The 72,089-nt window shown below is 47.0% G+C and overlaps 1 long non-coding RNA gene across 1 annotated transcript; it reads left to right on the top strand.

Annotated features, from left to right (window-relative positions):
* The first annotated feature begins 20,801 nt into the window (after positions 1–20,801).
* LOC145539009 (uncharacterized) lies at positions 20,802–38,255 on the top strand. The gene is made up of 4 exons (XR_014077500.1): positions 20,802–21,650; positions 22,552–22,674; positions 26,346–26,469; positions 37,987–38,255. It is a non-coding gene; the product is annotated as an uncharacterized LOC145539009 (long non-coding RNA).
* Positions 38,256–72,089: the final 33,834 nt, after the last annotated feature.

Here is a 72,089-nt window from a genome sequence, read left to right on the forward strand (position 1 = left end):
GAGTTGAAGGATGCTGAGGAAAGAGGAGCAGTTATCTGGAACAAGGGTCCAGAAAACTCCAGAATGTGGGGCCTCTTAGGATGTGGCTCATTAGAAATGTGAAGAAAATGGGGGATCAATTCTCCTTAAAACAGCAGGAGTGGGGCACGCAGAATAGGTGATTGATAGACAGCTTTTGAAAGCAAAAGTTCTTGCAGTTAAGTTACTTTATCTTCCAAACAATCTCATGAAAGAACTGGTGTTGTCATGCCCATTTTACAGATATGAACACTTCATCCATGAGAAATGTATGGATTTGTACTGTCCCCCTGCATTTATTTCATTGATGGAGTTAGATAAGGTCAATGTCCAGAGATCTCTCTTCCTCACCTATCACCCATCCTGCAAAAAAAACCCAAAAAACAAAACAACAACAACAACAACAAAAATACCCTGAGCTAATTATAACTTGCAGTAAGAAAATAAGATGGTATTACGCTGAACACAAATGCCAGCACCGGGTCTACAATTTACATACTAAGCCCTGGGCTGTCATCAGGGTGGAGGAACTAAACATACTATCATATTTGTGTAGAGACCTTCAACTGAGTCTAAAGTGACCCCACATGTGTAGCCCTTTTTTAGTAGCAAGAAAGAAAACTAACACAGAGCCTTTCCAGAGGAAAGTATCTCCTACCAGTTAAGAGCATGCAAATGTGGTTCCACAATAGAAGACCACCAAACACATAAGGAAGTAAGTCCCATGATTTAAAATGAGGGTTGGTGTTTGGGGGTTGGTAAGTGGAAGGGGCATTTTGCTTTATATTTCAACATCCATGTTTGTTTATAAATCACACACACTTCTCTTCCCCACTCCATTCTACCCCACATTTTCCTTCATAGCAGAAATAATTAAAACAAGTTAGGATATGTCAGTGGGGACCAGAAGAAAGACACACCAAAAATAAACTTAGATAGCAAATAACTCAAAAATTGGAATTATTAGATAGATATAATATGAAATAAATGTATTAATTGTTTAAGAAAATTAAAATTAGAACCACAAAAATAAACACACAATAAAAGATCATCAAAACACCAAGGTTATCTGAGAAATAGCCCACTGGAACCTTTAGGAATATAATTGTTGAAATCAGAAACACAATAGATGTTAAATAATAGATGAGACACAACAGAAGAGAGATCAGTGAACTGGAAGATAGCACTGATGTATCACAAGAGGCAAGGAGATTTAAAGTATGAAAGAAAGGCTAAGCTCTGTAAAGGCTAGAGTTAAAAATTCTATATCTCACTTATCAAAATCTCAGAAAAAAAAAAAGAATGCATGAAATGGAAAGAGGAATTTTTTTTTTAAAGAAAATGGCTGAGAGATTTTCCAAACTGATGAAAGATTTGAATCCATAGATACAGAAAGCATCAACCCAAAAAGAATAGAAAAGAATATAGATAGATCTAAATATATTATATTGAAACTGCAGAACATCAAAGACAAAGGGACAACATTAAAAATAGCTAGAGAGAAAAGACAGACCACCTGCAAAGAAACAAACTAATAGCAGACTTTGCAACTGTGGCAAAGGAAACCAGGAAACCAAATGAAATAACAGCATTTCAGCACAGAGAGAAAACAGCTGTTAACCTAAAATTTGTTCCCAACAAAACTATTTTTCAATAACACAGTTTGAACTAAGAATCAAGTTTATATAATTTTGTAAGCAGAAATAAAATTTTAAAAAGAGGCTTGCTACCAACAAATCTGAAGGAGCATCTTCACTCAGAAATATCTTAAAGATATTTATTAGGGAATAAATGAAAGATAACAGAAGGCATGACTATGCTGCAAGAAGGAATGGTGAAGAAGTAAAATGGAAAAGCACACAGGTAAATCTAAACAAATTTCTATTATAACTAAATATGGAAGAAAAATACCAAAAAACCACAAAGTGTGTCAGAAGAGGGTGAGGGAGGAAGCATATATGGGTTAAAATTTTTTCTAAACCTTGTGTTTTTCATTAAAGATTTTGCTAAAAATGGGTGGACATTTTAAAATAAGAATTGTCCTGGGAAAACATCTGTTAGCCCAATAACTATTATTAGCAGTCCCTTTCACTCTTAAAAGTGTCCTGCTTTGAACAATACATTGTCATCCTGTCTGTGACCCACGTCTCACTCCTGGGTACACACCCTAGAGAAATTCTTGTACATCTACCCTGGGAGATGCGCACAGAAATGTTCACTGAGACACACGCTGACTAATGGGACCTTGTAAAGTATGCAGCCTTCTTTCCACAAAAGAGAAGCTTGCTTTCTGCCCAGCAACAACACTCTCCAGCCCTGAGCCCCTGGTCAAGTTACCAAGCCTCTCTGCACCTCACACAGAACACACAGAGAAGAACTACATCCACAACACAGGGCTGTGGGAGACCCATCAACATTAACCGAAGCTTAACATTTGCTAAACACTCACTATAGCCTTGCAGTCTGCTAGGGGCTTTATAATCAGAGTTCATTTTAAAAAATTCTATTTTATATTTGACTATAATTGATTAACAATGTTGTATTAGTTTCAGGTGTACAGCAAAGTGATTCAGTTATGTATACACATGTACCTATTATTTTTCAAATTGTTTTCCCATTTAGGTTGTTACAGAATATTGAGCCAAGTTCCATGTGCTACACAGTAGGTTCCTGCTGGCTATCTATTTTAGACATAGCTATGTCTATTTTAGATACTGTATGTGTCAATCCCAAATTCCCATTCTGCCCCTCCCCTTCTGATAACCGTAAATTCATTCTCTAAGTCTGTGAGTCTTGTTTCTCTTTCGTAAATAAGTTCATTTGTATCATTTTTTTAGATTCCACATATTCTTTTTTAGTCGTTCAGTCATGTCCAACTCTTCTGTGACCCCATGGACTGTAGCCCACCAGGCTCCACTGTCCATGGCATTTGCTAGGCAAGAATACTGGAATGGGTTGCCATTTCCTTCTCCAGGGATTCTTTCTGACCCAGGGAACCAATGTCTCCATGTCTCCTGCGTTGAAGGCAGATTCTTTACTGCTGAGCCACCAGAGAAGCTGATATTTGTTTCTCTTGGTCTTATATCACTTAGTATGAACATCTCCCAGGTAGCGCTAGTGGTAAAGAACCCTCCTGCTGATTCAGGAGATGTAAGAGAAGCGGATTGGATCCCTGGGTCGGGAAGATGCCCTGGAGGAGGAAATGGCAACCCACTCCAGAATTCTTGCCTGGACAATCCCATGGACAGAGGAGCCTGATGGACTGCCATCTGTAGGGCCAGAAAGAGTTAGACATGACTGAAGGGATGGAGCACATGATCATCTCCAGGTCTGTCTATCAGAGAGCTCATTTAATCCTCACGGTGACCTAAGGTGGGTATTATTGTTATTCCCATTTTACAGGTAAGATACCTGAGGCTTAGAAACACTGAACAACTCATACAGGGTTGAACAAATAGTAACAGTCAAAACATCAGCAACACAACACTAGCCCCAGAGCTCCTCACCACTGCTGACTCCCACCTGGTCCAGCGTGAATGCTCCTGCAGAGTGATGGTGACCATGGTCTTGTCATCATTCTTATCACATCAGCAGGGACACCAGAGGATGGAGAGCCTGCAGGCCCTCTGTGAAAGGCGGCCAAAGACTGCACAGGGTGGTCCGTGGCCCACTGTGGCACCTGACAGATTCTCCTCTGATGCTTCAGGTTAAAACACTAGTATCCCCTCTGACCAGCTGCCAGTGACCCTCCACACTCCAGCTGTGCTTGGAGAAACCGCCAAGGTTCACAGACCCTGGCACACACTGTTTCACAGAAACACATTCCAGCTGGAAGGAAGAGACAAGAGACTTTCTCCTGGTTTGTGTTTCTCTGGATATGATTCACTGTTCAAGTTCAGGCAGAGAAACAAGAGAGGCAGTGAGAGTCTGGGACAAAATCCTCACTTCTTTCTTGGCTGAAGCAGTAGAGAAAACTCATCTCCTGGGATATCAAGGTTTAGACTCACCTTGACCCTGACCTGCCCTATTCCCTTTTGGTTCCTTTTATTTCAAACTTTCTACAGTCCAAGTGATAAGAGAAGAAATGAGCCATCATTCTTACAGATGAGGAAACAGAGGTTTCCCCAGAGAAAAGGGGGCCATTAAGGAAGAGGGGTGAGGAGGAGGCCGGGAAGGTGGGCAGGAGACGGCTCACCCCACAGGGCAAGGGTTCGTGGGAAGGAGAGAGGTGAGAACGCTGTGTCCAAGTGGAATGTGGGGTCAGGGGAGAAGAGACGTCTGCCCTCCCTGTGTTCCATCTGTCCTTCACGTTTCCCTGCCTCCATCCACCCCTCCCTCCCTCATGCAAATATGTATTGATGGCCTAGGGAGGCTGATCAAGGCCCTGGAATACTGTACTGAACCAGTAGCTTATTCTGCACTCTTAGGGAACCTAAGAATCTCTCCTGGAAGATTCACAGGAGAGCACCCCCCCATCAAACATAGGTGGCCTTGATCTTAGATGCCAAGCCTCCTTAGGTACTGATTAGGCATCCAAGCCTTGCCATAGGTCGCTCCCCAAAACTTGAAAGCCATCAAGACTCAAGACATGGAGTCATGCCCAGGTGGACCACAACCGGCCCCAGAACTGGCCTCACTGCTCTCAGGCCCTGATGCTTTCTGCATCTTCCAGGTTTGGGTGGATCTGGAGTCCCCACCTGTGTTCTGCGTGTTCTCAGGCTTGGCTACATTTTTCTCTGTACAAAGCTATTTCCTAGAAGCTTAAAGGAAAATGGTCTCTCCAGTTTGCTGCCACGCTGCTTTGGCTTTCTGATGTTAAAAGGCCTAATTTGCTACAGCTGCGAACAAACCCACTTTGTTGGGCTTGGTTTTTTTAAGTGGCTTTGGTTCCTGAATTCGCCCTCATTCTCCCAGGCGGGGTCAATGGGAAGAGTACGGGGGCCCACCCCACCACCAACACCCAGGACCCCCCCTACCGCCATGTGCTGCCTAATCCTTGGGTCTTTGGCAACAGGGGCTCTGTGGGCTTGGTCTCCAGCCATTTGGTGTGGCCCCACCTGCTTTGCCTAACTGGTGCCGCATAACACCCCAAAGCAAGCATGTGACTCCCCAGCTGGACCTAACTCAGTCCTCCGGGTGTGCTGAGTGCCCATGCGTGACAGGTGTGGATCTGGAGTCCACTGCCGAGCAAGCCGAACATGGGCCCTGCCCCCCTACCCCTGTGCTTTCCACCCGGGGAGGAAGGGCAATGGTCCTCAAATCTTGACACAAACGTTCACCTCCATTTTTAACATATGATAAATCATAGAGGAAAGGCACCGTGTCATGGGAGCAGGTGACAGAGGGAACTTACGGGGTGAAGGAGGGCCTCTTCTCTGATCTTTGAGCTGGGAGAGAAGGACAATTGAAGAGGTGAGTGCTCCTGGGGGGTTTGGTTGCAAGAGGATGTTCCATGAGAGGGAGTGGCATGTACAAAGTCCCTGAGGCCGGAGGGGATGCATGTTGGAGAGGTAGCCTGCCCCAGGAGCTCTTGTAGAGACACGGCTGGGGAGGGGGCATGTCCAGTCCACAGAGAGCACTCGCCTGCCTCAGCCATCTGCTCAGGGGACACCCTCTGCCCAGTAGCTCTGGGCATCACTTTCCTTTTTCCCCCACCCAACTCGTATGCCACCTCCTCTGGAAGCTTCCTTATTCCTTCATTTGCAAATGTTCTCTCCCACGCTGAGTCCCCCCTGGTGAGAGATGCTCTGACATGCCCACAAACCTGCACTGGGCTGCCACTCCCCACCTGACCCCGTGACCAGGAGACGCCAGGACCAGGGACCCACTGCCCGACCCCAGTGGGCAAGACTGACACGTAACAGCTGTGAGCAAGGCAATTTGTGCAGGTTTAAGGACATAGGCAAGGGGCTCTGGTTCCACTTGGGAGGCACCAAATACTCCTCGAGCTCCTGTGATACTCCAGGCACTGTTCTAGGGACCAGGGATGCAGCAACCAATTGAACAAATGTGGTCACTGCCTTCATGGGGCTGGCACTCAAATGGGGACAGAAATACATGTGTATCATGTCAGGTGGTGGTGAGACAGAAAGAGGAAAATGAAGCCGGTTGGAGAAATAGGGAGTGTGGAGGAATGTGTGTGCTATTTGAGCCTTAAGGCAGGGCAGCAGAATTCTGATGGATATGAAAAGATGAGTCCTGAGAACATCTGGAGGAGGAGGAGTCCAGGCAGAGGAAGCAGCAGGTGCAAAGGCCTTGAGGCAGGACCACGTTGGGCGTAACTGAGGAGCTGCAAGGGGGCCAGTGAATCTGCAGTGAAGTGAAGAGGGGGCGGGGGCGGAGACGAGGCTGGAGGGGCCGTGAGGGGTGTTTCATGATGGCACCTAGCTAGTGTTTAATTTGTCTCCACAACTGAGTGACGCTCAGTTGGGGTCAGTGCCACTGAAAGAAGTGTTTATTACTTACAGTCCCAAGAGGAGGGGATCAACAAGCAAAGAAACTAAAGCTCAGAGAGTTCAGAAATGTACCTGAGGACACCCAGCTAATGCGATGAAGAATCAGGAATCAGACGCACCATCGTGCACAGGTGAGTGCTTAGCCAGGTCTCAGGGAAAAGAAGCCCTGATTATTGGCAATTGCCAATTGCTGTGGTGTAAATACTGCCACCACAGCCGATTTCAAGCCACCATGGAAGGTGGAGTTGGGACGAGATGAGCAGTAACACAATTACAGAATATTTCCACCAGGCAGGTGTAGCAGACATAAATAACCTCAAGGTCATGGATCAGAGGTTGGCAGACTATAGCCCAGGCTGTGGGCTAAATCTATGCTACCAGTTTTGTAAATAAAGTTTTACTGAAACACAGCCATGCCCATCCAGTTTGTGTCTGAGGCTGCTTTCACCCTAATGCAGCAGAGCTAAGTAGCTGGGACACCAATCATACACCTCGTAGAGCTCAAAATATTTACCATCTGGGCTTTTAGAGAAAAAAATGTCATTGACCTTTGACACAGATGATAAAATGTTGTAAAATAATGGGGCAATCTTGAATTTTGAGTGTTTATTACCTCCGTTTTTTTTTATACAGTTTATTTCATTATAATATATTTCATTCATCATTTAATTTTTAATAATGAAAGGTGGCTCAGATGGTAAAGGATGTGCCTGCAATGCTGGAGACCTAGGTTCGATCCCTGGGTCTGGAAGATCCCCTGGAGAAGGAAATGGTAACCCACTCGTGTTCTTGTCTGGAGATGCTTGTGGACAGAGGAGCCTGACAGGCTACATGTCCTTGGGGTCGCAAAGAGTCGGACACGACTGAGCAACTAACACCTTCACTTTTTAATGAAAGAGGGAGGGAGAAACGGAGGGAGGGAGAGATGGATGGAAAAAGGAAGGACGAAAGGACCCGAGGACTGGAGAGATTGGGGGAGAAGGCTTTTTGGCTCCCATGTTGGGAAAACGCTGCAGGTTTGCGCGAGGCCCCGAATTCAGTCAGAGCAGAGGCTCCTTCAGAAAAGCCCAGCAGATAGGAAGAAAGAAGGGCGGCCGGCCTCCTTAAGTGGTTGGAGGAAGAATGGGAGTGATCAGGTCTGAGAGGGAGGCTCAAGAGGGACCCTTCACGCTGCAATCAGGCTTAATTCACACGGGCAGCACCGACACGGCCGCGCCACAAAAGGGCCACGTCCACTTCAGCTGCGGGCCCGTGGGTCCCATTATCAATAGAGGTGGAAGTCTAATTAATAGATGCTGTTTTGCCCCAGGCTGAATGCAGAAAAGTATAACTCGGTGCCTTCAAAAGCGGAGGATGTGGAGGCGGCCAGCGTCTTGTGTGAGGCACTTTGTAAGTTGTCTTGTAGAATCCTTCGCACCTAATGGGAAATCATTTGGAGTGACAACCACGTGGGTCTCAGAGGATGCGACCTGAACATGTCTCCAGGAAGAGATGTTGCAGGGATAGAGATGCCCACATTCAAGGGGCTCCACACACACACACACACACACACACACTGCACGTTTATACTGGACCCATCCTTTCCCCCAGCCACAGCAGTTCCTGGAGACTCTGGCCCTTCTGTCCTTTGACAACTGCACCCAACACAGTTCAAGACACAAAAGGCCTGAAGTTCAGCTACACAGCACCAGGAGATGGGGGCAGGGGTGGTTGCTGGAAGGCGTCAGTCACCTCTTTTCTCCCAGATTGTTCTATGTGGCTTTTCCGGCCTGGCCCAGCCGAGCAGCCCCAACAGACAGACAGACACACAGAGAGGACCCTGGCTTTCTTTTCTTGCCAGGACACCCCACACACCCTTGCCCTCTCCTGTTCGGGACAAGGCCACTCTCTGGCCTCAAGATCGACCCTGCACCGCTCCTTGGATGAGATCCCCGAGGCTGATTGTGCCCAGAAGAAAAATGCGAGCTGCTCTGCCTTCGAGAGGTGCCCTCAGCCCACCAGAACCACTCTGGTCCGTCCTGCCAGCCCCTCCTGCTTACCCCCAGCCACTCCGGAGACACATGCAAAGGGCCCCAGCTCCCAGCCCTGGGCCTGCCGGGCTCATCCTCACAGCCGCACACAAATGCTTCTCCACGACACGGACAGAGAAGGGGACCAGCCCAAGCTTACCCAGCTGGACAGGGTTAAACCAGGCCCAGAATCTGGTCTCCTGTCTTCCGGGCCTCTCAGATAAAACACAACTGCCAGGAGGAAACTTCCCCTTCCCTCCACCTTCCTAACAACCACTAATGACACAAGTTATCAGCACAAACTTTCAAAAACAATACAGAGGGCACAGTAAGTGTTCTTGTGGGGAGGAGAGGGGGAGAGAAACTTTTACATAGCAATTTTTGATACCGAATGAGGGATGTAGGTGATGAGCAGAGGCCAGAGCTTGGCACGTTTAATTTACGCCATGGCAACGCAGGGCAGCTTCCATTGCAGCCATAATAAATTACATACAAGTGCCACCGAACAATAACAAAAAACTGTGGGCCATCTATTTCAGTCCCATTTACAAGAAATCAATATCAATACTTAATGCAATACTGGTGAAAAATGAGCAGAGATACAGAAAGCATAATAAACCAGAAATGGGAAGCTCACAGGGTTTCACTTTGGAAGAAAAAACTAACTGTCTATATTTTCATGTTGAGGGATATTTCACCGAAACCATGTACTGGAGGTATGAGGGTTTTCCAGATCTAAGTTTAAAATAGCCTCTTTATTAAATTAAGAAAGTTCTTTAAACTGGGGATTACTGGCTGGGTAAAAGCCATACATGTGGAAGGAGGTATTTCCTCATTCTCAAATGCACTGGGCATCGTTCATCAAATTTTCTTTTCAAAAATAGCTTTACTTTTATTATAGGGCTTCCCAGGTGGCTCAGTGGTAAAGAATCCGCTTGCCAACACAGGAGATTCTGGTTCGATCCCTGGGTAGGGAAGATTCCCTAGAGAAGGAAATGGCAACCCACTCCAGTATTCTGGCCTGGAGAATCCCATGGACGGAGGAGCCTGCCAGGCTACAGTCCATAGGGTTGCAAAAGAGTCGGACACAAGTGAGCAACTAAACGACAACTTTTATTATTATGGGGATAATAAAAGTGTTTATGCTTTAACAGTCTACCTTTGTGTTGCAAGCAAATAAGAACTAATTTCTACTTATTCTTGGCATCAAAAAACAGACAAACTCAGGCAGCCAGGTCAAGGATGGGCAAGGAAGCCACCCCAGAGGCCCAGAGTCCATTTGTGTCCACGCACAACCCATCCAAAAGGTCCACCCAAAACAGAGACAACCTTGCTCTCATTCCTTTACCTGGCGATGTGACAAGCAGACACTGCCATCTCACCTTGAACTGTCTGTGGCCGTTCAGATGGAGCAGAATTAAGGCCATCTGACCCCTGGAGTACCCTGGCGGTAGGCCCAGAGGGAAGCCTTTGGTGTCCCAGAGCCAGACCCTCCAAGCCAACCCGAGGCAGAGCAAACGCCGCCAGGCACACACAGTGGTTTACCGACCCATCCCCACCAGGCAGCACGCAAATGCAAAAGCATTTTATTTCTCCGAATGCCCCCTGACACCCTGGTGCCAAATGTCCCTCCTTCCATGTGGGGAGTATATCCTATAAGGGGCTATTGGGCAGTTTCTAAAACTTTTCAGGTTATTTCAGTTGTTAAAACTTCAGTTGAGTCCAGTTTAAAACTCCAATCTCATACCCAACTTGCCCCTCCGTGGTCAGGCTTATGGCTCCAGGCACTAGAAGAAGAGCAAGCCTGTCCTGTTACTTTGTCCTTCCTCTCTGTGGAGAAGGTGAATTAATTTTCTACTGGAAAAATTGAGCTGTAAACATCTAGGGATGAGGAATCAGAGATTCTGCTGGACCAGGAAGAAGTCTCAAGTTCTAAAGCCAGGTGAGTGAGATGGGTAATGTCTGTTTAACATACGTGAACCTAATTTTTGAGTGCTCATTTCCCTGAAACTTGCAAGCGCATGCTTAATCGCTCAGTCATGTCCTACTCTTCGTGACCCCATGGACTGTAGCTCACCAGGCTCCTCGCTCCACGAGATTTTCCCAGCAAGAATACTGCAGTGGGTTGCCATTTCCTCCTCCAGGGGATTTTCCCGACCCAGGGGTCGAATGCCTGTCTCCTGAGCCTCCTGCATTGCAGGCAGAGTCTTTACTGCTGAGCCACTGGGGAAACCACCCCTGAAACTAATTTTCAACTAGTTCAGGGACTTCCCCAGTGGTCCAGTAAGGCTCAGCACTGCCAATGTCGGGGGTCCAGGTTCGATCCCTGGTCGAGGAACTAAGATCCCACATGTGGCACACCACAGCCAAAAAAAATAAAAAACATTTTTTTAATTCAACTAAGTCAGTGCTGGTTTAGTCAGCCCTGGTGCCCTACTTGGGTTTGGGCTGGGGCTTACATGCGGCCACGTCTGATCTTGGCCACTGTCATCTCCCCGCAAGGCCACTGATATGTCCTCCCTCCTGCTGCTTTTAGCAATGACCCACACCCCTTGGTCTAGGGAGGACCCTGCTGTGCCCCCTGCCTCACATCTCATCCCAACTTCTCTCCCCCCGACCCCTACCACCCAGCCCTCCTCCCACCAGCACGCCCTCAGCACCCAGAGCCATCTAGCCGCTCCCACATCGCTCTGGGCTCACTCAAACTCCCTTTGCCTAGACACCCAGTGCTGGGCTATTTCTGCTATTTCTGCTCACAGTTCCGGCCCAGTGACGGGTGAAGGGCAGTTCAGGGGATCCCAGCGGCTCCCCGAACCTCATCCCAGGGATGGGACATGCAAGTATCCTCTGTTCTCAGTCCCCAAATCTGGAGAAGGGTCCACTTATCCTCCCCCTTCCATGCAGGTCAAAGCCTTCTCCTCTCTCTCACTTCCTCCTTCAACTTATCTAGCCACAGGATAAGAAAAACTGGCTTTGGTTGATGTGTCCTTGTTGCTCAGTCGCTCAGTCATGTCCGACTCTTTATGACCCCATGGACTGCAGCGCACCAGGCTTCCCTGTCCCTCACCATTTCCTGGAGTTTGCCCAGGTTCATGTCCATTGAATTAGTGAAGCCATCCAACCATATCCTCAGTCGCCCCCTTCTCTCACCCCCTTCTCTTCCCACCTTCAATCTTTCCCATCATTAGGGTCTTTTCCACTGAGTCAGCTCTTCGCATCAGGTGGCCAAAGTACTGGAGCTTCAGCTTCAGCATCAGTCCTTCCAAAGAATATTCAGGGCTGATTTCCTTTAGGATGGACTGGTGTGATCTCCTTGCTGTCCAAGTGACTCTCAAGAGTCTTCTCCAGCACATCCATGTACGTTGTTTAAAGCAATTCTGTGCTCAGACCTAGTCTGTTGGAAGTCAAAAGCTTTTGACTTTTTTTGCTCTTCTGCTGCCTGGGTTAGGGGGTGGAAGGAAGGTAGCAGGAAATACCAAAGAACTAATTTTGTGGTTAATCTCACAAAATAGCATCCTTCCACGGCTGCATGACGAGCCCTGGCTTCCTGGGCTTACGCAGATAACCCCATCCAGCAGTGCTGCCCAGCAGCCACCTTAGACACCCCTGCATCGCCGTGTGCTGGCGCTGGCTTGGGCAGGAGAGTGGGGAGCCCTGGGGCCACAACACCTGGGTTCGAACCCATGCGGCTCCTTCCTACCTAAGTGACCAGAACAAGCCTCTCCTGCCCTCAGCACCCTTGGCTCCCTAGCAGCACCGTCCTTTGCCAGGACTGTGGCTGAAAGAAAAATGACCTAAGCGGGCATCAACGCGAGAAGCTTGGAAAGAATCTCCGAGATGCCATGTTTGTTGCACACCCATTCTTCTCCGTAGCATCACTCGCACGGGCGGTGGCAAGAGGACTGGACCACATGGAAGCCCTCTGCTGCCTCTGAAAAGGTACCTGCACCTCCTCTCCCAGCAACTCCCACTCCATTTCACAGCAGCCAGGGACAAACAGCCCCAGATTCCTTTCGTCAAGGCTGTGGATGAGACTAAATGGCACCCAGGAGATCACGCTCACACCTCCAGTTTTCCAGAAATTTTCTGCACAGGTGCTAATGCTGCTGTTTCTCTAAGCATAACACGCTCACCTGAACAGCTGACCTGTGTTCCCTGAACTTCCTGGAAGAGGAACAAAGAAGCCCCGGTCCTCACTGTCCTCGGGTATGCTTTCCTCACTGTCCTCGGGTATGCTTTCCAACAGGTTCCCCGAGACCTCCTGCTCCTGCAGGCTCCTCCCAGCCTCTGGGGCTCTCTCCAGGGGACAGCAGCCGACCTCAGTCTTATCTTTGCACAGCCTGGAAGAGGACTGCCTGGGTAGTCATTGAGGTTCCTTCGTGTGCTGAGTTCCCTTCCCCAGGGCCACACAGCCCCCCATGGGGTCTCAGCAACTGAGCCAGCTCTTGATGGACTCTGCTTCCAGCCCCATCGGCCTCCTTTTCCAGGCAGTCCCCGGTAGGGGAACCGACCTCGCGGTTGTCACTGTTAGGGACCTGCCTCTGACTTCTGTTACTCTGTGTCATGAGTGGACAGTAGCCCATGGAAGTTCAGCAGGGATGGGGAGGGGAATCCACTCTCTCAGATGGACTCCGGGCACTGCTGAGCGGTGAACTGTATCTGGTCCTTTTTTTCCTTTGTTATAAACTCTAGGGAATAAAAGGAATTTTCTTTATACCCACTCCACTCCCAAAGGTGAACCAGGTTTATTTAGAGCCCTTTTCTTCCTTATTAGGGCTTCCCCGATGGCTCAGTGGTAAAGGATCCGCCGGCCAATGCAGGAGACCCTGGTTCAACCCCTGGGTTGGGAAGATCCCCTGGAGAAGGAAATGGCAACCCATTCCAGTATTCTTGCCTGGGAAATCCTATGGACAGAGGAGCCTGGTGGGCTACAGTCCAGGGGGTTGCTAACAGCCGAACACGACTGAGCACACGCGCACTTTCCTTGTTCCCCGAGGGGTTAGCAAAGGTTTCAGGGATTTTAATATCTGCAAGGAAGGGAATTTATCAGGACCTCAGAGGCCACCCTAAACAGACCTCATTTATGAATGGGGCAGGGGAGAGAGGGACTGTGGCTTCCGGGGAAGAGCTGGGGAGAGGAGGTGGACCTACCTGGACTGGGACAGGATTGCTTGTGAGGGTTCAGGGAGAGGGGGCATTTGGAGCCCGCCTTCCTGCAACACGCTGAAGGCTGAGCCTGGTAGAGGGTTGCTGGCAGATCACCTGGAGGCGGGGCAACCACCAGCCTGGCCTCCTGCCAGAATTCTCTGGCCTCAGGGCAGGGAGGAGCATCTCCACTCAGAAACCTTTCAATGGAACCGGACCAGGGGCTTACGTGGTGGTGATCAGAATGGGCTACTTGTGCCCTGGAATCTTAACACAATCCCCAGGAAGTAAGCGTGGCCCTGAGGTGACTGGTGGGGAATTCTTGCCAAGAGGACAAGCAGGGGCCAGGTGGGATTTGATGCAGAAACATAAAGAAATGAAATATTCCTTACATGTCAAATATCAGGGAGTGATTCTTGTCTCACAAATGTTTTATGTTGTTAATCTTAAATGTTATAGCTTCTATTGTACCCATTTTACAGATGAGAAAATTAAGGTCCAAGGAAAGTGAGTAAAATCCCCAAGTTCACAGATCTGGAGTAGATCAGCATGCACAGTCAGACACAGATTTGTCTGACTTCAAAAAAGTGCGTTCCTTGGGCTTCCTCTCTCAGGTAAGAGACAAATGAGCATGAACCCGTCTAGTATCCATGATCCAGTGTTCCAGCTGCCGGCACCTGGAATCACGTTGGTTTCAGAGACAGGGTAACTCGCCCTGTAGTCATCCTCTAAGGAACAGACTGGTCTCCGGGAATCTTCTAGACCTGAAGCAGACGCCCTCATAGCTCACAGTCACAGCCCCGCACCCGTGCAGTGGGCACAGCAAGGCAGTATCTGTCCCCTCACCAACGTTTGGAGGATGACCCAGAAACGGCACATAAAAACACATTATAAACTGAAAACTCTGGGTGATATCCTCCTCTGGGTTTGACCCCTGGGTCAGAAAGATCCCCTGGGAAGGGAATGGCAACCCACTCCAGTATTCTTCCCTGGAGAATCCCATGGACAGAAGAGCCTGGTGGGCTACAGTCCACGGACTTGCAAAGAGTTGGAAATGACTGAGTGACTAACACTTTCACACCCGAAAGAAATCCACAACCTAATCTCTGAAAACTGTTATCTTATATGGCATTTTAATAAAGAATCTTGATGTGGTGTGTGTATATATATATATATATATATACACAATGGAATATTACTCAGCCATAAAGTGAATGAAATAATGCCATTTGCAACAACATGGAGGGACCTAGAGATAATCAAAGTGAAGTAAGCCAGAGAAAGTCAAATATCGTATGATATTGCTTATAAATGCAATCTAAAAATATGATACAAATGAGCTCATTTACAAAACAGAAACAGACTCACAGACAGAAAAAAACTTACGGCTGCCAAAGAAATGGGGAAGCGGGGGAATAAATTACGAATATGGGACCAACATATACACACTACTGTATATAAAACAGATAACCAACAAGGACCTACAGTATAGCACAGCTTTATATATATATGTGTGTGTGTGTGTGTGTGTGTGTATACATATATATATAACTGACTCACTTTGCTGTACACCTGAAACTAACACAACATTGTAAATCAAGTATGCTGCTGCTGCTGCTAAGTCACTTCAATCGTGTCCGACTCTGTGCGACCCCATAGACGGCAGCCCACCAGGCTCCACTGTCCCTGGGATTCTCCAGGCAAGAATACTGGAGTGGGTTGCCATTTCCTTCTCCAGTGCCTGAAAGGGAAAAGTGAAAGTGAAGTTGCTCAGTCGTGTCTGACTCTTAGCGACCCCATGGACTGTAGCCTACCAGGCTCCTCCATCTATGGGATTTTCCAGGCAAGAGTACTGGAGAGGGGTGCCATTGCCTTCTCCAAATCAACTATACTTTGATTTTAAAAAAAAACTCTTTCAATATATGATTAGATTAAGGATCTTGAGATGGGAATCATTCTAGATTCCTCCATGTTCCCTAAATGTGATCACACATCTTAAATGAGGGAGGTAGGGGAAGACTCTACCCACAGGGTACAGAGGAGAAGGTGATGATGGGACCACAGAGGCAGAGACTGGAGGGGTGTGGCCAAAGCCAAGGAATGCCGGCAGTACCAGAAACTGGAAGAGGCACTGATGGCTCTTTTTCTGCAGCCTCAAGAGGGAGCCGGCCCAGCCTACATCTCAAACTGAGATCCAGTGCAACTGACTTCCCGAATAGGGAGAGAATAAACTTCTGCTGTTTTAAGTCACCAAGTTTGTCATAATTTATTACAGCACCAGCAAATTGCAATTACAGCAAAGCTCGCTCCCCAAGAAAGAGATACAGAAAATTCAAGCCAGTCCCTGCACTGAGCAGGGCTTGGTGTGGGAAACCGAGAGTCCTCCGTCCACAGGATCTCAGGCCACAGGATCTCACTGCCCACACTTTCAGTTCATCGGCCTAAGAGTCAGTCTCAAAATTGGGCCTTTGCTCACTGTTCTATCCTACTTGTGCAAGTTCAAAACAGCACAACCCTTCCTCTGTCCCAGGGGCTTCCCTGGTGGCTCAGACAGTAAAGAATCTTCCTGCCAATACAGAAGAACAAGGTTCGATTCCTGAGTCCGAGAGGACCCCCTGGAGGAAGGCATGGCAACCCACTCCAGTATTCTTGCCTGGAGAATTCCCCGGACAGAGGAGCCTGGTGGGCTACAGTCCATGAGGTCAAAAAGAGTTGGACACAACTGAAGGACTAACACACACATCCTCTGTCCCCAGGCACCTGGCCCATCTCTGCTCCGTGTACACAGAGGATTTCAGCTGCACGCTGACATCCTCTCTTCCTCTGTAGGTGGTTTGGCCCCAATTTATTCGAACATTTGACCATTTACCTTGTATCTCGAGAATCCCTCTGATTCCCTCTCTGCATCCACCCCTCCACACCCCTCCAGGGCACCATCAGCAGGCTCCCATAGCCCTGCCTACCCCTCCGGGAACCTCCTACTATCATACTGGGGAGGACTCGCTGAGATGCACCTCTCTTGGGACACAGGACACACCCCCAACAAGACTAAGACAAGACTCCGCAGCCCGGAGCCATCCTTTCTCCAGCCTCCCTCTCCTTCTCCCATCTTGGCCGCAGACCAGCCCTTCACGGCGGCAGTCTGTTTCCTCAAAACCATTGCACGACTTTCCAAGTGCTGCCATGACAAAGCATCACAACTTGGGTGGCTGAAGACAACAGAGATGAATTCTTACACGGTTCTGGAGCCGGAAGACCAAAAAACAGTGTCGACAGGACTACGCTCTCTCTAAAGGCTCCAGGAGACAGTGATGTCCTTCCTTCTGGGGACACACTCCTCTGCCCACCTTCCCACCCACCTTCATCATCCCATCACCCTGCCCCACCCTGAAGTTCAGATCAAGCACCCCCTCCTCCAGGCAGCCTCACCTGATCTTTGAGGTTGGTCACACTCGCCCACGCCTCTGGAGTCCCCATCCTCGCCGTGGGACTAGTTGATTACCATCTGTTCCTCGCATTAGACTGCTGGCTCCACGAGGACAGGATCAGGCTGCTTTGCTCAGCCCTGCGGCCCTACCACCTAGAACAAAGCCAATGCTCAGCACACCGAATACAAGCAAAGTAATGACTGAGAGCCTGTACGTCAGGCCACAGGGGCACAAAGATCCAGGATAACGGAGGCAGTGTCTCCTGGTCTCTCGACTCAGTAGGGAAGGGGAGTGGACAGACGTCTAAAACTCAGGATGAACTGTGCCAACAAGACTAGGCGAGTGGAGCAGGCACCTAACTGCAGGGAGTCAGCGAGGGACACAACTCAGAGGTTTAAAGGGAAAGATCAGAGAGAAGGGCATTCCAGGCAGAGGGACCAGACTCCAACAGGCTCAGAGGTGAGGAAATTTTCCGTGGATCTATGAACAGGGAGAGCCATTCCTTGCCCAGCGGACCGGCCGGGGCCAAATTAGAACCAGTTGTCCAGGAGAAGGAGATACTCGGCGAGTGTAGACCTGCCTCTACAGCCCACCACCTCCACACCCATCCGGAGTGAAAGAAGCTCAGAGGTTAAGTTGCCTGTGCCGTGGCCAATGGACAGATATGGCTGGTTCTGCGTCTTGACCGGAGCCCTGTGCTGTGACCACAAAGCCGCGGCTTTGTCAGTGGATGTTCTATATGGGTCAGTGCCTCAAGGGAACCCAAAGCCTGGGACTTTTTTCACCAGGTCTCTGAGAAAGCACGGCCAGTGCTTTTTAAGAAATGGTGTAGGGAAGAGCCCCCTTCCCCAGCTGGCCAGTCCCCTCCAGTGGCCGTGAGAGACCTGAGGAGGCCCATGGCAAGGCCTGGCCTGGACATAGCACCTGTGAGCACTCAGAACCACCTCGTCTTCCCTCCCAAAGTCCCAAGAGCTCCTGGCCTAGCTTCCAGAAGCACGCTCCAGCGACGTTCTGGCGATCTCCGTTTTTGTTACTTCCTGAGCGTGACTAATGCAATTTGTCCCTTCTCTGCCACCTACACGGAGTCCTTCCCACTTGCCTCAGCACTGCCAGAGCGACCTATTGTGCAACAGGAAATCCATGCTGATCAATGCGGGGCAGGCCGCATAAGGCAGGCAAATTACACGAATATGAGTTAGGGATAACTATGATTAATCCTTTGGCCAGGCATGGCCCGGATTCCCGTCATGCCCTGGGGTAGCTCTGAGGTGACGGGGCTAAGGACGGCACTTCTGATGGCCACAGTGCCCAGCCATTCATTACCGTGACGTCCCCATCACCCAGCCTACTGATGAGATTATTGATCCCAGGAAATAATCATATGAGATGCATTGAGGTAATCGCAGGCCATTGTCTTGGTAAGCATCTATTGGCAAGGGAGGTAAGCTTTTCGTCATTTTAGAAGAGCCTCACTTTTTTGAATTAATTAATGGTACGGTTTCAAGCTAACCATCAGTACTTTTGGTGGAAGAAAAAGCAGAGAGAAAAGAAAACAGGAAGAAGGACAAAAACCCAACGTGCAGGGAAGGCCTAGAAAAATGAGAAGCCCGGCACCCAGTAGATGGTGCTGTAATCAAATTCTAAAACCTGTTACACCAGACGTTTAGAAAAGTGCTAGAGGAAATGAAATCCCACAGACGGGGAGCCTGGCGGGCAACAGTCCACAGGGTCGCAAAAGAGTTAGACTCGACTTAGCAGCTAAACAACAACAACAACAGAGGACGTGAGGCGAATGGAGAGCTTGTCAGAATCAAAGGTGCACAGTTAAATGGGTGAATTCTTTCACGGTTCTGGAGCCAGATGACCATTTCCCTGTGTGGGTAAGGATATGAAGACGCTGATGATGAAAGCAAGGCCTCCTTCCAAAAATCACAGGCTGGGAGGGTTTTCTGCCTCTTAAGGAGCCAGTCCAGTGAGACTGTGGGTGATCACAGTGCCACCCAACCAAAGGACTTGCTCCCACACACACTGGTCCCTTGGAAATACCAAGAAAATTTGTGAAAAGGCCCTTTCCACGCTGAACATTAAAGTGGCACCCAGAGCTATCTTTAGTTCCACCCCAGTGAGGACAAAAGTCTTTCATACGCACTTTCGCCACATAAGGAAGTTTATCTATGAGAAACTTTCCTGGGATTTGGGGATGGGTCCCTTGGACGGCAAGGAGATCCAACCAGTCCATCCTAGAGGAGATCAGTCCTGGGTGTTTATTGGAAGGACTGATGTTGAAGCTGAAATTCCAATACTTTGGCCACCTCATGCAAAGAGCTGACTCATCTGAAAAGACCCTGAAGCTGGGAAAGATTGAGGGCAGGAGGAGAAGGGGACAACAGAGGATGAGATGGTTGGATGGCATCACCGACTCAATGGACATGAGTTTCAATAAACTCCGGGGGTTGGGGATGGACAGGGAGGCCTGGCGTGCTGCAGTCCATGGGGTCGCAAGGAGTCGGACATGACTGAGCGGCTGAACTGAACTGGAGTGGAGTAGGTTGGGAACCAAGTGTTCAGAAGCATGGTCTCTGGAGGTAGTGGTGCCTCACTGGACCAATCCAGAGTTCTGGGTCTGTTTGAGTCTAGCTCTTCTCCAGAGTGGCCCAGGTCCCTCAGTAAGAGGTGATGGAAAACCTCACCAAGCCCATGAAAACATCTGACCACAGCCTGTTGTTCTGTGAACAGCAAGGAAAGCAGGATAGAGGGGTAGGCTGCCAGTGGCTGGGGGGCAGAAGTGTGCGGGGAGACACGCCTGTGGATTTGCACACTCAGTAGTCAGCAACTCTGGCACCTGTGACACGTTATGCATCTCCTGAATCTCGGCTACCCCAGCTGGTTTGCCAGGCTTCCAGCAACCCTAGGAGCACCGTGCCATCTTCATGAGGATGTAGAAGTCCCTCCAGGGCTTCAGACTCATGACTGACTAGCTGACAAGTTGTCCAAGCTCCTGAGACAGTGCCTGCATTTTATAAGCCATTCCAAAGGCATCAGGTTGGAATTGGGGTCAAGGTCAAGGCCAGACACCTGGACTGCTAGTGGTGGCCTGATTCCTGGGGACAATGATGAGATGGATTCAGATAGGAGCACAAGGCCTCATTGGGAGTGGAGCTTGGGACAAGGAAGATGCTGGAACCATGTATATTTCCACGAAGAGACAATTGCTCATTTGACCCTGGTCTCATCTCAGAGACATAGTTAGGGCTGAGAGGACTTTGCAGGTGATGTGAATCTTGATCTTGACCCTAAAGGCCCAACAGAATGTGATCAGTTAAAGAGAGGGCAGAGAGGGGTCAAGAAGGGGGTTCAGGTAGGGGTAGGATAGAGCAGTCAGCAGGTGGGAGGCATGGAGAGACTAGATATAGATATATAGATGGGTTTCCCTGGTGGCTCTTTCCCTTCCCTCAAAGACAAGAAACGAGCTCTGAGCACAGACTCTATAGGATATGGGCCTGGGCAGGAAGGCCCACCTCCCCACCCCCTAAACTCCTCACCAGAAACACACTGGCATGTCCCCATGGGGCTGCCACCATATGCTTCCCATGGGTCACCAAGCTGCTGGTGTCACAGGCTTGTCATAAAAGCCATAACTTGAGGCCATGCGCCCACAGCTACAAAGCTACAGAGCCCTGCTACTGTCAGCAAGACTCCTCTCTCTAGGGAGCAGGGCAAACCCATTCAGGAAGCACTTTCATCCTGACCTTCTCAGGGGGGCACTTTCTACACACATGACTCAGCCACCTCTCCCTGCTGCTCAGCTGTGGCACGGTTGAATCCCACAGTCAGCCAGGGGCCTCAAAGAAATGAACTTTGTTAGAACTGAAAAAATGAGGCAGAGGTTCAGGACCAAAGGAAGAACTCTGAGTCAGCCTTGATACGACAGCTGGATGGAAACATCCAAAGCTTGAAGTCAGCCAGAACGATTCTCTCCCAAATGCAAGTGGCCAGCAGCCTCTGGTGCAGCATCCTCAGCCCTGATCTTCATGTCTGTGCCAGGTCTCCCCGGACGCACGGTCTCGCAGAACGTTTGGCCAGGACTGGCCCCACTCCTGGTGGCCTCTCTTAGCAGCATTGAAGGAGGAGGAGCTAACTCACGGCTGGGCCCTTCATATGCCTCCAGGCTAGAGTGAGCAACAGCTCCCACGATGGATAAATTTCCTGTTGTCAACTCAACTGAGCCAGGGGCAACCCGGGTGAAACACTATTTTTGTGTGTCTGTGGTGGTACTTCCAGATGAGAATAGCATTTGAATGTGGACTCATGAAAGCAGATTGCCCTCCCCAATGTGGGTGGGCCTCATCCAATCCTCTGAGGGTCTGAAAAGAACAGTCCTCCCAGGACGGGAGGATTCGGCCCCTTCCCACCTGATGCAGGAGCTGGGACAGAGGTCTTCTCCTGCCGTTGGACTGGGACTTACACCACTGGCTCCCTCTCAAGGTTCCCAGGCCTTGAGACTCAGACTGGAATGACACCTGTGGCTTTCCTGGGTCTTCAGCTTGCAGGGGGCAGAGTGTGGGACTTCTCAGGATAGAGATAGATAGATAGAGGTAAAGATAGATGTAGATATAGATACAGATGACATAGATAGAGATTAGCTTTTCTGGTGGCTCAGTGGTAAAGAATCCACCAGGCAATGCAGGAGTCACAGGAGACATGGGTTCGATCCCTGGGTCAGGAAGATCCCTTGGAGAAGGAAATGGCAACCCACTCCAGTATTCTTGACAGGGAAATCCCATGGACAGAGGAGCCTGGTAGGCTACAGTCCATGGGGTCACAAAGAGTCAGACACAACTTAGTGACTAAAAAACAAGAACAACAACATGGGTTTAGATGTACATATCCTATTGGATCTATTTCCCTGGAAATCCTGACTAGTATACACAGAAGAAACTTCCATAATATAACTACCAGGTTACTCTGAAGAATAAGCCAAAGACAGACCATGCAGACTGTTTTATCTGAATCACATAACCATCCATTTAACTGCTCTTCAACAAAGCCATAAAAGTCTCTGATGGATACTCCTGCATCTGGTGGCATTCTGGAATTGAAGAGACCCCGGCTCACTGCAGGATTCAGGGATATGCCAGGTCTCTCTCAAGAAGTGTCATCAGGCAGCACCTCCTCCTTCACTTGACCCAGAGGAGCAGAGGGGGAATTGGCAAAGGCCTGGGCCCTCTGAGACCCTCCAGAAGCAAGACTGGGAGGGAGAGGGTTGGGAAAGGTGGCCCACCAGGGGAGGGGCCACCTCAGCCTAGCTGCTTTTAGCTTTCCACACCTAACACTTGGCGTGGCAGTTCATTTCCAGCCAATTGCGCATACTTAGACTATCGCCTAAGTGCCCAGCATTAGTGGATTCAAAGAAAACATCTGCGAAGTCAGAAAACGTATTCATACCTCACCTTTCCTGGGTAAGACTTCTCACGTTTCCGGACTGTTGGCCCACAGATGTGTCTCCTTGGGCTGCAGAATCTCATCTAATCCGCAGTGGGTCCCTGCTAACAAGGAACGGGCACAGGCTGATACTTTTGAAAGTGTGAAAGTCAGTTCTAAATACACTGCTTGTACCAGGTGGGTGTCGTGGGGGAAGGTTGCCAAAAATCGTGTCGTGCCTGGTAGTTCTTACTAATACCTGTATTTCTCATACTCATTGGTGATGAGAATACCGCTTAGATGGCGTGCCCAGAACAGCTTGTGAAAGATTACTATAATCTCGTGTTTTGTTTTCATTGACATCTTCCTGTAATTGCACCATCACCATGGGCTCAGGGAGCAGAGGATACAGACTGATTCTCAGCCTCTTAGAAATGGGCTGCTGCCTCCTGAGCCTCAGTAGTCGGGTTGTAAAATTTTAGGTAAACTGCAGACCTACTCTGTGTCATGTCCTCAGTAGGCATTCCAGACAGATGCGTGAGAGAATGAATGAATGAAGAGAAAGTGATTTGTACCCTGTAAAGTCCTTCGCAGCTCAGGAGGGCTGAGGGTTCACTCTAATTTAATTTCAAGATCGAGTGTTCTACAAAGCTTCCTAGGCAATGATGCAGCTTTGAAAAAAGAGTACAAAATATGGCATCACCCTTCCATATAAACAGCAAATATTTTTTGAGGGCCACACTGCAGGGAATTCTAGGAACAGAGCGGTGAACCAGGAAACTGTTCCTGACCTCATGGAATGTAGCCTGGCAGGGGACCAGAAGAGTAAACAAGTAATTACACAGACGGGTTTTTAATTATACATATACAAGCCATGAAGGAAGTTGGGTCTTGTGAGAGCAAACAGTGGTGCCTGCCCTGGTGTAGGAGTCAGGTGTCCCTAAAAGAAGGACAGAAGGACATTGAACCTGAGACCTGGGGAGGAGAGATGAGGGGAAAGTGAGAGCAGGAAAGTGGTTCAGGACAGCGAGAAAGGAAAGAAAAAATCACATCCAGAAAACTGGAGGAGGAGGGATGCATGAGCAGGAGCTTGACCGTGGGCATGGCCAGCAGCCGTCCCCTACGATGCCCCAGAGTCCAGCTCCTGTGGGCTGCAGGCAGACAGACAGACAGCACGTCTATGGCCTGAAGTTTGCACACCCACTTCGGAGCTGCAGGCAGGGAGGTTGGCAGAGGAGGGGCCCCACCGAGGCTAAGGATGCCCAGGATGGATCATTTCTAGGGCAGGGCTGGGCATCTCCTGAGCAGCTGTCCCCAGCCCTTCCAAAGGTTGCATAAAACTCTATCCCCCTGTATTGAATCCCTTTTCTATTAGGATATCTAAAGGTCTGTCCTGTCCTGGGGGGAAAGTGAAAAGTGAAACTCACTCATGTCCGACTGTGACTCCATGGACAGTCCATGGAATTCTCCAGGCCAGAATACTGGAGTGGGTAGCCCTTCCCTTCTCCAGAGGATTTTCCCAACCCAGGGATTGAACCCAGGTCGCCCGCATTTCAGGCAGATTCTTTACCAGCTGAGCCACAAGGGAAGCCCCCTGGGAGGAAAGGGTCCCCAGTAAAGCACTGCCACCCAGACTGCAGCCCCTAAGGACTGATGCTTCTCTCTCTCAAGATGTTTGCATTTGAAAAGTTAGATGTGGGGGTGGGGCAGGGGTGATATCTTTAGGCAAGTGTCAGAGAAGTCACTTCCTGGAGCAAATGCATGAAGAGCAGGCAGCATAAATGCATTTGCTGATACTATGGGAACAGGGCAGGTCCAGGACAAAACCACATTTGAATCTGACCTGCAGGCTACTGCTGCCGAGACCCATCTCAGCCCCAAGGGAATGAGCTGGGGAATCCAAGCTAATTACTTCCCTTCTCATCACTTTGAAGTCAAAGTGAAAGCTTCAAAAATGGGTGCAGAAGCAACTGGGATGGGTGAGAGTGAATTTTAGTCTCTCTCATGCCAACTTTCCTTCCAGGAGGTATGATTTCTGCTCAGAGTGGACCCCATCCCACTAAGAGGGTACTGCCAGAAAGAGGGTGCAGCTCATCACGGCTAATACAGGCTGAATCAGGGCTCCTCTCCCACCAGATACCCTTGCCCCAGAGGCTAGATTTCATACTAAGGCCTTCCTGCATTCTCCATACCACCTCTGTCTGTTTATTTCCAAATCTTGAAAGCAAGCCAGTTTTGAGAATGCAGGAATGACTAAAAAATAAAAGTTTATTATCCAAGATCTCACAGGTGAAATTCCAGGTAATTCTTTTGAAAAATTGCCACCTTTTTTCTTTCGATGGGGTAATAAACATTCCATAAACAATCACACCCTCAGCAGCCAGGAAGCTCAAAGCCAAACTGAACACATAGGGCCACGTGCTCCCTCTGCCTTATGATAAACAAAGCTGCTGCTGCTGCTTTCTCTCTGTGAATTTGATTTGCCAGTTTGGGGTCTAAAATCTTTCATGGATGCCTAACATAGAGAAATTCACATTAGGGCACTTACAAGTAGAGGCTGATTTTTAAAACATAAACCAAGCCATAAGTACCAGGAAGAAAAGGAGACAAAGAGAAAAAGGACAACAAAGTAGATTAATGGAAACATACAGATCAGACCTTAGCACCAGGGGGGAGAAAAGAACCATGGCAGAAATTTCATATCCCCTTAAACAGCGAGCTAAGGCCAACGGTGATTGTGGGTCTCATTTCCAATAGGCACCATTTGAGAAATGTCCTGTTCTGAAACATGGGAAAATGAGAAATTATAGAACCTATCTAACAAATCAAAAATAAATGAAGTAACAACATAAAGGTAGATTTACCGTTATTTATAATTCACCATTTTTACCTTGTTTTCAATTGTCTCTCGTCCTCTTCATTTGAGGAGCCCATTACATTTTATTATGCTAAACCCTATCTTCTGTCACATAAATTACCGTTCAAGATCTTAATATTAAAGCCTCTTAGCTCTGAGATCATATTTCAAGCTTTGTTCAAACCAGACGTTAATGCTGGAATTGAACACAGAACACTTTGTCATCATTACCTATGATCTCAAAAGTATAATACAATTTTTGCTATATATGGCACAAAAATGCCTCTTGGTATAACACTGAATTATGGAGATATATTGATTTCTGCAGTATTTTGACAAAACAATAAAACTAAACCTGTTAGCTCCTAAACAGATACCCAGACATCCACCCAGCCATGATAGCAATGGTCATGAAGATAAAGGTCTCATTTAGCCCAGTTAAAATAGGAAACTACTCAAACCCGTGTCCATTCTGGCAGTTCCTGCAGCTCATAGTGTTGTGGCTCCTTTCTCTTCTCAAGGGCAGGTTAGGAGAGAGAAGGGAGAGCCAGTTTTGCCATTGGGCTGGTTCGGATGGGAATTTCAAACCAGCCCTTACTTCCCATTGGGGTAATCTCAGGACACTCCCCTAACCTCTGGGAGATAAGCCTCCCCATAGGTAAAATGAGGATGGCATCACCCTCATGGGATTACCTGTAGGCGTGCATGCTCAGTCACATGTCTTTGCGACCCTGTGGACTGTAGCCCTCCAGGCTCCTCTGTCCATGGGATTCTCCAGGCAATACTGGAGTAGGTTGCCATTTCCTCCTCCAGGGAATCTTCCTGACCCAGGGATCAAAACTGCATCTTTACCACTGAGCCAGGTGGGAAGCCAGAGGGGATGAAATGAATGAATATACACACAATGCACCTAACTTACCCTCGGGGTCCCGAATGCAGTAGGTGCTTGATAAAAGATGCTGTCAAGATTATTCCTGGGAGAACTGCACAGACCTGTGCCTCTTGCCCACAGGCTGCTGGGAATGAGTTGGAAGAGCTGGCCAAGTTCTCATCCTGCCTTTATCATCATCTTTCCTTGGGATCCTGGGCAAATCACACCTGTTTCCGAGTCTCCATTTCCTCAACTGGAAAGCAGGGTAAGCATGCCTGCCTGGCCAACCTCAGAGGGTTGTTTGGTGATAAAAATGCAATAAGAGAGGTAACAGTAGCTTTGCAAAGAGAAAAATGCTACATAAATGTGCATAAAGGATTATGACCGCGAATCAGTCTTATGGTTTGAAGTTGTAAGCACACTCAGAGAGCCATGGTGATCCAAATAGGCAGTTGGCCAGTATGACAAGAGAACTTCCCAAGGAATAAATCAACATGTCTTTTTCCCCTTAATAATGGTGTAATAGCCCCTCACACACAGAAATAATGACCCTCCTTGTAATGGAAGGAATAATGCTGCTGCCATAAGAGCTCACATTTATTAAGCTCCTACTATGAGCCAAGAACTGGAATATTTTCACATAAAATGGTTATTCCATTTTCTTCCCACAACTACTATGATTTGCATTTTACAAATAAAGAGACGGAGGCCCAGAGAGTTTGAGCCATGCCCAAGTGTCAAGGCTGCTGGGCAGATGCCCAGGGTTGGGATGCAGGTCTGACTCAAGTCCAAGGCTCTCTCCACCATGTCTGTTGGGATCCATCCAGGATGCTCATGGCCAGGTCTCTCTGGATGGTTGTGGAATAGCTGAGATCACTGTGTAGGTTTTCAGTCACCGGAGAAAAGACTGCCGCTGAGCCCTAAACCCCCAGACCTGGTCTTCTTAACACCTGCTCTGAACCAAGGTTTGTTCACAACCCAATCCCCAGACCCACTGATGATCTGGAAATGGCCCCACAGCAGGAGCCCAAGGAAGCCTGGAAAGACACATGTAACTGGTCGTGATTCCTGGTTATGGGTGATGTTCGGGAACTTAGGGGCTTTGGAGCAGGAAGGCCAGGTTGACTCTTGCCTGGCAGAACATTCATGAGCAAGGCCCCCAACTTCTCTGACCCTCAGTCTCCTCCTCTGTAAAGTAGGAAAATATAAGAGATACAATAGCAATGACTCTTCCCTGGTCAAATTATTGTGCAGTGAAGTGAGATCCTGGGTATGAAATAGCTCTACAGTCAAACTTGACCCCAGTGTCCTGCCACCTTGTTCCCCATGGGGTCTGAGGTCCCACTTTGATGCAGACACTGCAACTGCATCGACTACATTTCCTGTTCCAAGATTAGGTTCACCTGCAGTGAAATGCAAGGTCTCCCCAACAACCGTACCGTTGTCCACACAAGCCTAGCATGGGACCCTGCAGAGTCACATGCTCTGTGCCTCTGACTCCTCAGGCAACGTGTGCAAAATGCAAACAGGTGCACGTGACACACACACACACATGCCTTCAAACACTTCGCGGTCCTCCCACGTTCTCGGGATAAAAACAAAACTCAGCACTGTCTACCAGATCCCATGTGTGGAACTCCAACCAGATACAGCACATGCTGGTCCTTCAGTCACCACCCGGTTTGCCTGTGTGTGCTCAGTCGCTCAGCTGTGTCTGACTCTGCGACCCCATGGGCTGTAGCCCACCGGGCTTCTCTGTCCATGGAATTTTCCTGGCAATTATACTGGAGGGGGTTGCCATTTCCTTCTCCAGGGCATCTTCCCAAGCCAGGGATCGAATCCACATCTCTGAATCTCCTGCCTTGGCAGGTAGGTTCTTTACCACTAGTGCCAACTGCGAAGCCCCAGTTTGCCTCATTACCTCCTAGTTATCCTTCGGATCTCAACTCTGCTATAATATCTATGTGTCTTCATGGAAAAGCTTCCCCCTAAAATAAGTAACACAAAGGACGTCTATTTCTTAGTTTCTACCACGGTAGTCATTTAACATTTATTTGTGTAATTCTCTCATATCTGCCTGTCTAATCTCTAGAAAATAAAATCCATACAGGCAGGAGATGTGTCTATTTAGATACCATTAGCTAAACCTAGAGCTTAGCCCAGTGACTGGCACCCAGTAAATTCTCAAAATAAATGTTCAATTAGTTTATGGTTGATAACCAACATTCTTCTCACTTGCCCTCTTCACCTGGATGGTTGTGACTTTTAATTCATTGGAAAAGTATTGATGAACCTAGACCCCTTCCTCACACCACACGTAAAATTAATTTGAAATGGATCACAGATCTAAATGCAAAAACTAAAACTGAAATAAATCTACAAGAAAACACAGAAGAAAAATCTTCATGATCTCAAGGTAGACAAATATTTCTTAGGACACAGAAAGAATTAGCCCTGAAAGAATAAAATAATAGCTTGGATTTCATTAAAACTAAAAATATCCGTTCTTCAAAAGAAACCATTTTTAAAATGAAAAGACAAGCTGCAGATTGAGAGGAAATATCTTAATGTATATGTCTGACAAAAGTCTTACATCCAGAATATATAACTTACAACTTACAATATATAACTTACAACTCAGTAATAAGACAAATAAATCAATCAATCAAGAAAAATGACTAATACATAAATATAATGGACAAAAGACTTGAACAGGCACAAAAGAAGACATACAAATGGCCAACAAACACATGGAATGATATTTAATATCATTACTTGTCAGTGACATGCAAATTAAAACCACATGAAATACTACTTTTTAACCACTTCAATGACTAAAATTAAAAACTGATAATACCAAATATTGGCAACAATGTGAAGCAACTGACAAAACCACTTTGGAATTATCTTTTACAATCATATACTTAACAACCCAGGCATTTGCCCAAAAGAAATAAAAGCATTGCTATTCAGTTGCTAAGTCATGTCCGACTCCTGTGACCCCATGAACTGTAGCATGCCAGGCTTCCCTCCTTCACTATCTCCCAGATTTTGCTAAATTTTTGTCCATTGAGTCGGTGATGTCATCCAACCATCTCATACTCTGTCGCCCTCTTCTCTCTCTGCCCTCAACTGTTCCCAGCATTGGGGTCTTTTCCAATGAGTCAGCTCTTTACATCAGCTGGCCAAAGTATTGGAGCTTCAGCTTCAGCAGCAGTCCTGCCAATGAATATTCAGGGTTGGTTTCCTTTAGGATTGACTGGTTTGGTTTCCTTGCTGTCTAATCACCCAAGAGAAATAAAGTCATATATCCACACAAAGATTTGCTTGATTCATATTAGCAAAAACTGGAAATAACCAAAAGGTAGATCAACAAGAGAACTGATAAACCATGCTATATCCATTCAAAGGAATACTACTCAACAACAGTGCAAAGTGCTGAGCGAAAACATAAATGAATCACAAAAACATTATACTAAATGAAAGAAGCCAGCAAGTGTACAAATGTATGGTTTCCTTTATTATGATGTTCATCCAAGAAGAGGAGAAATGAATCTATGCTAATATAACTCAGATCAGTGGTTAAGTGGGACAGGAGGTGGGGTAATGGAAATGCTCAGTAAGAGGTTGGTTACATGACTGTACATTCATCAAAAACTATCAGTGTATATATTTAACATCTGTATTCTTACTCTATGTTGATTATACATCAATAAAGTTGAAGTTAAGGAAGAAATAATTAAACAACATTGACCAAGTCCTTATTCTGCCACATGCCTCACACAGTCCAGGTGAACAAAAAGGAGAGGTCCTGGCCACTTTCTTACCTTCTACCCCCTAACCTTTGATCAGAGAGGAAAATCAGATTTTAAAAAGAAATTGATACTTTCTCAAGTAGTGCTTCTCAAGCAGTAAAGGACTCAGCTGTCCTTACTTCTTGTCTCCCTCCCTCCTATCCATTCTCCACAAGAGAGCCAGATGAGCTTTCCAAATCACTGCCCTAAACACATCTCCATCACCTAAATATCATCTCTATTCTCAACCCCATATAGACCGAGTTTCCTTAGTTATAATAGTTCACTGTGGCTGCTGTAATCATTACCACAAACTGAGTGGCTTACAGCACAAGAGTATTGTCCAACAATTTTAAAGGCCAGAATTCCAAAATCATGGCAAGCTTGTGCTCCCTCTGAAGACTGTAAACGAGGAAACTTCCTCGACTCCTCCAGCCTCTTGTGGCCCCCGCATTCCTTGGCTTGTGGCCACATCACTCCATTCTCTGCTTGTCTTTATACAGCCTTCTCCTCTCCCTATCTGTGTCTCTCTGAGAGACATTTGTCACTGTGTTTAGGGCCCACCTGAATAATCCAGAATAATCTTACCTTTAAGACACTTAATCATATCTGCAAAGACCCTTTTTCCAATAAAGGTTGAGTTCACAAGTTCCAAGGGTCAGGACACGGCCATTTTGGGGGCCAGCGTTCAGCCCACTGGACTGGCACAAAACCACTTTTCAGTGACTAAAAAGTGGTCGTGTGACCCTTGGAAATTGTGAACTCAACCTTCATTGGAAAAGGGGTCTTTGTAGATGTTAAGTATCTTAAGGTGAGATAATTCTGGATTATTCAAGTGGGTCCTGAATGCAATGACAAGTGTCCTTCGGAGAGACACACAGAGGGAGAGGAGAAGGCCATATAAAGACAGGCAGAGAATGGAGTGATGTGGCCACAAGCCAAGGAATGCAGGGGCCACCAGAGGCCATGGGAAGTGAGGAAAGAGCACACATCACAAATGTTCAACATTTTCACAAACAAAACATATCCATGAGCACCCAGATAGAAAAATAGAATTTTCCCAGCCCCCCAAAATCCCCTGGGGTCCCCTTCCAGCCACCATCCCCACCCCAAGAAGATGTGCCCTCCTGACTTCTAAAGGCACCAAGTAGTTTTGCCTGCTCTTGCCATTCATATAAATGGAATCATACCCTGTGCTCTCTTCTGAGTCTGGCTTCTTTGTGCATTACTTTTGAGATTAATCCACAGTGTTGTACATCATGGTAGATGATGCATCTGCACTGTGTAGGGTATTCCATCGTGTGAGGAAACCACAACATACTCATCTTTTCTACAGTAGATGAGCATCTGGGAGCAATCTGGTCTGAGGTTGTTATGACAAAGGCAGCTCAGAATACCCTCCTCTGTGTTCCTCTGTGTACATGGCACCATTGCAGGAGCAGGAGCAGGTTTGCTGGGCATGGAGCATCTTCAGCTTTAGAAAATACAGCTGGACCACATTCTGAAGTGGTTGTACCAGCTACACGTGCACCAGCAGAACAGGAGAGTGCTCCCATCCACATTAGCTCCTGGGACTTTCCATCTTTTAGATTTCAGCCCTGCTAGAGGCTTGTTTTTTCACTCTTTTTAGAGGGTCTTTTGATTAACATAAAGTCTGCTATGGACTGAGCTTGTTGTCCAGTTACTAAGTCATGTCTGACTCTTTGCGACCTCAAGGACTGCAGCACTCCAGGCTCCCCTGCCTTCACTCTCTCCCAGAGTTTGCTCAGATTCCTGTCCATTGAGTCAGTGATACTATGTAACCATCTCATTCTCTGCCACCCCCTTCTCCTTTTGCCTTCAGTGGACTGACTGTGCCCCCCTAAATCCATCCATTGATGCCCTAACTCTCAATGTGATGGCATTAGGAGGTGGGGCCTTTGGAGGCAATCTGGTCATGAGGAGGAGCCCCCAGGGGTGGATTTAGTGCCTTAAGAGAAGAGACAAGAGAGAGAGAATCTCTTCCCACCCTGCAGGGACACAGAGGGACAGTGACCATCCATGAACCAGGGAGCAGGTGCTTAGCAGACACCAGACCTGCCAGCACCTTGATCTTAGACTTCCAGCTCCCAGAACTGTGGGAAATAGCATTGGTGGTATAGCAGTGAGCATAGATGCCATCCAGAACTGTGGGAAATAAATGTCTGGTTTTTAAGCCACCCAGTCTATGGTATTTGTTATAGAGCCTGAGCTAAGACCAGTTTTTTGCCTTCATACAGTCCACATGTCAATTTCTCCCTTTTGATGAGTGCTTATTAAGGAATCTCTGCCTCCCCCAAGACCCTACCTCCTGTCCACACTTCCTGCTGTCTTCTACCTCCCCAGGGCTCCAGGACCTCAGAACTTCTTTTCCTTCCACAGATGTCTCAAGGGTTTGCATGGTTCTCCGTCTCAGCTTTAAATGCATACCCATCCCTTCTTTGATGGGAAAGAAATCCCCTTTCCATCCCTTCAGGACCAGTTTTAAATGCACCCTCTTTCTTACTGCCTTCCCTCACCCAGCCACAGTCACCCTCCTACACACGGTCACTCTCTCACCAGCCCTTCCCTTCTGAGCCTCCAACCCTCTAGGCTTCCCCCCAGCCCACCCCACCCACCACTCTGTGGTATAATCTTTCCTTTACACACCTGACTCCTCCATTCCAATAGTCACCTCTCAAATGCCGTGACCAAACCTGGCTTTTCCTGTGTGCTCCTGTCCTGCATAAGTCCTAGAATCTAACAGTCATAAGAGGATTCGCCGAAGTGAAATACACAAGTATAAGGTAATCCTATACTTACATTTTTATTACAATGATTAGGTAGTATAACTATCTAATACAGAGTTATATATTTGTATTCTGAAAGGTGTGGATCCCAGCTCATTTGCTAGCTGTGTGACCCCAGACAAGTTACTCAACGTCTCTGCGCCTCAGTTTCTTCATCTGTAGATAATAGAGATGATACTAGTAATTGCCCTCATGGGTCTGTTGTAAGGATACCATCATAGATGTTATAATGCTCAGCTCTGTGCCAAATACACAGGACGCACTCGGGGGAAGCTATTACAATGTAGTCTCTACGGAACAGATGGTAGAGCCATAGTTTGCCCTGGATCCCATGGGTGCCAAAGCAGTATTTGGCAGAACACATGTGCACATCTTTGCATAAAGCCTTGAAGATGAGCAGAAAGATCCCACCCTCCATTTCCAGCTGGTTCTGGAGAAACAAAGGGGCTGATGTAACCAGGAAAGCTACCATTTTCACACCTGCATCAGGCGCATCACCTGCAGAGGTTTGTGTTGCAAATAGGAAATGATGACACTAATTATGTTGCATTGTGGTGGCCCAGGATATTTTCCGAGCACTTTGCCTTCCATTTTCTTGTTTGATCACACTATGAGAAACGAGGGACTCCTATCTCAGGAGGTCACAGCTGGATACGAGATTGGTGACCACCTCCCTCCCTATTGTGGTCATTTTTTCCCCACAGGAACGGGAGAGCCATTACTTCTTTAGAAGGAAGGCTTCCCTCGTGGCTCAGACAGTAAAGAACCCGCCTGTAGTGTGGGACACCCAGGTTCAATACCTAGGTCAGGAAGATCCCCTGGAGAAGGGAATGACTACCCTCTCCAGTATTCTTGCCTGAAAAGTCCCATGGACAGAGGAGCCTGGAGGGCCACCGTCCACAGGGTGACAAAGAGTCAGACTCGACTCAGCAAGTAACACTTTCACTTTCATTTCCCCCCGCACTGCAGTGGGAAGGGAGTTCTGCTCTGGATCTGGGGGTAGGGCCCTGTCCTTAGCGCCTGGGGAGCAGAGTCGCTAGGCAGTCACCGTGTCTGTGTTGATACCCGGAGCATGGACATCGCTGTCGGTGTTGGAAGACGCTTCCTCCCAACACAGGGCTGCTGGACCAGGCCGCTCTAACCAGGGGCTCCTGTGACTCACGCGATTTCACCTCTCAAGGTTGCAAGGGGGTCCTGCCATTCTGCCTACAGCCCCTGGATTATTGGGATAAGACGAGGGAGTGAGGTGTAACTGCTCCTGAAAGTGAAAGTGTTAGTTCCTCAGTCGTGTCTGACTCTTTGCAACCCGATGGACTGTAGCCCACCAGGCTCCTCTGTCCATGGGATTCTCCAGGCAAGAATACTGGAGTGGGTTGCCATTCCCTTCTCCAGGGGATCTTCCTGACCCCAGGGGATCGAACACAGGTCTCCTGCATCGCAGGCAGATTCTTTACCATCAGAGTCACCAGTGAACTTCATCCTAACCTGACACAAAGCCAGTTTCCTGCCAAGTATCTAGAATATTCTGCCAGGCCCTATTGGCCACAGAGGAAGCACCCTCTTCAAAATATCCAGATGGGGTGCCCCATCTTGGGTTCCATTTTGGTGTTTGAGAGTTTCCCTCTTCATTAAGAGAGAGATTTCATTTTAACGTTAATATACATCCTTTTTCCCTTAACAGCTGAAAAGAAGGGTCGGGAGCTTTCGCCTGATGAAGGTATAAATATTGCATTTCAGAGGTGGAATGGTTTGCCTCCCACTTTGCAGGATCCCCTTGGGTAAAATCTCCAGAGCAGCCGTGGTCTTGCTCTCTTGACGGGCTCGTTTGCAAAAATCTCCCAAGAAGTAATGTGGGCCCTTTCATTTCAAATCCTGCAGCGGTTCTCAGGGTATAATTGACCAGCCTCACCGAAGGACTGCTTAGGGAGGGCCCTCTGCTTCACCATCACTCTTCATTTTCCCTTTCTGTGGGCACTCCAAGAAATTCTGACATTTTCCTATTTGAGGGGAACAAAATATCTTACCAACAGACGAGGCACTCTTCTCAGGGAACACCCCCCTCCCATCTCTCAAGGAAGGCACCATATTCCTCATCCAAGAGATTTTTAAATGCTAGGCTTCCTCTTCCTCTCTCTCTCAATTTTCAACGGTCCACATGGCCTCTGAGAACAGCTCTTCCGGAAACCTCTCTCAGCCCTGATGGAGCCTGCTTGCTCCTATTACCTTTAGCATGCTAAATGGTGCTTTTTCATTTTGTTCATTTATAGGGCTACTCTTTTATCCGAGGCATGTTTATTAACTGGTAGCTGTTAATTATATAAGAAGATAATTTCATGTAAATGTTGGATTTAAAAGCAGCCGTTCGAGCATGCTTACTGTTTCACAAGAAGGCTTTGGGATTTGTTTTTTGTTGTTCCTATGTGAGTAAAGCAATTAATTGATTCAGTTGATTGAATGAAAAATGCATCGTAATTGCTTTACCCCGTCAAGCAGCTACTAGAATGATTTAGTGCTGGCAGGGGGACAAGAGCCTCTATGATACACCATCTCTGTTTATTGCCCTAATAAGGCATGGAAGCTGGGCCCTTGGTGAACAAAAGGCTACTCAGACGAGCTTCTGGTGGTCCCTTCTCTGAGAGCAGGGAGAACAGCCTCAGTGACTTGGACTATTCAGGACCAAAAAAAAGAGGAAGAAGAAAAAAATCCACTTTTGCCTCAATGATCCAGACAATTGGCACCCCTCTCCTTGTAGACACAAGTCCACACTTCAGTCTCAGTCTTCTAGAGGTCTCGAGGCCAGAACCAAAGGAGAGAGTCTTGCCAGATCCATCAATACCACCTAAGGACCACGTAGCTGATTCATCCCCAAGTGCCCTGTGCCCAGTGGGGGTGCCGGCCCTCCACACTGGCTCAGGTTGAACTGGAATGAACAAAACCCACCAACCCAGACCCCCTGGTGCCACAGCTTATCAAGCTCAGGCCAAATCACGCGGCCAAAGCTGATCCAAGCTCTGAGTCCAGGCACATTCAGAGGTGGAATCTTGCAATATTCACAAACTGAGCTTCATTTGACATTGAGAATCAGCCCTCGTAGAGTCTCCCCACAGAGAAGAAAAGTCCCTAGGAGGCATCTGCTGTGTGCCAGGCCCTCTGCAATGAGCTTGGTTTAAATGGTCTCACATGCATGGATTTATATTTGACAATAAACTTACAAAGAAAATTTTAATCTCCATTTGTGGAGGAAGAAACTGAGGATCAGAGAAGTTGGCTGGTTTGCCAGTGAACACGTCAGTAGGAGGAGCAGAGCTGAAATATGAGCCCAGCTCCCTCTGCTCCAAAGGCCAAGTTCTCTCCATAGACAGTGACCAGTACTGACCGCATGGGGCACATAGAAAGAGCCCCTTCCTTGTTAGCTGTTATTGTTGTAGTTGTTATCTTATTGTAGCTGTTTTCACTGCATATCATGATTACCTCTAAAGGGATCCACAGCAGCATCTAAGATGCACTTATCCAGCCATTGTTTAGTTGCTCAGTCATGTCTGATTCTTTGTGACCCCATGGGCTGCAGCACGCCAGGTTTCCCTGTCCTTCACTATCTCCCAGAGTTTGCTCAGATTCATGTCTATGAGTCTGTGATGCCATTCAACCATCTCATCCTCTGCTACCCTCCACTTCTTTTGCCTTCAATCTTTCCCAGTATCAGAGTCTTTTCCAATGAGTCAGCTCTTCACATCAGGTGGCCAAAGTGCTGGAGTTTCAGCTTCAGTGCAAGTCCTTCCAGTGAATATTCAGGATTGATTTCCTTTAGGATTGACTGGTTTGATCTCCTTGCTGTCCAAGGGACTCTCAAAAGTCTTCACCGCCACAATTTGAAAGCATCAATTCTTCGGCGTTATCCAGCCATAGGTTGCTCCTATTCCATATAAGGCTTCTGACTTCCAGGTGGACCCCCAAGATGGTCCTCATCTTCTTGGCCCTTTTATGATGGGAGTTCTGGTCAACTGATTCAGATCCACTCCTGAAAACTGTTAGGGAACGGCATCAGGGCCACTAAACTGGGACTTTCCCAACTCTAAAGGCCTTTCTGGCCTATCTACCTAGAAACTCTAAAGAAACATTCAAATTACCATCTTAGGATACCACCAATGAACTGCATACACATATATGCATAAACATAAGTTGTATATTGAGAAATATTGACTCAAAAATTTTAATCTTTTAGAAAACAACCCTGGATTCTGCACTGTTGTTTTCCTGATTTGAACAGCAATTTAGTCAGTCAATGGGGTTACAAAGAGTCAGACACAACTGAGTGACTGAAGGACAACAAGCACCATCATGAGGGGTCTCCTAATTTCTCACCTGCAGGAGAACAAACGAAAAACCATTCCACTGTTTTCTATAATGTTCCACAGCACAGCAGTAATAAGTCAAAATTCACTTTGGGCAAATTAACACAGACTGGCCCTGAATTTTTTCTCAGTGGCCAATATGAATTATTTAGTGTTCCTAAAATTAGGGGGCATTTCCAATGCCTGTGGTGATGACCTGCCAGATGAACATCCATCACCATCACAGACATTTGGCCAACTGGGTGCCATAACAGTGGCCATACATCACTAGATCCTGCTCTCCTGGGGCCCACCCTGCTGTTAGAACACTGTTAGCATGAGATGAGCATGTACTGGTGAAATCCGTTTTAGACCTGGCCGTCCTGGGCCCCAGCCAAGGCTCTCCTATCATTGCCAGAGACACATACCACCTTTGCTCAGAGCCAGGGTCTCGGCAGCTGGGCAGTCCTCATCAAATCTGGATGTCTCTTTTCTGCAACGCATTTGCAGGAGAAAAGGTGAAAGGCTGTTATAGCGCCCCAGTTTCCAGATTAGACAACAGCTGTGCTCTAGCTGTGTAGCTTCAAAATCCACATCTCAGCCACTAATGTAGTGACTTGAGCTACATTACGATTGTGCAAAGCTCATGAATTTTAAAAGGCTCTTATGTTTAGGGACTTTCCTGGGGGTCTGGCAGTTAAGACTCAACACTTCCATGGCGGGGGGGGGCAGGTTCAATCCCTGGTCGGGAAACTAAGATCCCACATGTTGTGTGGACAAAAATAAATGAATAAAAGACTCTCATGTTTAAATGTTTTAAGAAACACTGCATTCTCTATTCCTCTTGCAGACTTGCACTTCTTAGCACTGTAAAGGCTCTGAGAAGTCCTGCAGTGAAGAAGCTGGTTAAACAACTTCATTCATCCACCTTTCTCCATTGCCGTGACCACCAAATGATTTTCAAGAACTATCCTTTAAATCCCACGAAGATGCTGTATAGGAGGGCCAGCTCTGGTCCTTTCCAACACGGATGCTGTAGAATCTTTGGAGCACTGCATCCCTTCTGAAGGTGTCTGTGACATGTTTCAAGTAAAAGACATTTTCTGTTTTGTGACTTCCCTCCTCAGATTAGTTAGAACTCTTTTGTTCTCAAGTGAGCACAGCCTTCTTCAAACTACTGTGTAAATAAAGGTCTATGAGAGTACAGGGAATATTGGGGGGGAGGTAATATAAAAATTAAGTGTGCGCTAAAGAATCAGTACCTTGAGAGGGAGAAGGAAGGGGGGGTGGGATGAATATATATACACTATTGGTACCTTGGGATTGGAATATATATATATATATATATACACACACACACACTATTGATACTATGTATTAAATAAATAACTAATAAGAGCTTCTGTATAGCACAGGGAGCTCTATTTAATGCACTGTGGTGACCAAAATGGGGAGGAAGTCCAAAAGGGGAGGGGCTATGTGTATATGGATGGCTGATTCATTTCCCTATATGACAGAAACTAACACAACATTGTAAAGCAACTACACTCCAATAAAAGTTAATTTTTAAAAATCACCCAAGGGGGAAAAAAAAAAAAACAGCTTCCCAGGTGGCGCTAGTGGTAAAGAACCCACCTGGCAATATAGGAGACATAAGAGACATGGGTTCGATCCCTGGGTTGGGAAGATCCCCTGGAGGAGGGCATGGCAACCCACTCTAGTATCCTTGCCTGGAGAATCCCGTGGACAGAGGAGCCTGGAGGGCTATAGTCCACGGGGTCACAAAGAGTTGGACATGACTGAAGTGCCTTAGCAGCGGCAGCATCCTCAGAGAAAAACAGAACTGGTACCTTGGGGACTGAACATGCGTGCACCCCAGCTGTGTGCAGTTGGAAGGATGAGGACGGCTGGAGGGGCTTCCTCGGCTTCGCTGTGTCTTCCTTTCTACCTCTCTCCACCCTAAGTCCCCCAGCCGCGCAGCCAGCCAGCCACAAGGCCTCTGCCTCTCCTTGCTCCTTCTCACTCCTGCCACACATGGTCCTTCCCCACAGGTGGGGAACACGACCCCCGGCAGCCCCAGCTAAGCTAGCCTGACAGAGACAGACAGACAGAGAGTTTCTCTTTTCTCCCATTTTTATATCAGCCCTGGGGCAGGACTTTGGGGCGCCCAGCTCTACTCACACATCCCCTGCTGGGATTTATCACCTGTCAGGAGGGTACGTTGCCACAGCTGGACCTCCTGGGTCATGTACTTCCCCCTGTGGACAGGAGGGGGCAGCACACAAAGGGTCCCAGCCCCACTAGGACTTCAGTGAGTGAAGAAGGGGGTCCCCAAAGGAGAGACCGTTTCCACAAAAGGAAAGTGAAGGAAAGGATGTTGGGCACACAAGCAATAATCACAGCAGACCCCTGCCCCTCTCAGGAAACATGTACAACGAAGCCTCGTGATTCATCGCTTCTATTTATCTTGCTGCTAAGTCGCTTCAGTCGTGTCCGACTCTGTGCGATCCCATAGACAGCAGCCCACCAGGTTCCCCTGTCCCTGGGATTCTCCGGGCGAGAACACTGGAGTGGGTTGCCATTTCCTTCTCCAATGCATGAAAGTGAAAAGTGAAAGTGAAGTCGCTCAGTCGTGTCTGACTCATTGCGACCTCATGGACTGCACCCCACCAGGCTCCTCCGTCCATGGGATTTTCCAGGCAAGAGTACTGGAGTGAGGTGCCACTGCCTTCTCCGCTATTTATCTTAGCCTTTATTTAAACTAGACAGCGAAAATCTTGAATTTGCACATAGTAGGCTATGGGAGGGATTCTGTCCTTATGTCAAAGACATCTGTTGGTCTGCTTCCATCTGTAGGATGTTCTCCTGTAAAAGGGGAAGTTAGACTGTGGTCCAAATTGACTCGGGCACCTGCTTGCCGTACATGGGGTCACAAAGAGTCTGACACGACTGAGTGACTGAACTGAACTGAACTGGATCACCAGCTGCTAGTCCAAACAAACAGGTCCTTTTCCTGAGTCTTCCACCGTGAGTATCTCTGTCTGGATAAGGAGGATTTACGATCAAACCAGCCATTCAATGCCACAGCCCAGAACCCTGAAACCACCAAGGCTGCTTGCATCAGGGCAGAAGGTCGTTCAGCACTCGATTCTTGCTTTTCCTGGAGTTTTGTCCACACCGTGCCAAGACAGCTAGTTTAAAAGTGAAAAGTCAAGTTCATCACACGAAAGCATTGCCCCCTGAGTGCCAGTCAGCTGTGACCAAGGGTTTCCTAATGGCCATGGGTTGCTTAGGCATCATGGTCTGAAAAGCCATCAAGTTTATATACAAAAAGAAGATGAGGATGCTCAGGTGGAAAAAGTGGGACCACATGTATGTGAATGAGGGGAGTTTAACCTACTCGTGCTTAATTTCTCATTATTCTTAGAAAGAAAATGGACTCAGTGCCACACATCAGCCTGGTAGTTCACTAGCTCCCAAAGGGATTGGAAACATGGCTCAGAGTGGCGGTACCGCTGTGAACCAGATGTTGCTGGAAGACATCAGCACGTACCTAACACCTGTCCTGCTCAGACAGGGCGTGCATCCCGAGGGAAGGCGTGTCTTATGAGCAGCTGTCTACACAACAGCTTCTCATAACACCCATGACACCTGGGGCAGGGTTCAGGGCACAGGCAGACAAGGGGAGGGGGTGACCTTTGGGCTGAGAATTGAAGGATTCCGAGGATCATCTGGGAGCAGGAGCTGGGATGAGCGGAGAGAGGAACATTGTGGGTGAGGCTGTGGCATGCGTGTGGGCTCAGTCGCTCAATCGCGTCCAACTCTTTGTGACCCCATGGACGGTAGCCCCCAGGTTCCTCTGTCCATGGGATCCTCCAGGCAAGAAGGCTGGAGTGGGTTGCTATTACCTTCTCCAGGGGATCTTGTTGACCCAGGGACCGAACCCGTATCTCTTGTGTCCCCTGTGTTGGCAGGCAGATTCTTTACCACTGTACCCCCTGGGAAGACCAAGCCTGTGGAGTCCTGAGCATCACTGAGGAGCTGTAACCACAGGAGTGTAGCTGAGGGCTTGTTTTCAGCCACTGATGAGGACACCAGACAGTGTGGATCTGGTGGAAACACACACACACACTGTGGCCAAGATGAACTGACCCCTTCTCCCAGTCCCTGATGGGCTGACCACTCTCTCCCATAATCTCTGTGCCTCCTCTGAAGCAGGAATGGTCTCTTTGGATTCTTGTCCAATTCAGAGAAGAGAGAACTCCAGTAGAGACACGGGACTTACAGTGGATGTGCCCAGTCCACATTCATGCCAGTTTTATTTTGAAGAATTAGCCATCTGATATGATCCTTTCAAAAACTATGTGTACAATGAGACCTTCTGGACTTAGGATCTAGACGGGGGTCACCCATCTGACTAAACTGAATTAATATACTTTCAGCCTCCAACTTTTCTTTATAACATGTCCACTAGTGTGTGCTCCCTTAACAGCAGGAAATGTGGGCTGGCCATTAGGGATTTAGAAATAGTGAAATTACTCCCATCCTCCTCTTTCTCTCCCAACTTTGTTCAACCTCCCTGGCTCTGGATCTCTGAGGGGCCAGAGGCCACTCTCTCAGGTCTGGGTGGTGCTCAGGGTGGAGACGTGGCCATGCACACCCTGTACTCACACTTAGAGCTCAGTGTGTGTCTCCTGGCCAGCCTCTCCTACCACCAAGAAGCAACCCCAGGGCAGGAACTCTCTCGTAGAGCCTGGGAGTCAGCAGGAGCTCAAAAAATACCTTTGCAACATGAATGAATGTCTGGTTGTGGTTGTGGTTTAGTTGAGTTCAACTCTTGCGACCCCATGGACTGTAGCCCTCCATGCTCCTCTGTCCATGGGATTCTCCAGGCAAGAATACTGGAGTGGGTTGCCATTTCCTTCTCCGAGGATCTCTTGGACCAGGGATCGAACCCACGTCTCCTGCACTGCAGATGGATTCTTTACCACTGAGCCACCAGGGAAGCCCTGAATGAATGACTGTGTGTGTTAGTAGCTCAGTCATGTCCTACTCTTGCATCCCCATGGACTGTAGCCCACCAGGGTCCTCCATTAATGGGATTTTCCAGGCAAGAATACTGGAGTGGGTTGCTATCTCCTTCTCCAGGGGATCTTCCTGACACAGGGATTGAACCACGGTCTCCTGCATTGCAGGCAGACTCTTCACCACCTGAGCCACCAGGGAAACCAGAAAATGAATGACTGGGTGCTCTTCAAAAGTGGAGACATGTTGGAACACATTTGCCCTTCAGCACCTACAGACATGAGTCACCTACACAGGCCCTGCTGCTGATTCCTGTTGTAGGATGAAGGCGTCCACTGCCTGGCTTTGCAGGTGAGACCCAGGCAGAATGACATTTATCATTGTTCCCCTTTTGCTAGAAAGATGACACTGTGACTTAGAGATGGTCTCTAGCCTTGCAGCCAGGTGGTCTGTGGGACAGCTACTCCTCCCCTCCAGGTGATTAAGGACAATCAGTTAGAAATACCCACCAAGGCCCCTCCACCAGCATGGTGTCATTGCTCATGACAGTCACAGAAAGAATCTAATTTTTCAAAATGGATTTCTAAAGCCATTAACTACAGCATTATGCACTGTAATTACCCAGGTCAGGATTTTCACAACTCAGACCTAACTAACTATATTATTAAATAATTAGCATACAGTTGGGATGTTATATTTTACATATTAAAAGAGGCATGCTATGTTAGAAGCTCTAGAATGTCAATTCCATGCTCTACCGTTCGGTCAGTAAAAGGGGTGTCATTGTGTCAACCATTGGCAGCTTCTAGTTTTCACACCTCCAGTACAATAATCCTTTAATTGAACATTTCCTCAAGAAATGGAGCAGAGATGTCGCTGGAGAGATTTCCAGAAGCTCTGGGCTGTGGTGCAGAAACAGAAAGATATCCAGGGAGAGGATTCTGGCTACCAGTTCCTCCCTGCATAGGGCTTCCCAGCCACAAAGGGTCTAAGGAAGGCATGGAGTTCCAAAAGTTGTCAAGAACATTCTGGAAAATTCAAATAGCCAAGTTCAGGAAGTGTGGGGAAAGGCAAGTCCATCTTCAAATCTCAAAGAAAGAAGCAGGAGTCTCCAACAAGGACCAGGCTTGAAGGGAGGAAGCAATGGCTGTCTTTGCTTAATTCCTTAGTTATGCCAGGATACTTCCTGTCTCTGGGCCTCCCCTGTATTCTGTTCCCTGTGCCTGAATGGCTCTCTCTCGACAGCCCTCTCCAAAACCACTCCCCCATTTGCTGTTTCTCTTCCGAAAGTGAGGCCATCGATTCATTCAGTGAGGCCGAAGGGGTAAACTGCCCACACCAACCAAGAGTTCAGAGGACCTGCGTGCCTGGAGCCCATCTTTTTCAGAGCCTCGGGGTGCTCCCAGCTGGCTGCTCGGTGGCCTTTGAAAGGTGAGCAGAGGAGGGAAGGGAAGGAACAGCGACTCAGTGCCTGCTTCCAGAGCATCCCAGAGGGAAACCTCCACATCCAAGAAAGACATTGCGAAAAGACCTCTTAAACAGAGGGGAAAGACCAGCAGCAGACACTTCTGAAACTTCTAGAACTACAAATGGATGACATCAGCCCAAGAGAAGTCAGCTGTAGGCCTGCACAAGAGCCTCGGGGAACTGCTGAGTCACTCCCTACACCCACTCTCCATCCCTCCCACCTCCAATCAGCCAGCCTTCCAGGTTCCAGAGCTTTCCAACTGGGAGCAGAGGAATGAGCTAGTCCACAGTGGAACTGAACCATCGGAGCCTTAACGACTGGTTTCTGGGATGATGTATCAGAGCAGCAGGGCCTTCAGTCAGAAGCGTCTGCTTCGTCCATGTTTTTCAAATCTATGCACATTGAATTCACCAAGGAATTCACTGCTCCCTCTACCAGTCCTGATTTTGCTTTTATGCAAGAGTGGCTGCTCTAGTCTGCAGACTCCCCTCCCTGCCATCCTAAAAGTCCAGTCTCTGAGATGAAAGATCTGGTAATTCGCCTTCCTACCAGGAAGCAGAAGCAGGTATAGGAAGTCAGCATGTTTCCCTGCTTCCCAGAATCATGGATTCCTGTGGCCTTGGGCTCCCCTGTCTGGGACCAGCACCCTGGCACACACCTGTAGGCTGAAGGTCATGGACACACAGAGAGAAGGCCAAGGAGGCCAACCTCTCACTCCCTGGAGCAGCAGTCTCTGCACTCTGGGGTTCACCAACTGGTCGGCGTTGCCCTTGCCTGACCCCCTTCCCCAGACCCACTGCCCACTCTGTCCTGAAGCTCTGACTTGGGTTGCGTGCAGACATCCTAGGCTACAGGACTGGCCTGAAGGCCCAAGCGCTGCTCAGAACTTGGACTCTGGACCCAAACCTCCCTGAGAGCCCTGCCTAGGGACCCAACCCAAGATCCAACCCCTGCTGCATGTGAAAAAGCACATTTCCCTTAAGTTCTCACCTAAATCCTCTCTCAACACCCACGAATCTTTCATGGCAGCTTGTTCTTTGCCTTCCCCTCCCCTGAGGCTCCTCCATCCCCCACACAAATCTTGTTATCAAGCTGTCACAAAGGAGTAGAAAAAAGGAATAAAAACAAAGTAAAACCCCACACTCCAAAGCAGAATATTATTCATGGTTCTTAATTGTAAGGTTCATATAGATATTAGTTTCACTTTCTGCTGACTTTCTAGGAATATGGAACATGAAGGCTTTTGCCCTGTAAAGCACTTGTTTATATTACATTATGTTGGGGTGGTGAAGAACCCATCTGCAGTGCAGGAGATGCAGGTTTGATCCCTGGGTTGGGAAGATCCCCTGGAGGAGGAAATAGCAACCCACTCCAGTATTCTTGCCTGGAGAATCCCATGGACAGAGGAGCCTGGTGGGCTACAGTCCAAGGGGTTGCAAGAGTTGGACACAACTGAGCTTGCATGCACACACTGTACATGTTGAGGGGAGGATGCACCAAGATGGCAGAGCAGGAAGACCCTGAGCTTATGCCATCCCACAGTCATACCTAAACTACAATGACATGTACATAGAACTACTGTGTCTGAGAACAACCTGGAGACGAGCAGAACAGATTTTCTGCAGCTAAGGGTACAAAGAAAAGGCCACAGGAGATGGGTAGGGAGGGCAGAGAGGCAGTCTAGTCAGAACCCACACTCCCATGGTGGAAACCCATGATTGGGAGGGATGTCAGAATCACGAAGGTCCCTGATGAGGAGTGAGGGGTCCAAGCCCCATGTCCGGATCCCCAGTTGGGGATGGTCATATGGATGCCCACCAAACTCGGGAGAAGAGTGGATGAACTCAGGGAGATCTTCATAAAAGAGATAGGAAACATTAAGAGAAAGTAATTGTAACTGAAGAATACAATCACTGAAATGAAAGATACACTAGAGGGAATCATCAGAAGATTATAGGATCCATCTGACGCAGAGGAACAGATCAATGATCTGGAAGACAGATAGCAGACATCACCCAGTCAGAATAGCGGAAAGAAAAAATAATTTTTAAAAACAAGGATAGTTTAAGAGAGCGATACAAGCATACTAACTTTCATGTTATAAGGGTCCCAGAAGAAGACAGAGAGAAAGGAAAGAAAACCTATTTGAAGAAATAATGGCTGAAAACTAACTTGGCAAAGGAAATAGACATCAATCCCAGGAAGCACAGATAGTCCCAAACAAGTTGAACCCAACGAGACCAAAGCGCGTTACGGTAAAAATGCCAAAAGTTAAAGATAAAGCATAAACAATAAAGTTAAAGCTTAAAAACAGCAACATTAAAAAAAAAAACTAGTTATGTACAAGGGAACCCTCATAAGACTAAAGCTGATTTTTTCAGTAGAAATTTATCAGGCCAGAAGGGACTGGCATAACATATTCAAAGAACTGAAAGCAAAAACTTACAACCAAGAATACTCTACTTAGCAAGATTATCATGCAGAATTGAAGGAGAGATAAAGAGTTTCCCAGACAAGCAAATGCTAAAGGAGTTCGTCACCACCAAACCAATCCTATAGGACATGTGAAAGGGGCTAATTTAAACAGGCTTCCCTGATAGCTCATTGGTAAAGAATCCACCTGCAATGCAGGAGACCCTGGTTCGATTTCTGGGTCAGGAAGATCTGCCGGAGAAGGGATGGGCTACCCATTCCAGTATTCTTGGGCTTCCCTGGTGGCTCAGCTGGTAAAGAATTTAAACATAAAAATAAAAGGCCACAGCTAGAAACAAGAAAACTATGAAAGAAAAGAAAAGTCTTGCTAGTATGGGCAAACATACAATAAAGGGAGTGGATCAACAACCTATAAAACTAGCTTGAAGGTTAAAAGACAAAAGTGGTAAAATCATCTATATCTAAAATAAATGATACACAAAATTAAAAGGCATAAAATATGATGTCAAAGACATAAAATACGGTGGCAGAGTAAAAATGTAGTGATTTTATGGTACACTCAAATTTAAGCGACCATCAGTTTAAAATAGACAGTTACATACATGAGTTGTTATATATGAAACTCATGGTAACCACAAACGAATAACCTATAACAGAAATGCACAAAATAAAGATTAAGGAATACAAACATAATACTAGAGAAAGTCATCAAATCATAAGGGAAGAGAACAAGAGAAGAGAGGAACAGATAAGAATTAGAAAACAACCAGAAAACAACAAAATGTCAGTAAGTACAAGCATGTGCATGCTCAGCCGTGTTCAACTCTGTGTGACCCGATGGACTGTGGCCCACTAGGCTCCCCTGTCCATGGAGTTTCAGAGGCGAGGATACTCAAAGGGGTTGCTGTTTCCTACTCCAGGGGATCTTCCCAACCCAGGGACTAAACCCACGTATCTTTCGTCTCCTGCCTTGGCAGGCCATTTCTTTACCGCTGCACCACTTGGGAAGCCTTAAATGGACTAAATGGCCCAATCCAAAAACACAAGGTGGTTGAATGGATTTTTTTAAAAGTCAAGACTCATATACATGCTGCCTGCAAGAGACTTACCCCAGATTTAAAGACACACACACACAGACTGAAAGTGAGGGAATGGGAAAAATCATTCCATGCAAATAGAATTGAAAAGAAAGCCAGGTAGTAATCCTTACATCTGACAAAATAGATTTTAAAACAAAGACTGTAACAAAAGGCAAAGAAGGGCACTATGCAATGATAAAAAAAATCAGTCCAACAAGAGGACATAACGCGTGTCTATGCACCCAACATAGGAGCACCTAAATATATAAATCAAATATTTAGAGATATAAAGGGAGAAATTGACAGTGATACAATAATAGTAAGGGGACTTTAACACCCCACTTACATCAATGGATAGATCATCCAAACAGAAGATCAATAAAGAAACATTGGCCTTAAGCATGTTAGATAGGTGAATTTAACAGATATATACAAACCAATGTGTCAACAAAAAAATCAAAGAGGAAATCAAAAAATATCTTGAGACAAATGAAAATGAAAACACAAAGGAGGTAGCAAAAGCAGTTCTGAGAGGGAAGTTTATAGTGATGCAGGGCTATCTCAGAAAACAAGAAAAATCTCAAGTAAACAATCTAACCTTAACACCTAAAAGTGTTAGTCACTCAGTCATGTCTGACTATGTGTGACCCTATGGACTATAGCCCTCCAGGCTCCTCTGTCCATGGAATTCTCCAGGCAAGATAGTGGAGTGGGTTGCCATTTCCTCCTCCAGAGGATCTCGATCCAGAGATCGAACCCGGGTTTCCCGCATTGCAGGTAGATTGTTTATCATCTGAGCCATCGGGGGAGCCCCCACTGTATAGACAGGAACTAAAAAAAGAACAAAGAAAACCTAGTGGTAAAGAAACCACCTACCAATGCAGGATGCAGGAGACAGGGGTTCAAGCCCTGGGTCGGGAAGATCACTTGGCGAAGGAAATGGCAATCCACTCCAGTATTCTTGCCTGGAAAATTCCAAGGACAAAGGAGCCTGGCAGGCTACAGCCCATGGCGTCAAAAAGAGTTGGACACGAGTGAGCGGCTGAACACAGAGTAGAAGGAAGGAAATGATAAAGATCAGAGAGGAAATAAATGAAATAAAGACTTAAAAAACAATAGAAAAGATCAATCAAACTAAGCCAATTCTTTGAAAAGATAAACAAAATTGATAAAATGTTAGCCAGACTCATCAAGAAAAACGAGAGTGGGACCAAATAAAAATAAAATCAGAAATTGAAAGAGGAGAAACCAGTGGTAGCCAGAGGGGAAAGGGTGATGGTTGGGCAAAGGAGATGAAGGGGATTAAGACGTAAAAACTTTCAGTTACAGAATAAATAAGTCATGAGGATGTAATGAACAGCATAAGGAATGCAGTCGATAATATTGTAATAACTTCGTATGGTGACAGATGGTTGCTAGACTTATCGTGGTGATCAATTTGTAATGTATATAAATGTCAAATCACCATGTCGTACACCTAAAACTAACACAATGTTGTATTCCAGCTCGACTTCGATTTTAAAAGGACCATTTTACACAAAGTGCTCAGTCCATTCACATTGCTAACTGGCTTAACACACTTTGCCAAAATTATAATCTTTTTTTAGTAAAAGGATATTTAATGTCTGCAGAAGCCAGGTTGCCACAAACTATTGGCCATACTCAGAATTGTCCAGAGAGCCCCCACCCCGGCCCCAAATTTTGCCCCTGGGTTGCCATCCTGGTCTTGCAACACCTGGAGTAGGGACTGCAAGCAAGAGTGATGGCGGTGAGGGGCATGGTGAACCTCAGTTATCCAAAAGGTTCACACTCTTCCCAGAACTAAGATGTCTTGCTTATTTGACACCTTTTAGAGACAGAAAGAACTCTTTCCAAACTGGAACAAGAAATGCTTGAATTTTCTCAACTTGTTGTTGAGGCTTAAAGGGAGATCATATCTGGAAAAGCTTTTGCACATAGTAAATGCTCAACCAATCATGGCCAAGATGATCACGACTGAGTTAGGACAGTTCTGATGACAACAGAAGCAATACAGATGCTAATTCCGGGGGCGGGGGGCTGGCAGGGTTGACATGTCCAGGTGGGTGAAAGGCAGGGGGCGGGAGGGGGGGTAAGGCTCTAGGCAGGGTTCCCTTGGCACTACTCCTCTGCATGAGCAATGCGCTGGCTGTGCTGGGTGCTGGGCCCGTGGCACAGGAAGCATCAAAGCTAAGGTTCAGTGGCCCAGTTCCGGGGCCCAGCTTCTAGGAAGCAGGCACCTGATCGACACAAGACAGGCTCCACTTTCCCACCACTCTGGAGAACAGGGAAGAGAACTCACCTGCGGACACGATCATTCGATGGAACACCTCGCTATTTCACAAGGGCCTCGTTCGCTATGACCCAACAGCAGCAAGACACATCATTGTCACCAGTCCTCAGGAGGTGAAGGGACTTGCCCAGAGTCACATGGTCAGAATTCAAACTCAAAATCATAGGTTCCTTTCACCATGCAGCTGAGAAACAGGTTGTCTTTAAAACCAACGTTATTCTGCAACTTCCCTTCCCAGTGGTTAGGACTCTGCCCTTCCACTGCAAGGGGCATGGATTTAATCCCTGGTAGGAGACCTAAGATCCCACATGCTATCTGGTGCAGCCAAAAGGTTATTCTTACTATTTGATGAAATTTTTTTTATAGAATGAGGATCGGATCGATTCAGTTTAAGCCACAGGGATAATGACAGAGTTATCTCATGGCTGTTGGTCTCTCTGAGAAGCAGACGGGCCCCCCAGCCTGTCTCCCCCTCCTGTCTCCCTGCCCCAGCATGCCACGTGTACCATTCATCCATCTCCAGGCACAGGCTCTTCAGCTGTGCGTTTCCAATGGCGCCCTGCACAGCTTGCCTGTAGCCCTGATCCCCACATGTTATCCTTTGCCTTTATCTTGTTAGCATAATGTGCAGCTTCATTAACCAGCCAGATGAATCATTTAGTAATTGGAGTAAATGAATTTAATTTTCCACTTTCTATTTTTTATAATAAAACAAAGTCGCAATTTGCCCACAGGTCAAGGAAGGCTCTGAGTTGCTGTTTTTGAGACAGTGTTCGGCCAAGAGTACAAAATGGCAGACAAGGATGGAGTCGATCCCTCTCGGTGGTCCCGCCGTTTCTTGGGCACTAAACCCAGCTGGATCACTTTCTCAGCTCTACAGAGAATGAAACTCAGTGCCTGAATGAGAATTCATTTTTCTTTTTAACCATGAGATGTTACCACGATGGTAGCATTGCCAATAGGTCAGCACAAAGAACAGGAGTAGCTCATACAAAAGAATGTGTAAAGTTATCAAGGTGACGTCATAGAATCAATTAGATGTAGAAGTATAAGAGAATCAATTTGTCTCGGAAAGGTTTCCTCCCAAGAACTCTACTCCCCTCCAGTCAAGTGACCTGGATTGATAATATACACCTGCCTTCTCACTACCCTGTTATTGACAGACACGTACCCCAAGGATGAAGCAGTACTCAGAAATATCAACCGCAGAAGGAAGACTAATTAGCGTGGACCCCTACCCTCCTTTCGACATAGCTGAGATGCACCAGTTGAAGGCTCCTCGTAACTTGACTACCTGCTGCCTCATCCCTGATTAAAGCCTGGCTGCAAACTAGAATGCAGTTAATTTATTATAAGTTTTATTAGGCATATAAAAGGAAGCAGGAATGACTAGCCCTTCGTTGCTCGAGATACATTTCATCCATGACTCAGAGCAGATTCCTCGCAGATTAAGCTTGTTAATTTCCCTCCCTGCCAACATTCTTCTCTGCATTGCTGAAGCAAAAGCTACCGGGCTCTTGTCTGAAATGGATGGGATGAAAAGGGCTAGGCCCCACCTCCCCACCCCCACAACAGTTACATTAACCACTTTGTCCTTTTAATTCATCTAATTACATGCAGGGAGAAAGCTGCCGCCTTAGAGGCTCGGCTCCTCCGCAGAGCGCAGAGCACGAAGCCGCTGGGCCATTGCTTGGGGCTTTTTGTTGTCTTATTAGGGGTGCTTTTGTTCAGAGAGATGGTTAAAGCCATTTTCAGCAGTCAGCGAGATGAAGCAGTTTCAATAAGGATACAATGTACTTGTTTAAATTACCTTTCAAAATGCTCAAAACCATTAAGGGGGAGGTGCTGCAAATAAAAGTTGGATTTTTTGTTATAATGTTTTACCCTAATAACAGCTTTTATTTTATTATAATCCATTAGTTGACAATATTATTCTATAGATTATTAGGCAGCAATTTTGTTATTTTATCACACTTTCAGCACTCACTCACCGGGCCAGGATCCACAAATCTCAGTATAATATGCTTTCAATTTTGTTAAAATCTCTATTTAACTGGTTTGGCTGCGGAACATCTTGGCAAATGTGTTTTTAATTTCATTCTAATTAACTTGACAGTTGACAGAACTCGACTGTGGCGTGATGGTGTCCCCTTTTTCCAGGGTCCCTGCAGCTCTGTTCCTGGGGTCCATTTTTTTCTCTCTCCTGTCCTAACAAGCAAGATGTCAGAGGTAACACCCAGGAGAAGGGTCTTTTGTCTCTGTCAAAAGTACACGCAATTTTTTAAAAACCAATTAAAAAATCTGGCTTTCTTCTTTATCTGTAAAAAGAAGGTCTCTGGCTCTGAGGGGTTTTCAGAAATGGCTTGTTCCTATAGGTGTGGATCCTGAAAGATGAAATGAAGGCAGAGCAAGTGAGAAAGGAGGGTTTGTGTTGGCCATGTAGGGCTCTTTCCGAATAGATGTTTTGAAAGAGAAGCCATGTTCCTTATATTTCACCCATACTTAGTGGGCAAGCAGCCTTAAATGCTCCACTTTTGGGGGGATGTCAGCCCTGGAATAGGGGCTTTAAGACAACTTACCCTTGCTTTTTAAACAATTCCAAATTTCCTCTCTTTGGGGGAATTTTGCCCCGATGACCACTCTCAAGGTACCATCTGCTTCTTTGCTTCCAGAATCTTGCAGCATCTCAGAACCAGGCATCTTCGTGAGCCTGTGCAGAGCCAGCAGGGATGCGGGTGACCATAAAGAAATAACCCATTGTTTTGTTTGTTTGTTTTCTGAACAAGTTATGCCTTCCTGACAGAGCAGTAAAGCAAATCCCTGTAAAGTGAACCCCATCATCTGTATGACTTTTTTTATGCAGAGAGATGTGGGCATCCAGGAGTCTGCATGGAAACCTTGAGATGATTGGAGCTCAGGTTCTTGAGTGAATACTCACAACTTGTAGTGAGTCTGTCCTGCAGCTTCTCCCATCAGTGAAGTCCATCTCTCTCCCGCCCTTCCCCCATCTCTCTCCCTCCTTCCTTACCTTTCTCAGACCTTATGAATTTTGCCCCAAGTTGCAAATTCCCTGATTCTACATTTATCCTACCCATTATGCCTCTATTCAGTTCTTAAGGATGTCAGTCCTACCAGGACCCTCAGATATGAATCACTACAACTTCCTCCTCACATGAATGACAAAAACTCATGGTACCAGCGACTCGGGACTCGACCCCAATCAGCTGGTGATGGAGCAAACTCAGGCTGCACAAGGCTTCCAACACTTGGTTCGTGCTCTTCCCTGAATATTTCCTTGGAGAAGTTCCTCTGTGCATGCTTGCTAAGTCCCTTCAGTCGTGTCCGACTCTTTGTGACCCCATGGACTGTAGCCTGCCAGTCTCCTCTGTCCATCAGATTCTCCAGGCAAGAATACTGGAGTGGGTTGCCATGCCTTCCTCCAGGGGATATTCCCAACTCAAGGATAGAACCCATATCTCATTACGTCTCCTGGAGGATTCTTTACCACTAGCACCTCCTGCGGAGAAGGCAGTGGCAGCCCACTCCAGTGCTCTTGCCTGGAAAATCCCATGGATGGAGGAGCCTGGTGGGCTGCGGTCCATGGGGTCGCTAAGAGTTGGACACGACTGAGCGACTTCACTTTCACTTTTCACTTTCATGCATTGGAGAAGGAAATGGCAACCCACTCCAGTATTCTTGCCTGGAGAATCCCGGGGACGGCGGAGCCTGGTGGGCTGCCGTCTACGGGGTCACACAGAGTCGGACACGACTGAAGTGACTTAGCAGCAGCAGCAGCACCACCACCACCACCTGGGAAGCCCAGAAGAAGCTCCTAAGGTCTATCAAAAAAAAAAAAAAAATCAAAGTGGTCTTCTTTCTAGTCTTTAAATCTGAATTTTGACTTTCCATTTTTATTTAAAACAAGGATGTTGCTCCACAATTGTTTGGCATAGGCCATTAGATGGAAACAAAGCACTTGCGCATGTGTTTAAGTGCTCCTGTGTTTCAAGCAAACGAAACATGGATGTCCAGACCAGTGATTTTCAAGGGGAGCTCTTTTCTTCCCCTGGGAGACATCTGGCAACATCTGGGACATTTCTGTTGTCATGTCAGAGGGTGTGCTCCTGGCATCTAATGAGTTGAAGCCAGGAGTGTGGTAATCCTCCTGCAGCGTACAAAACAGCCCATGCCCCCTGACCACCGCAATCTAGCCCTCAAACCCTGCCTCACCCTTACCCTCAGGGGGCTTACCTCTTACTCATGAGAGGAGAGAAGGACTACCTTCTAAGAGAGAAAGGGCTGGGTCACGTCACCAATGACTGGAGAGCAACTGGCTTTGGCCCACTTTCCTGGCCTCTGCTGCAGAGCTTTAATAACTGTGCCAACTTCCCTTGGCCTGTATACTCTTTTATTTACTATTCTAAATAGTAAACAGTGGAGGTGTAGTAAATAGTCAATAATAAACAGTACATAATAAATCTAAATAGTAAACACTAGTGACGGTGTAATGGGGGCACAGTGAGATAACCTAGCCAGGACCCAGCACACAGCGGGCAGTCACTGAGTTGGAATCTGATGATGACGAGGCTGCCACCTGCTGCTTCAGCCGATATGAGGAGACCGTGAGTCTCACTATCCAGCAGCTTTTTGTCAGGACACCTAGCATCTGTCTACTCAAAGTCTCTAGGAATCTCCGGCAACTGTCCCATTACAGGAAGAAGTTCAGAGACCTGTGAGGAGCTGGTGGGAAGAAGCGGAGAAGGAGCCAGAGAAGAGAAGGAGAAAAGAAGAGGCAGGCTGTCTGGATGTGGGGGCCACCTCCCTGCTCCACGTGGTCCCCACCCAGAGAGGCATCAGCAAAGCTGATGGGAACCAGCTCGGGCCACGCGAGGGGTGAGTTCTGCTTGCAGCTGCCTGAATCTGGCCCATGACCCTGAGCAAGGACGCTGCTCCATCAGCAACTTCGGGCTCTTTCGAAAACACAGCCTCATGCTTCTATCCAAGACTTGCGTGGTGACCTCTGCCAGTAGGTGTAGAAAACCACCACTATCTGAAACCATTCTTTCTGATCTGAATATGGGTTTGCACCCTTAAATAAGCTCTCAATTCCCAATACCCTCCCCCATCTTATTTGCATTAATTCTATGGATTCACTGGGCTTCCCTGGTGCTTCAGCAGTAAAAAATCTGCCTGCCAATGCAGGAGACACGGGTTCAATCCCCGGGTCAGAAAGATCCTCTGGAGATGGAAATGGCAACCCACTCCAGTATTCTTGCCTAGGAAATCCCATGGACAGAGGAGCCTGGTGGGTTACAGTCCATGGGGTCGCAAAGAGTTGGGCATGCCTGAGCGAATTAAAAACAACAACAGTGATGGATACACTGCAAGGGTGGAGGTGTATATGAAAGAATCATCTCAGAAAGACACTTCCTGAAAAACTTCTGTCTCAAATTAATGCCAAAGAGAAGTATCATGTTCTTCTTATACTTCATCTCTCAAACTGCTCTCTGGCTTGCGAACATCTTGTCAAGAATATATATTTCCAGGGCTCCAAATTGCTCAGAGTTTAACACCCAGCTTAGTTACACCACTAGAGTTTAACTAACATGCTGCTTCCTATGGAAACAGCACTAGAATGATAGACATCAAAGCTCCTCTCGAAGGCCTTTCCTCTTTCTGGATGAATGGTCAGAGTTGTGGATATTTCTCCTCCCAGTGCGGCCTCGCAGGTGGAGCCTTACTCACCGAGTAACGGCCCCCATCTTACCAGGCCAAAATCAAATTTTGCTGGGGACACTACAGCAGGGCATGTGTTTGACCATGGAGCACCACGTGCGGCCGTTAGAAAGAAAAGAAAAATCAATAGGGTTTCATTAAAACAGCAGGCAATCAGGGCCCAGCCCTGGCTTAATTACAGTTTCAGTAGCATTTGCTTTAATTGGAAAGAATAAAAGAAGTGAAGTGGAGTGAATGAAGAAATTAGCATATCTATCAATGTTGTCACATTGTACCATGGCCTTAAAACAAGGTTCGCTCTGTCCTGTCTCTGAAGCCATGCCGAGCAATGGAAAAAAATCTGGAATGGCAATTAGCAAACCCTCAGACTCTACCTTTGTGAGATTCTAATTACAGTCTTTTATCATCTTTGGGTGGTATTTTAAAAAGTCTGCTAGATAGGCTAGATACACTTTGCAACAACTCTTAATTATGCCAACATGGCACTATCCAGGCCAGAATGTCAACCATCTCATGCCATCTATCCAAGGTGGTTCTCAGCCAGCTGAGGCAGCCCAGAAAAGTCACAGAACCTGGTTTCTGTTAAGACAGTGGGTCCCAGGTGCAGCTTCTGCCAGCTGGAATTTTACTAGACTTCCCAACAGTCACCGATACAGGAAACGTCAGAGCTTCAAGATCCCTAGGTACCAAATAGTCTATCCATTTTATGGATAGGGAAACTGTGGCCCAAGATCCCCAGCTTAGAAGAGAGTACAGCAAAGGCTTTTTCCAGGTCTGTTTTTTGGCAAATTCCAGTCTACTCTGTCATAATACTTCATATCATGGCATGTCATGGAAACCATTACCGTTGAAAGAAAATATTGTCATATGGGATTAAATTTCACTACAAGTCAATTATTTCCCGCAACCCAGCTATTCAAGTAACCCAGGTAATGATTTCACATGCCTCAAAGTAATACATTACATTTAACATTTAATACAAAGAGGCTCCTCCCCTCAAAAATCAGTCGATGACTATGAGTTTGGTTAGGATGTGGCCAAGGAAAGTTTTTCAAGATCACGCCTTCTGTGGAAGGAACACATGGTGGAGGCAGAGGTGACCTTCCCATTAGCTTGGATTCTGTGGGGGAAAAGTCAAATAACGACAACCCACCCCAGTATTCTTGCTTGGAAAATTCCATGGGCAGAGGAGCCTGGTGGGCTACAGCCCATGGGGTCGCAGAGTCAAACACAACTGAGCACGCATGCAGTAGTCCCAGGAATCTCAGAGAGGTGGCTCATAACAAGAGCTCCATTTGGTGAGATCCTATTTTATGCTGAGTTGTTGCATGGTGGTTCTATTATCCCCATTTTGAAGATTAAAAGACTGAGGCTCAGAAGAAGCCATGTGCCCATGGTCCGATAAGCCACGAGCGGGGCTTTAAACTCAACTGGTGCCAAAGGGCTTCTCCCACCAGCTGTAGGACCCTCCTAAAGCAAACGACCAGTTTCAGAGTAGAAAGAGAGAGAAGGCCTGTGCACCCCACCCGGTGAGTCCAGTCTCTTCCTGGCAAAGCCGAGGCCCAGGCCGGGTCCTTCCGGGCATTTACCCAGACCAGGGCCTTCCTCCCCGCCCCTGTGAACAACACCGCCCTTTGGTGACCAGCCCTAAGAACTGCAGCTTCTGGTGCAGCTGAGCCGAGGTGCCGCGTGGCCAGGGTGCAGAGTCACCTCCGAGGTCAGAGGGGAGTGGCCGGGGGGACAGTAGGGAGAACTCCAAGCAGAAAATTACAGGGAGGAGACGATTCATGGTCCCTTCACAAAGTGCTCATCGCTGGAGCGTGGCGGGGCCCTGTCCAGGGTCAGTCCTCAGGGCGACTCCACAGGCCCCCACAGTGCCCCAGCCGCAGGGCGCGTGAGCTGAACACCGGAAGCACTTAATCACCTTCAACCCTCATCGCCCGGGAGGGGCTGAGAAATGTGTTTCACACAGAGGCACGTCAGACCCTCCCAGGTAAAAGGCAGCGAGGGGCCGACTGAAGGCTGAGGCCTCTGGTCACCTGGGCCTAGTGAGGGTCAGTGCCTGGAGGGCCAGGAAACGGCTCTCTGACTCGCCTGCCTCCAGCGTCTCCTTCGGGGGTGGTTTTGAGCTCTTGGTCCTGGCTCAGGGGCAGGCACGTCACTGCCTCCAGAAAGGACTGTGGGAGGGACCAAGAGGCATCAGCCTACACTCCAGAGATGAGAAAGAAGCTGCTCCCCCGGCCGAGGGGAACCCCGCTGGCCTGGCGACTGGGCATCTTGCTGAGGACCATGGGGACTCCGGCTGTGTGGACCACAGAGAGCAGCAGACGCAGCCCTGGCTCCATGAGGACCCCACCGGCCACTCTGGTTTACATGCTGGCAGGAGGAGGCACAGGGCTGGACACTTCCCCAGTGACCACAATGCCCAGGCACACTCATCCGTGGTCCCTTTTTGTCCTCATGACACCTGGAGGTCGGGGTTGGGGAGGGAAGGTTGGGGTCCTCTCTGCAGGACCTGGAGCAAGCCTCCTCTACTCTGGGCCTTGGTTTCCTCATCTGGATAATGCCTTCCATGACACCTTCTGCATCTGTGACCTGAGACATGATCCTTGTGCAGGGCTGGGACCTGAACTCAGACTAGTAACTGATTCCACAGTCGGTGGGCTGTATCCTGTCTCCTCCTGATCCCAGGCTCAGACCAGGGATCAGGGGTCAGACCAGGGAGGACCTCAAATAGGAAAGAAAGAAGGGATTGAGTCACCAAAAGGCACGGAAGATTAATATAGGATCCAAGGGGCCAGGGGTTGGGGGGGTGGCAAGAAATGGGGGCCACACTAGCAGAGGCAAGCATCCCCGACCCCAGGAAGGGCCATCGGAGGCCAAGAGCAGTCATCCCAGCCAACGGCAGCCACAGAGGCTGGGCCACACCCTCGGAGCCCCTGCTCTGGGTGGGACATTGTTCTGACTCCCTGCGCTCCTGAACTATCCCCACAGACCCTGCTGAGGACCCCACTCCATTATGAACTATAAGGACCCTGCCCACGTCCTGCTCATGAACTGTGGGGTCACCACTTCTGTCCTGCTCTGCTGTTAGGAGTGGGGACCCCAGTTAGCCCCCCTCTGCAGACGAGGCCTCAGAGGTGGAGGTGAGGGTGGAAGGGACCACTGCGGGCCAGTAGCCTAATCAGACACAGGCGAGAGGGCCCTAACCTCCTCTCTCAATCCTATGCTCCCCATGGCCTCTTCTCCCGCCAGCCCGCACACTCGGCTTCTGCATTAACTGACACCTTGATGTGGAAAAACAAAAAAGTCAGTGAACTGAATTCTAGTCTCTACCCGGAAGGACAGGCAGGATAGGTCAAGGGTGGCCTGCCCTTGACCCCAGGTTCAACTCTACCTTGTTCTGTTTTGCTTTTTCTAGGAGAACAGAGGCACCGAGGCCCAGCTCTGCAAAGGCAGTATTGCTAAGAGGTTAGGCCCACCGACTGTGGAACCAGTTACTAGTCTGAGTTCAGATCCCAGCCCTGCAGCTTCATAGGAGCCCAGGCAACTGATTCCACCCTTGGGTCCTGTGGCTTCCTCACCTGGAAGGCGGGATCAGAGACATTCACCTGCCCGGACCGGGTGCAGGATGCAGTGAAAAAACGCACGTGCGGTTCTCCGGGTGGGGCCAGGGAGGCTCGGGGTGCTGCCACCTTTCTTAGCCTTGGGTTCCCCGAGGCAGCACCCACAGGGCCTGGCAGGGCAGAGGGACCCCCGTGGGGCAAGAGCAACACCACGGCTGGCAATCGAGGCCTGTGGTAAGCATCCTAGCCCCGCCACCCCATGACCGGGTCAGGTCCCTTCTGCCGCGGGCCTCCTGGACCTCCGGTTCCCATCCGTGAATGGTGGGGGCGGAGCTTATCAAGGATGGAGTCCCGCCCACATCCAAGAAGCTCCTGCTCCCGGGATTGGAGAATCGCCGGCCACACACACTTAATGTGAGCGAGCATCCCCTCTGTGCTCAGCTGCTTTTCACCCTGCTCACCCACCGCTTCTAAAGCCCTGATGGACCCGCCTCATCGTGGCCTTTCCGACGGGAGGTGAAGGGTCTTAGCGAGGCGACTGGTCTCCACGCAGCTGAAATGCAGCCGTCACCATTAACTAGGACAAACACGGCACTGCGCGTGGCTGGGCCCCGGGCGCGCAGTCACCCGGGTGGTAATTAGCGGGGGAAGTATCCTTCAGGCAGCTTAGCCGCAGAAAACCATTTTCATTGAAAATATACATTTTGTAATTGTAAATGGAAAGATTACCTGTAATAGCGGTAACAGGCCCATTTCCTAATAAGATGAACACTATAGCTGATGAGTGAAGCATCTGGGTATAGCTCCTGTACACCATTTCTGTACTGCAGCCTGCCAATTTGTTTCAGCGGCGAAAAGCGTGATTTAGTGCTTGTAGCATTACCATCTGTTGTCGTTATTACAGAAATTATATATAAACCAGTTAGTAAACACTTTGCCGAGTTGTCTGTTGTTTTGATAATCACCCATAATAACATCTAGCATCAATATGGTCTTTAAACCCGATTTGGGAGTTAATGGAATAAGAGGAGGCAGTCTGTATATGCACCGGGGTAATGTCATTAGGAATGTTTGTGAAGAACAAATTAAATCAGTTGTAAATTGTGCTCTCAAGTCAGCCAGAAAACCAGTCTTGTTCAGGAGAAGGGATTTATATTTTAACCTCGTGCAGAAAATGCACTTACACAGATTAAAATAAAATAGGGACTTCGCCGATGGATGGAAGTGGTAATTGCTAGCGCCTTAATGGCTTCCTGTTGGCTGTGTCATGCAGTAGGCACAGCTATTTTAAAAGTTAACCGGCACTCGGGGTCATACTTTCACTGATTCAGTCATTAAACCAGGCTAGACATGTCACTAAATGGCTGATTATTCAAATCACCAGCCTGCTCCATGGTTCCCCGGTGTCGTCTTTCGAACATGGGGATTTTTCAGGGGATGGTTCTCATAAAATCGAGATGAGCTGGATTCAAGTATGAGTCAATGGCAGCCCTGGGCTGGGGTCTGGCCCAAGTGGAGCGGTAGAGGGATGCCCCCGCCTGCTTTCTCAGATTGGGGGTGGGGGCGGGTAGGTGGGAGGCTGTGGAGGCTCCACTTGGTTGCTTGGATGTCTCCAGGGTTCCAAGGGGAATCCAAAGGGGAGTCATGTTTAGCCAAAGAAGCACCCTGGGGGAAAGGAAGATGGCAAAGGAGGTGTTGGGGCATCTATTAGGCCATTGTCAAACCATCATCAACGTTATCACTCGCAGATTACATCTCTGGGCGGGCAGTGGGTAGGAAGGGGGTGGGGAGTGGATCCCACTTCTGTCTCCAGAGCCTCTGAGTTTTACTAATCTGCAGTGCTTCCTCTTACTTCCAGAGCACTTTCAAAGCATTTCTCTCTTATGTTCTCATGATATCTCTGGGAAATAGGTGTTACTAATACCGTCCCCCCCCAATTAATACCCCAGTTGAGCAGGCTGAGGCTTCGAGGAGGTCGGGCTTGCATTGAGTGAGACCACCCCCACCCTCCGGAGCTGTCAAGAGGCCAGGTGGGATCAGAACACAGGTTTCACTGGAAATCTGGACATCTTTCCATGGCACAGAGCTGCTGAGCAGGTGGAACCAAACACAGCCCTCTGCTGCTCAGAAGTCAAGAACTTCCTGTCTGGACTGTGTATATGTGTGCGTTGGCAATGGGGGTGAGGGCAGGAAGGATGGCAGGATCAGTTCTAGAATCTAGCCCGGTGACGAGGGATCTCATCTAACTGGCAGCTGCAGTAGCTGGCTTTGGGGAGAGGCCAGTGAGGTCATGGAGGAAGCCCTCTGACAAGTGCTTGTCCCACCACAAGACAGATATGAATTGGGACTGGCAGCTGAGGTCATAGGAAGGGCTGGGCCACCCAAAGGGCTGGCCAGATGCCAAGCCTCTGGCCACATTAAGCTGAGAGCACAGAAGCCTTGTACAATGTTTTCTAAGGAGCAGACATATACGACTGACTGTCCTTAAGATGATTTTTTTCCAACGGTCCACATTGCGAACTCATTTTTACCTTATTTATTTTAATGTTTACTAGTAAAGCTATAAATAGCACATCAAATCCATAGTACCAAATAGATTTGGTTTTAAAGAAAATCTTTTAAAAAGAAACCTAAGTAAAACTAGTCTATTTTTTAAAATATTAAGTAAGTTTTCCCTGATAGCTCAGTTGGTAAAGAATCCGCCTGCAATGCAGGAGACCCCGGTTCCATTCCTGGGTGGGGAAGATCTGCTGGAGAAGGGATAGGCTACCCACTCCAGTATTCTTGGGCTTCCCCTGTGGCTCAGCTGGTAAAGAATCTGCCTGCATTGTGGGAGACCTGCGTTTGATCTCTGGGTTGGGAAGATTCCCTGAAGAAGGGAAAGGCTACCCATGCCTGTATTCTGGCCTAGAGAATTCCATGGACTATATCTATGGGGTCGCAAAGATTCGGACGTGACTGAGCGACTTTCACTTTCACTTTCAAGTCATAGTACAGATGATATAGAGATATGGTGACAGTCATAAAAAGAATGATTAAAGCTTAGGTTTTGGAGTCAGGACAACCTTGGTTCAAATTCCCACCTGGCTTGGGGTGGGTCTTTATCTCTCTAAGTTTATTTCCTAATTTTCTAAGTTTATTTCCTAAGTTTATCCCCATCACACAGGGCTGGGGATGACAGTAAGGGAGACATTTGAATACCTGCATGGCTGCGGATGCTCAGCAAACAGGGGCCAATCACAAACACAAAGAGACCCCAGGGATTTCTCCCAAGAGCACCCCAGAGACGTCAGGTCAGGACTCAGTGTCCAGTGTTTGGGGCATATTTGCTCAACAATGGCAGAATTGGAACACATCTTGAAGCAAAGCCCCCCACAGGCCACCATTCTGATGCCGCTAACTCATCCAAGGGGATTAGGTTACCTGGGGCCAGATGTGACACCCAGATGTTCTAGTCCAGTGTGGGATTTTGGTTTGGGGTTTTTGGTTTGTTTTAATAAATGAGAAATACAAGGTCCAGAAACATCTGGTCACTTGTTCAAGGTCACACAGCAAGTTAAAGCCAGAGTAAGATGAGATGTCCCCTCAGTGAGCCCTCTGGTTGCTTTAGGACATGCCAGGCCACATGCTGCCTGATCACATGGAATGATCAAACCCAGACTGCCAGCTTTCACCATCATCATCACAGCCATGTTCTATAGGAGCATGCCAAGGCACAGAGAGGGCTAACCCCTGGTGCTTTGTCACCCAGCTAGAAGGTTAGAACAGCCAAGCAGTCTGACCCCGGATGAAGAGCGATGCTCTAAATCAAGCTAGTACCCCCAGTGGGTCAACAAACTGCAGTCCAAGGGCCACATTCCATCTGCTGTATATTGCATAATGGCTAGAGAGCAAAGAATAGTTTTTACATTTGTAAATGGTTGGAAGAATATTGCATGAATATTTTTAAAAGACTAGTTCGTGACATGTAAAAATTACATGAAATCCAAATGCCCAAGTCTGTGAATAGATTGCAACACAGTCAGGCTCATTTATTTACGTGTGGTCTATGTCTGATTCTGTTCTGGAGCAACAGGGTTCAGTGGGGACCCACAAAGTTTATAACCATTCCTATCTGGCCCTTTACAGAGAAAGTCTGCTGATCCCTACACTGCCTCAGAAGCTCTGTCAGCATGAAAGGAAAAGAAAGGGCTCTTGTCTCCAGAGTATCATCCCAGGAGAGTAAAAGAAGTGACAATAAAAGAGAAAGAGAAACAAAAGGGGACAGAAAAGGAACAGAAAAGGAACTATCCGTGTTGAGCAAGACAAGAAGGCCCGTTGTGGACACGTCATTCCTAACACCGAGATTTCAGATGTAAAGGAAGAAGAAGATCTCAGTTTCAGAACTAAATCCCACCCCCAACGCAGGGACCAGGGTGATATAGCCTGCCAAGTCACTTCAGTCGTGTCCTACTCTTTGTGACCCTATGGACTGCAGCCTGCCAGGCCCCTCTGTCCATGGGATTCTCCAGGCAGGAATACAGAGTAGCATGGATGCATACACACTAACATACATAAACAGATAGCCAATGGGAATTTGTTGTATGACTCAGGGAACTCAAACTGGGGCTCTGTAATAACCTAGAGGGGTGGGGGGAGGTGGAAGGGAGATTCAAGAGGGAGGGGGCAAATGTATACCTAAGGTTAATTCATGTTGGTGTATGACAGAAATCAAACCAATATTATAAACCAATCGCCGACCAATTAAAAATAAATAAATGTATTTTTTTAAGTAAAGAAAAAAATACTGGAGTGGGTTGCCATGCCCTCCTTCAGGGGATCTTCCCAATCCAGAGATTGCTCCTGCATTGACAGGCGGGTTCTCTACCACTAATATATATGTTGTTTATTTGCTTCATCATGTCCGACTCTTTTGAGACCCCATGAACTATATAGTCCGCCAGGCTCCTCTGTCCATGGGATTCTCCAGACAAGAATACTGGAGCGGGTTGCCATGCCCTCTTCCAGGGGATCTTCCTGACCCAAGAATCGAACCCGCCTCTCTTATGTATCCTTCTTTGGCAGGCGGGTTCTTTACCACAAGCGCCACCTGGGAGGCCGGGGGTAATATTGACCAGGAAAGGGAGCCACAGAGACTGGGGCAATGTAAGACTAGTTTAGGTGTTTGAGTATTTTTCATAAATTCATGTAATTATTTTAATTAAAAATCTTTAAAATATTAATGGGGGAGGGGAATCTGAAACAGAGTTAATTATAGCAGCTCCACTCGCCACATGTACTTAAGACTCCGTTAGCTTTTCCATTAGGAACCGCTGCTCTTCCAGGGGGCTATAATTCAAGCAAATAAATTGGCCACAGTCTGAAGCTTGACATGCAGGTTTGCAGGGTGGGAATTAATTGTTTAATTGATTTGAATATTCAAGACCTAAACGCAGAGGGGAAAGAAAAATATGTTGCCATTTTAGGAACGATTGGCCTGAAGACACCTGCCCTTTTCATAGCTCGCTGGTGATCACTGACCCTATTAAAACCCCACCATCCATCCTTACAGTTCAAAAATACAGACCTATCTACGGCTTTGCACCAAAAGGCTCTAAGTACCTTACTTAGCTCTTAAATTTGTGCCTCAGTTTTTCCTCCAATGAGCTTCATTCATCTGGAAAGGAATCTGTTCATGTGAATGTGTTTTAAAATAAGCCTTTTCATTTGGGGTAGCTTCAATATACAACCAGCAGCAATCACAGGCTTACCTTCCTTTGGCTGAAATTCGATCATTAAACCAACTTGACTATTAGGGGGAATATCTGGCTGGAAAATGCATTTTAGCCCTGAAGAATATGCCATATTAGTGAGAAAATTACTCTAAATGGGAACAAAGCTGACAACTGCTGCTTGCAGACTAATGGCCTAGTGTATATATCGCACCCAAAAAGCATGTCATCACCCAGCTCTTGAGGAAATCACTGGCATGAGATTCTGGTTGGCAGAAATGGGACATTACGGATGTCGCAAAGGTTTTAGGCATTTTGGTGGGTTTCTCCCCTCTCCTTTTACTTAAAGCCAAGAGACCCAGTATCCGCGTAACCCGAAAATCCCAGTAAGCCCAATGCTGTGAGTAGACATGGCCGCCTGCACATAAAAACTCATCCTGTCCTTGCTTCTATGTGGGATTATTCAGTAGCCATTTAATGCAAAGTCGCATCCCAGGAATGGCAGAGTGTTTTCTTACCCACTGCAGAGTTATTCAACTAGGAGGATGCCCTGAGGCCTCCCAGACACACGAGATGTCAGGTCAATGACAAGAGAGAAAAACTGTATCATTGCATCGCACGGTAAACGCAGTGACTGGGAGAAAGGAAGGAATGATAGGACCCTAAGAAGTCCTCAAGATGAAAATGTGAATCCTGGAATAAGGGGAGAAAAGTTTGTTCCATTTTCAGACCTTGATACAAGCTCCCTGATGAGAATAGATTCAAATTTAGGTCATTTTCTATTCTTATTAAGGGGAATGTGGTATCAGTTTTAATAAAGGCCAAGAACATTTGTTAATAGGATGCATTTTTCATCCACCTACAAACAGTGAAATCGTGTAGGTGACTCGGAGCATTCAAATAAATGCCAGCCCCACTCCGTGTCTCCTGATAGGGGATCTGGAAAGGGTGGGATCTGAACAATACCAACCATCACAACTTCATTCTTCTTTTTGTGTGCTTCTTCAAAGCTCCTAATCTAGATATTATTCCCCATCAATTTTTTATGAGACCTAATTCATTTACTGACATTGCTGCTTTTGAAAACGTTTGACTATAGGCTCTCTTTGGTTGAAAATTCATCTATACGGGAAAAGAACCTTAAAAAGAAGTAGTATAAGTATATGTATAACTGATTCACTTTGCTGTACACCTGAAACTAACACAACATTGTAAATCAACCATACCCCAATATTTTTAGAAAAAGAAAAGTCATGGTCAAGAACATAGAAATTTGGCTTGACAGTGTCCAGAAACCCATAAAATAGACCTTTAGAACCTGAAACAACTACACATTGAACTAAGCAGGCAGGCAAGTGGACCGGGGAAAAATAATCAGGGAGCAGAGACTCACCGCCCTGCACTATGTGGAGGGGGAGGGGTGATGCAAGCTGCTACTCAAAGTTCCCATGTGGTTCCTCAAAAAGAGCAGACAAGCACCTTCAATCAGGTACCATTTTTGTGCTTTTCTTCACATGCTGCTCTGGGTTCCAGAAACAAGCGTTTTGCCTGCATTGGCCCTGAGAATATAGATAGATATAGATATAGATATATTAGACCCTTCAAGTTCAAAACCTCACATTCTTTTCAGTCAGGTAAAGAAGATATTCAATCTGTTTTAAAAGCTGAAGTTTGACAAATGCCTTAAGAAACCTTTAAACAGGAACCCTCCTACACAGTTGGTAGGAATGTGAGCTCATACAGCTACTATGCAAAACAGTATGGAGGTTCTTCAAAAACACTAGAAACAGAACTGCCATACAAACCAGCAATCCCACTCCTGAACTTATATCCAGACAAAACTGAAATGCAAAAAATGCATGTTCATAGAAGCACTGTTTACAATAGCCAAGACACGGAAAACAACCTAACGTCCATGGACACATGAATGGATGAAAAAGACATGGTACATTTATACAATGAAATATTACTCAGCCATTGAAAGATCTGTAGCCACTTGGATGGACCTAGAGATTGTCATACTAAGTGAAGTCAGAAAGACAGATATATCATGTGATATCACTTATATATACAATCTAAAACATGACACAATTTAACTTATCTACGAAACAGTCTCATATACACAGAGCACACACTTGTGGTTGCCAAGAGGGGGAAGGGAGGAGGGCTGGATTGGAAGTTGGGATTAACAGATGCAGACGATGGGCTTCCCAAGTGACGCTAGTGGTAAAGAACCCACCTGCCAATGCAGGAGACGTAAGAGATGTGGGTTCAATCCCTAGGTTGAGAAGAGCCCCTGGAGGAGGGCATGGCAACCCACTCCAGTATTCTTGCCTGGAGAATCCCATGGACAGAGGAGCCTGGTGGGCTCCAGTCCATAGTGTGTGCGTGCTCAGTCGTATCCAACTCTTTGCAACCCTATGGACTGTAGCCTGCTGGGGTCTTCTGTCTATGGAATTTTCCAGGCAAGAATACTGGAGTGGTTTGCCATTTCCTACTCCAGGGAATCTTCCCAACCCAGGGATCAAACCCACATCTCCTGTGTTTCCTGCATTGGCAAGCAGATTCTTTACCGCTGTGTCACCAGGGAAGCCCAGTTGTGGAGTAATCATCATAGTGTGTACATGAGTTGCAAAGAGTCCGCAGGGTTGCAAAGAGTCAGACATGATTGAAACAACTTAGCACACATGCACAACACAAACTACTATGTATAGAACGGATAAACAACAAGGTCCTATTGTAAAGCACAGGGAGCTATATTCAATATCTTGTGATAAACTATAATGGAAAAGAATATGAAAAAGAATGATATTTATATGTATAACTGAATCAATAAGCTGTACACCAGAAATTAACACAGCATGATAAATCAACTACGTTTGATAAAATAAATGTTAAAAATTACAGAAACTCTTAGACAAGAACAATGTTTATGACCATGGGTATTTAAGCAAATAGCAAATTTGTGATAATTACTCAACTCATATTTATTAAGCTGCAGTTGTGAGCAAGGCACTGTACTGGGCTCAAACAAAGGCTCATAGAGCTTCTTGGAGAGAAAGATTCTACAGAAGAAGATAATTAGTAATGCAAAGCAATACATCGTAAGATGTTCAAGCTGAAAGAAGCTTGAAGGTCATTTACTCTAATATGCCCATTTTACAGATGAGGAATCAGATTCAAAGTGACTTGCTTAGACTGTGGGATAATCAGAGCCACAGCTGTTCCACTGACCCTGTACTATAATGCTGTGTGCCATGTCTTGTAGTTCAATTTCCAGAGTCTTTGAAACGACCCTACGACAACCAATTTACAGGTGAGAAAACTAAAGTTCAGAGGGTTAAGTCATTTGTCTGAGGTCACACAACTCCATCCACTGGATTTTCCAGGCAAGAATACTTCTGTGGGTTGTCATTTCCTTCTCCAGGGCACCTTCCCAATCCAGGGATCAAAACAGAGTCTCCTACGTCTCCTGCAGTGGCTGGTGGATTCTTTACCATTTGAGCCACCTGGGAAGCCCCTTCAACAAATCAGAACACAGGTCAAAACTTATCATTCCTCCAGGTAACCACTGTTATCATTAACACCACAAAACCCTGGACCTGAAATTGTTTTAAAGAGCCCGTTGATTGAATGCCTACATGCACTAGCCTTGGTTTTAACCGTTTGATGAAGGTTGTTTGACCTAATTATCCAAAGCCTTGAGAGGAAGGGTCATTAGCCTGTTGACAATTGCAGAGTCTGGGTTCAGGTCAAATAACCAGTCCCGCTTTACACAGCTCAGTGGTGGAAGCATCAGGATTCTAACCCAGGTCTGTCTATACATCCTCCAATCTGCTCTATCTCCTATGTTTATATGTCCTAAGTCGCTCAGTCTTGTCCGACTTTCTGCAACCCCATGGACTATAGCCTGCCAGGCTTCTCTGTCCATGGACTTCTCCAGGCGAAAATACTGGAGTGGGTAGCCATTCCCTTCTCCAGGGGATCTTCCAGACCCAGGGATCAAACCCAGGTCTCCTGCATTGCAGGTGGATTCTTTACCATCTGAACCACCAGGGAAATAATACATAAGAGAAACTTAAAAACGCTCACCTTTTGAATTAACAATTCTTTTGGGGCCCTAACCCAATCAAATAACCTGAAATTTTAAAAATGCTTCATTTACAAATTTGTTTAATTAAATCATATTTATGCAACATATATACCAAAACATGAAATAACCCCAAGCCACAATAATAGGTAATGGTTAAGTAATATATGGTATAACACATAAAAAATAGAACAGAATAAAATATTAGGCAACCATGAAAACAGTAGCTGTAAAATGGTGTGTTTGATTCAGTTTTTTTAGTTACATGTGTTTGTTACAAATACAAGAAGAACACAAAGAAAAAGAAATACATTAAAATTCTAGCAATGGCGTTCTCTAAGAACCTGTATAAGTTTTATTATAGTCTTATTTGACCTTTTTACATTTCATCTTTACAATTAAAAAAGAAATAAGCCTTTAATACCATATTTACAGAGCACTTATGATAATGCATATATAGGTGTGCAGTTATATATTAGTGGAAAAAACAAAAAGATGAATATGATTTCAATTTTTGTATTTAAAAGAAAGGAATTCAGATATTACAGTAGGTGGTCTTATGAATGATTATATTTCTTCTATTTTTTCTACACTTTTCATTTTTTCTAAAATATCAACACTATTTTCATACATATTGAAAAAATCTATAATTTTGAAAAGTGGCTTTATTAATCACAGGTAGCCATAAAGTGAAAATGAAAGTGTTAGTTGCTCAATCGTGTCCAACTCTTTGTGACCCCATGAATTGTAGCCCACCAGGCTCCTCTGTCCCTGGAATTCTTCAGGCAAGAAGGCTGGAGTGGGTTGCCATTCCCTTCTCCAGAGATCTTCCCAACCCAGGGATTGAACCCGGGTCTCCTGCATTGCAGGCAGATTCTTTACAGTCTGAGCCACAAGGAAAGCCCAGAAAGCCATAAAACTGACTGAAAACTCTAGCTCGATGGGAATACTGGAGGAAGGTTCTGGCCTGAGGCTTCTTTCTTTGTTTAAAAGCAACAACAACAAACAAAGTGGTGCCAGGAAAAACTAGAGACAGGTTGAAGACACGTCAGCCCAAACTGAGCCTTTTTCCTTAAGTTGATCAGGAAATTTGAGAGATAAGTAAGCAGGGAATACCTTTTCCCCACGTATGCCTGTATTTGGGACCCTTGTAAACCCCACCATCCTGCCCACACCCACTCTCTGGAGACCCTGGCAGGATCAGCAGCTAGGTATCCCTTCCAGTGTGTCCATGTGCCCAGCCTACCCAGACACCCATGGACTGACCATTCTTGCAGGAGCTGAGCAAACAGGGCATAGAATCACCTCCTCTCTCTTCAGGGCGAAAGTGGGATTCCCATCCCAAAGGGGAGTTATTCTCCCATGAGGAGAAGGGAGAATAATAATATTTTGCTTTGAAAATAATCTTATGACTGCAGCAAGCTGGAGTGCATTTCTGTCTGTGAGATTCAGTGAAAATGCTGTCTGTGTGATGGCAATGAAAATGCAGGAGACTGTAAGAGACTCGGGTTCGATCTCTGGGTTGGGAAGATCCCCTGGAGGAGGGCATGGCAACCCACTCCAGTATTCTTGCCTGGAGAATCCCATGGACAGAGGAGCCTGGCGGGCTGCAATCCATAGAATCACAACGAGTCAGACACAACTGAAGCAACTTAGCACTCACAAAGCACATGGCAGGAAAGACAAACAGCCCAGTGGATAAAAACAAACAAGATAAAAACATATATATATATATATTTTTTTTTTAATAAAAAAGAAAAAGAAGAAATTCTCTATTTCTCACTGTAGTAGGAGAAAGAATTATGTCTCCACACGACCCCAGATCCATCCTCCTCTTTACCTGGGTCCCCTCAGCCCGTTGCATGGAATCACCGAACTCCTGAGCCCCTGACCCAAGGGGAGACCTTGATTAGGGTTTACACTGAGCAGTGGGGGCTTCCCTGGTGCCTTAGACGGTAAAGAATCTGCCTGCAATGTGCGAGACCAGAGTTCGACCCCAGGGTCGGGAAGACTCCATGGCAAAGGGAATTGCAACCCACTCCAGTAATCTTGCCCAGGAAATCCCATGGACAGTGGAGCCTGGCGGGCTACAGTCCGTGGGGTTGCAAAGAGTCAGACATGACTTAGCGACTAGCACTCTCAACATACGTTGAAGAGTTTGACCCAGAGGTCATTATGACGTCACTATTATCCAATGATATCACCGTTATCTAATGTCACACAAGATTATTTTGCTTAAAAAAATAATCTTATGACTGCAGCAAATCAGAGTGCACTTCTGTCTGAATAAATAGTGTGTTATGGGTTTTCCCTGGTGATCCAGTGGTTAAAACTCCTCGCTTCCACTGCCGGAGGGTGAAGTTGATCAGGGAACTAAGACCCTGCATGCCATAGCGGGGCCAAAAAAACAAAAAAAACAAAGAGTGTGCTTTATATTGAATGGTCAAGCGTCCGGGCTCTGGGGCTCAAATCCAGTGTCCATCACCACCACCACCACACCCCTAGCTGTGTGATGACTGGGAATAGCTATTTAGCATCTCTGAACTTCAGTATCCTGGTCTACAAAGTGGGATTTGAGGACCGAAAGCCATCAGGCCACATGAAGCACTCAGAGCTGGTGTGCCCAGCTACATGCAGTCATGAGCTGGTAGAAGGGAGTGGCAGTTCTTGTGTCTGAATAAGGGCATCCAAAGACAAAGTTGTCAGCAGCCCATGGGCTCGTCATCACCCGGCTGAAGACCTGATTTCTCAGCACCTTAAGGAAGGGTCTGGGACAAATGGACAGCCAGATGACTCATCACCCAAACCAGAAAGAGTTGAGAGTGTGAAACAGCGCTATTACTATTAAGGAAGAGACAACCAGAGGAAAGGGAGACCATCCAGACCAACCAAGACTATGTGTTCACCCTGCCCAGCCAGAGAATGCTCCCAAAGCTCTGCTCTTTGTGGTCTTTTAACTCTTATGTTGGGCTTTCCTGGTGGCTCAGATGGTAAAGGATCTGCCTGCAAATGCAAGAGACCCAGATTCGATCCCTGGGTTGGGGAGATTCCCTGGAAAAGGAAATGACTACCCACTCCAGTATTCTTGCCTGAAGAATTCCATGGAAAGAGGAGCCTGACAGGGTACAGTCAGTGGGGTCACAAAGAGTCAGACAAGACTGAGTGACGAATAAAAATTAAACAACTCACATTAAGGGATTGATTGACTGAGTTAACCATTTACCACTCTCTCCTACAATAAGAGTTCAGGTGAATTGAGATATGGGGGATGTAAGGGTTTTTTGCATCTTTATCAAGGCATAATTTACATACAATAAAATACACCCGTATTAACTGTACCCTGGAATGAATTTTGATAAATATATACACCTAAATAACCACCATCAAAATCTAAAGCTAGAACATTTTCATCAGCCCAAAAAGTTTCTTTATGTGACTTTGCAGTAGGTCCAAACACAAAGACCCAGCCCTAGGCAACCACTGACCTGAATAGCTTTGCCTAATCTAGAATTTCAAGTTCATGGAATCACACAT

The sequence above is a fragment of the Giraffa tippelskirchi genome, chromosome 2 (genome assembly GCF_054371585.1).
Source record: "Giraffa tippelskirchi isolate mGirTip1 chromosome 2, T2T-mGirTip1v1.2.pri, whole genome shotgun sequence".
Lineage (NCBI taxonomy): Eukaryota > Metazoa > Chordata > Mammalia > Artiodactyla > Giraffidae > Giraffa > Giraffa tippelskirchi.